The sequence below is a fragment of the Magnolia sinica genome, chromosome 11 (assembly GCF_029962835.1).
Source record: "Magnolia sinica isolate HGM2019 chromosome 11, MsV1, whole genome shotgun sequence".
In the NCBI taxonomy this organism is placed as follows: Eukaryota; Viridiplantae; Streptophyta; class Magnoliopsida; order Magnoliales; family Magnoliaceae; genus Magnolia; species Magnolia sinica.
The window spans coordinates 70,684,152-70,756,240 of NC_080583.1; the positions used below are offsets into that span (position 1 = coordinate 70,684,152).

The window sequence follows — 72,089 nt, forward strand, 5'->3', positions numbered from 1 at the left end:
CCTATAACCTAATCTTAACCTAAAACCTAAAACCTAAACCTAAACCTATAACCTAAAATCTAAACCTAAACCTAAACGTAAAACCTAAATGTATTCTCAAATTCCTAAACTTACACCTAATCCTAATCTCAACTCCCTAACCTAATCCTAAACCTAAACTTAAAAACCCAAACCTAAAACCGATCCCAACCCGAACCCGATTTCCTAAACCTAAACCTTAACCTATTCTCAATTCCTTAAAGCTATAACCTATAACCTATAACAAATAACCTAAACTTAAACCTTAACCTAAACCTATAACCAAAACCTAAACCTAAAAACTTAACCTAAACCAAAACATATAAATTAAACCTTAACCCATAACCCATAACCTATAACCTAAACATATAACCGATCGATAACCTAACCTAAACCTAAAACCTAAACATAAACCTACAACCTAAATGTATTCTCAAATCTCTAAACCTAAACCTACACCTAATCCTAATCTCACCTCCTTAACATTAACCTAAACCTAAACTTGAAAACCCAAACCAAAACTCGATCCTGAACCCGAACTTACTAAACCTAAACCTTAACCTATTCTCAATTCCCTAAAGCTATAACCTATAACCTACACCTAAACCTAACCTAAACCTATAACCTAAACGTATTCTCAAATCCTTAAACCTAAACCAACACTTAATCCTAATCTCAACTCCTTAACCTAAACCGAAACTTGAAAACCCAAACTAAACCTAATCTCAAACCCGAACCCGATTTTCTAAATCTAAACATTAACCTATTCTCAATTTCCTAAAGCTTTAACTTATAACCTATAACCTATAACCTATAATCTAAACCTAAACCTAAACCTATAACCTTAACCTAAACTAAAACCTATAACCTAAACCTCAACCTATAACTTATAACCTATAACCTAACCTTAACCTAAACCTAAACCTATAAACTAAAACCTAAACCTAAACCTAAAACCTAAATGTATTCTAAAAATCCCTAAACCTAAACATACACCTAATCCTAATCTCAACTCCCTAACCTAAACCTAAACCTAAACTTGAAAACCCTAACCTAAACCCAATCCCAAACTTGAACCTGATTTCCTAAACCTAAACCTTAACCTATTCTCAATTCCCTAAAGCTATAACCTATAACCTATAACCTAAACCTAAATCTTAACCTAAACCAAAATCTATAACCTTAACCTAAACTAAAATCTATAACCTAAACCTTAACCTATAACCTATAACCTATAACATAACCTTAACCTAAACCTAAAACCTAAACCTAAACCTATAACCTATAACCTAAATCTAAACCTAAAACCTAAATGTATTCTCAAATCCCTAAACCTAAACCTACACCTAATCCTAATCTTGACTCCCTAACCTAAACTTGAAAACCCAAACCTAAACTCGATCCCGAACCCGAACCTGAACCTGATTTCCTAAACCTTAACCTTAACCTATTCTCAATTCCTTAAAGATATAACCTATAACCTACACCTAAACCAAAATGTATTCTCAAATCCTTAAACCTAAACCGACACCTAATCCTAATCTCAACTCCTTAACCTAAACCTAAAATTGAAAACCCAAACTAAACCCGATCTCAAACCCGAACCCGATTTCCTAAACCTAAACTTTAACCTATTCTCAATTCCCTAAAGCTTTAACCTATAACCTATAACCTATAAACTAAACCTATAACCTAAACGTAAACCGAAACCTATAACCTTAACCTAAACTAAAACCTATAACCTAAACCTTAACCTATAACCTATAACCTATAACCTAACCTTAACCTAAACCTAAAACCTAAACCTAAACCTATAACCTATAACCTAAAACTAAACCTAAAACCTAAATGTATTCTCAAATCCCTAAACCTACACCTACACCTAATCCTAATCTCAACTCCCTAACCTAATCCTAAACCTAAACTTGAAAACCCAAACCTAAACCCGAACCTGATTTCCTAAACCTAAACCTTAACTTATTCTCAATTCCTTAAAGCTATAACGTATAAACTAAAACATATAAACTAAACCTAAACCTTAACCTAAAGCCATCACCTAAACCTAAACCTTAACCTAAACCTAAACCTAAACCTAAAACCTTAACCTAAACCAAAACCTATAAACTAAACCTTAACCCATAACCTATAACCTATAACCTAAACTTATAACTGATTGATAACCTAGCCTAAACTTAAAACCCAAACCTAAACCTATAACCTAAAACCTAAACCTAAACCTAAACCTAAACCAAAACCTATAAACTAAACCTCAACCCATAACCTATAACCTATGAAATAAACTTATAACTGATCGATAACCTAACCTAAACTTAAAACCCAAACCTAAACCTATAACCTAAAACCTAAACCTAAACCTATAACCTAAATGTATTCTCAAATCTCTAAACCTAAACCTACACCTAATCCTAATCTCAACTCCCTAACATAAACCTAAACCTAAACATGAAAACCCAAACCTAAACCCGATCCCGAACCCGAACCTGATTTCTTAAACCCAAACCATAACCTATTCTCAATTCCCTAAAGCTATAACCTATAACCTACACCTAAACCTAACCTAAACCTAAAACCTAAATGTATTCTCAAATCCTTAAACCTAAACCAACACCTAATCCTAATCTCAACTCCTTAACCTAAACCTAAACTTAAAAACCAAAACTAAACCCGATCTCAAACCCGAACCCAATTTTCTAAACCTAAACCTTAACCTATTCGCAATTCCCTAAAGCTTTAACCTATAACCTATAACCTAAACGTAAACCGAAACCTATAACCTTAACCTAAACTAAAACCAATAACCTAAACATTAACCTATAATCTATAACCTATAACCTAACCTTAACCTAAACCTAAAACCTAAACCTAAACCTAAACCTATAACCTATAACCTAAAACTAAACTTAAAACCTAAATGTATTCTCAAATCCCTAAACCTAAACCTACACCTAATCCTAATCTCAACTCCCTAACCTAATCCTAAACTTAAACTTGAAAACCCAAACCTAAACCCAATCCCGAACTCGAACCCGATTTCCTAAACCTAAACCTTAACCTATTCTCAATTCCTTAAAGGTATAACCTATAAAATAAAACATATAAACTAAACCTAAACCTTAACCTAAACCCATAACCTAAACCTAAACCTAAACCTTAACCTAAACCTAAACCTAAAACCTTAACCTAAACCAAAACCTATAAACTAAACCTTAACCCATAACCTATAACCTATAACCTAAACTTATAACTGATTGATAACCTAACCTAAACTTAAAACCCAAACCTAAACCTATAACCTAAAACCTAAATCTAAACCTAAACCTAAACCAAAACCTATAAACTAAACCTCAACCCATAACCTATAACCTATAAAATAAACTTATAACTGATCGATAACCTAACCTAAACTTAAAACCCAAACCTAAACCTATAACCTAAAACCTAAACCTAAACCTATAACCTAAATGTATTCTCAAATCTCTAAACCTAAACCTACACCTAATCTTAATCTCAACTCCCTAACATAAACCTAAACCTAAACATGAAAACCCAAACCTAAACCCGATCCCGAACCCGAACCTGATTTCTTAAACCCAAACCATAACCTATTCTCAATTCCCTAAAGCTATAACCTATAACCTACACCTAAACCTAACCTAAACCTAAAACCTAAATGTATTCTCAAATCCTTAAACCTAAACCAACACCTAATCCTAATCTCAACTCCTTAACCTAAACTTAAACTTAAAAACCAAAACTAAACCCGATCTCAAACCCGAACCCAATTTTCTAAACCTAAACCTTAACCTATTCGCAATTCCCTAAAGCTTTAACCTATAACCTATAACCTATAACCTAAACGTAAACCGAAACCTATAACCTTAACCTAAACTAAAACCAATAACCTAAACCTTAACCTATAATCTATAACCTATAACCTAACCTTAACCTAAACCTAAAACCTAAACCTAAACCTATAACCTATAACCTAAAACCTAAATGTATTCTCAAATCCCTAAACCTAAACCTACACCTAATCCTAATCTCAACTCCCTAACATAATCCTAAACTTAAACTTGAAAACCCAAGCCTAAACCCAATCCCGAACCCGAACCCGATTTCCTAAACCTAAACCTTAACCTATTCTCAATTCCTTAAAGTTATACTCCTAAATAAAACATATAAACAAACCAAACCTTAACCTAAACCCATAACCAAACCTAAACTAAACCTTAACCTAAACCTAAACCTAAAACCTTAACCTAAACCAAAACCTTAAACTAAACCTAACCCTAACCTATAACCTTAACCTAAACTAAATATAAACCTAACCCGAACCCAACTAAACCTAAACCTAAACCTAAATTAACCTAAACCTAAACCAAACCTATAACTAAACCTAACCATAACCTATAACCTATAAAATAAACTAAACACTCTCAAGTAACTAAACCAAACTAAACCTAAACAAAACCTAAACCTAACCTAAACCTAAAGTATTCTAAATCCTAAACCTAAACCTAACTAAACCTAATCAACTTCCTAACTAAACCTAAACCTAAACTGAAAACCCAACCTAAACCCGATCCAGAACAACCGATTTCCTAAACCCAAACTAACCTATTCTCAATTCCCTAAAGCTATAACCTATAACCTAACCTAAACCAACAACTAAACAAGTATTCTCAAATCTTAAACCTAAACCACTAATCTAATCTCACAAACATGTTCATCGGGTCTAAAATGTAAGATCTAAACCCAACCCAATTTTCTAAACCTAAACCTTAACCTATTCCAATTCCCTAAAGCTTTAACATACATAACCTAAACCTAAACTAACCAAACCTAAACCTTAACCTAAACTAAAACCAATAACCTAAACTTAACCTATAACTATAACTATAACCTAACCTTAACCTAAACCTAAAACTAAACCTAAACCTATAACCTATACCTAAAACTATATGTATTCTCAACTCCCTAAACCTAAACCTACACCTAATCCTAATCTCAACTCCCTAACATAATCCTAAACTTAAACTTGAAAACCCAAGCCTAAACCCGATCCCGAACCCGAACCCGATTTCCTAAACCTAAACCTTAACCTATTCTCAATTCCTTAAAGCTATAACCTATAAACTAAAACATATAACCTAAACCTAAAACTTAACCTAAACCTATAACCTAAACCTAAACCTTAACCTAAACCTAAACCTAAACCTAAACCTAAAACCTTAACCTAAACCAAAACCTATAAACTAAACCTTAACCCATAACCTATAACCTATAACCTAAACTTATAACTGATCGATAACCTAACCTAAACTTAAAACCCAAACCTAAACCTATAACCTAAAACCTAAACCTAAACCTAAACCTAAAACCTTAACCTAAACCAAAACCTATAAACTAAACCTTAACCCATAACCTATAACCTATAACATAAACTTATAACTGATCGATAACCTAACCTAAACTTAAAACCCAAACCTAAACCTATAACCTATAACCTAAACCTAAACCTATGACCTAAATATATTCTCAAATCTCTAAACCTAAACCTACACCTAATCCTAATCTCAACTCCCTAACATAAACCTAAACCTAAACTTGAAAACCCAAACCTAAACCCGATCCCGAACCCGAACCTGATTTCCTAAACCTAAACCATAACCTATTCTCAATTCCCTAAAGCTATAACCTATAACCTACACCTAAACCTAACCTAAACCTAAAACCTAAATGTATTCTCAAATCCTTAAACCTAAACCAACACCGAATCCTAATCTCAACTCCTTAACCTAAACCTAAACTTGAAAACCCAAACTAAACCCGATCTCAAACCCGAACCCAATTTTCTAAACCTAAACCTTAACCTATTCTCAATTCCCTAAAGTTTTAACCTAAAACCTATAACATATAACCTATAACCTATAACCTATAACCTAAACCTAAACCTTAACTTAAACTTAAACCTATAACCTTAACCTAAACTAAAACCTATAACCTAAACCTTAACCTAAACCTTAACCTATAACCGAACCTTAACCTATAACCTAAACCTAGAAACTAAACCTAAAATCTAAATGTATTCTCAAATCCCTAAACCTAAACTTACACCTAATCCTAATCTCAACTCCCTAACCTAAACCTAAACCTAAACTTGAAAACCCTAACCTAAACCCGATCCCGAACCCGAACCCGAACCTGATTTCTTAAACCTAAACCTTAACCTATTCTCAATTCCCTAAAGCTATAACCTATAACCTATAACCTAAACCTTAACCTAAACCTAAACCTAAACCTATAACCTTAACCTAAACCAAAATATATAACCTAAACCTTAACCTATAACCTAAAACCCATAACCTAACCTTAACCAAATCTCAACCTAAACCTAAAACCTAAACTTAAACCTATAACCTAAAACCTAAATGTATTCTCAAATTCCAAAACCTAAACCTACACCTAATCCTAATCTCAACTCCCAAACATAAATCTATAACTAAACTTGAAAACCCAAACCTAAACCCGATCCCGAACCCGAACCTAATTTCCTAAACCTAAACCTTCACCTATTCTCAATTCCCTAAAGCTATACCCTATAACCTACACCTAAACCTAACCTAAACCTATAACCTTAACCTAAACCTAAAACCAAAATGTATTCTCAAATCCTTAAACCAAAACCTACACCTAATCCTAATCTTAACTCCTTAAAATAAACCTAAACTTGAAAACCCAAACTAAACCCGATCTCAAACCCGAACCCGATTTTCTAAACCTAAACCTTAACCTATTCTCAATTCCCTAAAGCTTTAACCTATAACCTATAACCCATAACCTAAAACTTAAACCTAAACCTTAACCTAAACCTTAACCTAAACTAAAACCTATAACCTAAACCTTAACCTATAACCTATAACCTATAACCTATAACCTAACCTTAACCAAAACCTAGAACCTAAACCTAAACCTATAACCAAAAACCTAAACCTAAACTTAAAACCTAAATGTATTCTCAAATCCCTAAGCCTAAAGCTACACCTAATCCTAATCTCAACTCCCCAACATTAACCTAAACCTAAACTTGAAAACCCAAACCTAAACCCAATCCCGAACCCGAACCTGATTTCCTAAACCTAAACCTTAACCTATTCTCAATTCCTTAAAGCTATAACCTATAACCTACACCTAAACCTAACCTAAACCTATAACCTTAACCTAAACCTAAAACCTAAATGTATTCTCAAATTCTTAAACCTAAACCTACACCTAATCCTAATGTCAACTCCTTAACCTAAACCTAAACTTGAAAACCCAAACTAAACCCAATCTCAAACCCGAACCCGATTTCCTAAACCTAAACCTTAACCTATTCTCAATTCCCTAAAGCTTTAACCTATAACCTAAACCTAAATCTTAACCTAAACCTAAACCTATAACCTTAACCTATAACCTAAACCTTAACCTATAACCTATAACCTATAACCTAACTTTAACCTTAACCTAAAACCTAAACCGAAACCTATAACTTAAAACCTAAATGTATTCTCAAATCCCTAAACCTAAACCTACACCTAATCCTAATCTCAACTCCCTAACATTAACCTAAACCTAAACTTGAAAACCCAAACCTAAACCCAATCCCGAACCCAAACATGATTTCCTAAACCTAAACCTTAACCTATTCTCAATTCCTTAAAGCTATAACCTATAACCTACACCTAAACCTAACCTAAACCTATAACCTTAACCTAAACCTAAAACCTAAATGTATTCTCAAATTCTTAAACCTAAACCTACACCTAATCCTAATGTCAACTCCTTAACCTAAACCTAAACTTAAAAACCCAAACTAAACCCGATCTCAAACCCGAACCCGATTTCCTAAACCTAAACCTTAACCTATTCTCAATTCCCTAAAGCTTTAACCTATAACCTATAACCTAAACCTAAATCTTAACCTAAACCTAAACCTATAACCTTAGCCTAAACTAAAACCTATAACCTAAACCTTAACCTATAACCTATAACCTATAACCTAACTTTAACCTTAACCTAAAACCTAAACCTAAACCTATAACTTAAAACCTAAGTGTATTCTCAAATCCCTAAACCTAAACCTACACCAAATCCTAATCTCAACTCCCTAACTTAAACCTAAACCTAAACTTGAAAACCTAAACCTAAACCCGTTCCCGAACCCGAATCTGATTTTCTAAACCTAAACCTTAACCTATTCTCAATTCCCTAAAGCTATAACCTATAACCTACACCTAAAGCTAACCTAAACCTAAAACCTTAACCTAAACATAAAACCTAAATGTATTCTCAAATCCTTAAACATAAACCTACACCTAATCTTAATCTCAAATCCTTAACCTAAACCTAAACTTGAAAACCCAAACTAAACCTGATCTCAAACCCGAACCCGATTTCCTAAACCTAGACCTTAACCTATTCTCAATTCCCTAAAGCTTTAACCTATAACCTATAACCTAAACCTAAACCTTAACCTAAAACTAAACCTATAACCTTAACCTAAACTAAAACCTATAACCTAAACCTTAACCTATAACCTAACTTTAACCTAAACCTAAAACCTAAACCTAAACCTATAACCAAAAACCTAAATGCATTCTCAAATCCCTAAACCTAAACCTACACCTAATCCTAATCTCAACTCCCTAACCTAAACCTAAACCTAAACTTGAAAACCCAAACCTAAACCCGATCCCGATCCCAAACCTGATTTCCTAAACCTAAACCTTAACCTATTGTTAATTCCCTAAAGCAATAACCTATAACCTACACCTAAACCTAACCTAACCCTAAAACCTAAACCTAAACCTAAAACCTAAATGTATTCTCAATTTCTTAAACCTAAACCAACACCTAATCCTAATCTCAACTCCTTAACCTAAACCTAAACTTGAAAACCCAAACTAAACCCGATCTCAAACCCGAACCCGATTTGCTAAACCTAAACTTTAACCTATTCTCAATTCCCTAAACCTTTAACCTATAACCTATAAACTAAACCTATAACCTAAACCTATAACCTATAACCTATAACCTATAACCTAACCTTAACCTAAACCTAAAACCTAAACCTAAACCTATAACCTATAACCTAAAACTAAACATAAAACTAAACCTAAAACCTAAATGTCTCAAATCCCTAAACCTAAACCTACACCTAATCCTAATCTCAACCCCCTAACCTAAACCTAAACCTAAACATGAAAACCCAAACCTAAACCTGATCCCGAACCCGAACCTGATTTCCTAAACCTAAACCTTAACATATTCTCATTTCCCCAAAGCTATAACCTATAACCTACACCTAAACCTAACCTAAACCTATAACCTTAACCTAAATCTAAAACCTAAACCTAAACCTAAAACCTAAATGTATTCTCAAATCCTTAAACCTAAACCTACACCTAATCATAATCTCAACTCTTTAACCTAAACCTAAACTTGAAAACCCAAGCTAAACCCGATCTCAAACCCGAACCCGATTTCCTAAACCTAAACCTTAACCTATTCTCAATTCCCTAAAGCTTTAACCTAAACCTAAACCTATAACTTAAACCTGAACCTAAACCAAAACCTATAACCTAAACATTAATCTATAACCTGCAAACTTAATCTAAACCTAAAACCTAAACCTAAACCTAAACCTATAACCTAAAACCTAAACCTAAACCTAAAACCTAAATGTATTCTCAAATCCCTAAACCTAAACCTACACCTAATCCTAATCTCAACTCCCTAACCTAAACCTAAACCTACACCTAATCCTAATCTTAACTCCCTAACCTAAACCTAAACCTAAACTTGAAAACCCTAACCTAAACTCGATCCCGAACCCGAAACCGATTTCCTAAATCTAAACCTTAACCTATTCTCAATTCCCTAAAGCTATAACTTATAACCTATAACCTAAACCTAACCTTAACCTTGAAATGGCCAAGCTATATGTCCTAGAGGGGGGGTGAATAGGACTATGCCAAATTAAAAATAAATACTACGGAATATTAAACAAAGAATAGTTAGCACTATACACCAATCACAGTAAAGGAATGGAAAGCAACCTACAACAGAAAAATTGAAACAAAAATTGTTCTAAGGACAACCTTACATCAAAAACCAAAGTTTATAGTATGACAACCTTATTTCTAGAACAAATAGTGAAACAAAAGCTCAACGTAATAAATAGATAGCAAAAATATAACGCTAAAATATAAATCTAAATTATTACAACATTCCCCACTGTGCTTGAATTGAAATGATTACAACATTCACATTCACACATACATTCCACAATTCAGAATGATAAAAGATAGGAAATATAAATCACTCATCCACAACACAAAGAATTATAGTGGTTCGCCTATGTGTTCACCAACTGTTAAACAACAGCCACACAGAATGCTACTCCACTCCTAATATCCCCACACAGGGGATATTAGCGTTCACTATCAAATAGGTTTTCACAGGTTCACCCAAAACCTTCACAATTGTGTCTTTTTTAAAGGGCTTACACAATTCAAAAACCCTCACTTCTAAGTTTTCTGACTCTCCTCAGATAACCAACTACTTTGAGATTTTTCTGGCTTAACCTCAAATTAAACCAAACAATATAAATTACACAAATTATAAAATACCTGATTTTCTCCTTCGTTGTAGCAGCCCAGAAGAACCAAGTCGGAGTAGAGATTTGAATGTCCAAGTTCAATGTCCAATACTCACTTTATAATGGTTCTATGTTCTAATAGATTTTAAATTAAAACATTAGGGCTAGCTCTAATTGATTTTGATTCCAGAAAAAGGAAAACAACAATTCCCCTTTTCAGATTAGATTGGAATACAAGAAACAAAATCAATTAAAAAAGCTAAAGAAAGAGAATATTAAATATGCACACTTAGCTTATATGGAGCACCGACTTATCTTTCAGAAGACTGAATTAATTTGGCTTGAAGTTCTTTAATTTCAATTATCTATAATTCTGAGATTCGTGCTCTATTTATAGGTGAGCAAATCATGCCTTCGACTAGTCTAAGAACCTCTACGATTGGTCATAGAACCAACAGTTATTTGAAAAATTCGGGCGTGATAAGATTTGGCAGTTTTACAACTAGCCGTAGGTGGTCTACGACTGGTCGTGGGTCTCCTACGACTGGTCGTAGGTTCACACGACTGGTTAAAGCAAGTCGAATTTCAGTACTGTACATTGAGTCGTAGCTCTACGACAGGTCGAAGATGCAGTTGACACTGTTCCTACGACTGATCAAACAGTACCCAGGACTAGTCGAAGCCTAATAGAAAATTTCTAATTTTGGAACAAACTTACGACTGATCCAGGAATTTCTTAGATAGGTCGAAGCAGTGCTAGGACTAGTCGAACAAGGTCCAAGACTAGTCTTAGAACAAACAAAACTCACTTATAGAAAATATATGAATTATGTATCCAAAATGACCTACTCTAAAGGTCAACCTAAGGTCAGTCATACCTCAGGATTGAAGTAAGGACATTGAACGAGACAAGTGACCTTTGAAAGTAACCTAAACCTAAACTTGAAAACCCAAACTAAACCCGATCTCAAACCCGAACCCGATTTCCTAAACCTAAACCTTAACCTATTCTCAATTCCCTAAAGCTTTAACCTATAACCTATAACCTAAACCTAAACCTTAACCTAAACCTAAACCTATAACCTTAACCTAAACTAAAACCTATAACCTAAACCTTAACCTATAACCTATAACCTAACCTTAACCTAAACCTAAAACCTAAACCTAAACCTAAAACCTAAATGTATTCTCAAATCCCTAAACCTAAACCTACACCTAATCCTAATCTTAACTCCCTAACCTAAACCTAAACCTAAACTTGAAAACCCAAACCTAAACCCGATCCCGAACCCGAACCCGATTTCCTAAACATAAACCTTAACCTATTCTCAATTCCCTAAAGCTATAACCTATAACCTAAACCTAAACCTAAAACCTAAATGTATTCTCAAATCCTTAAACCTAAACCTACACCTAATCCTAATCTCAACTCCTTAACCTAAACCTAAACTTGAAAACCCAAACTAAACCTGATCTCAAACCCGAACCCGATTTCCTAAACATAAACCTTAACCTATTCTCAATTCCCTAAACCTTTAACCTATAACCTATAACATATAACCTAACTTTAACCTAAACCTAAACCTATAACCTTAACCTAAACTAAAACCTATAACCTAAACCTTAACCTATAACCTATAACCTATAACCTAACCTTAACCTAAACCTAAAACCTAAACCTAAACCTATAACCTAAAACCTAAATGTATTCTCAAATCCCTAAACCTAAACCTACACCTAATCCTAATCTCAACTCCCTAACCTAAACCTAAACCTAAACTTGAAAACCCAAACCTAAACCCGATCCCGAACCCGAACCTGATTTCCTAAACCTAAACCTTAACCTATTCTCAATTCCCTAAAGCTATAACCTATAACCTACACCTAAACCTAAAACCTAAACCTAAAACCTAAACCTAAACCTAAAACCTAAATGTATTCTCAAATCCTTAAACCTAAACCTACACCTAATCCTAATCTCAACTCCTTAACCTAAACCTAAACTTGAAAACCCAAACTAAACCCGATCTCAAACCCGAACCCGATTTCCTAAACCTAAACCTTAACCTATAACTTATAACCTATAACCTTAACATATACCTATAACCTAAACCTATAACCTATAACCTATAACCTAACCTTAACCTAAACCTAAAACATAAACCTAAAGCTATAACCTAGAACCTAAAACTAAACCTAAAACCTAAATGTCTCAAATCCCTAAACCTAAACCTACACCTAATCCTAATCTCAACTCCCTAACCTAAACCTAAACCTAAACCTAAACTTGAAAACCCAAACCTAAACCTGATCCCGAACCCGAACCTGATTTACCTTAACATATTCTCAATTCCCCAAAGCTGTAACCTATAACATACACCTAAACCTAACCTAAACCTATAACCTTAACCTAAATCTAAAACCTAAACCTATAACCTAAATGTATTCTCAAATCCTTAAACCTAAACCTACACCTAATCCTAATCTCAACTCCTTAACCTAAACCTAAACTTGAAAACCCAAGCTAAACCCGATCTCAAACCCAAACCCGATTTCCTAAACCTAAACCTTAACCTATTCTCAATTCCCTAAAGCTTTAACCTAAACTTAAACCTATAACTTAAACCTAAACCTAAACCAAAACCTATAACCTAAACCTTAATCTATAACCTGTAAACTTAACCTAAACCTAAAACCTAAACCTAAACCTAAACCTATAACCTAAAACCTAAACCTAAACCTAAACCTAAAACCTAAATGTATTCTCAAATCCCTAAACCTAAACCTACACCTAATCCTAATCTCAACTCCCTAACCTAAACCTAAACCTACATCTAATCCTAATCTCAACTCTCTAACCTAAACCTAAACCTAAACTTGAAAACCCAAACCTAAACTCGACCCCAAACCCGAACCCGATTTCCTAAATCTAAACCTTAACCTAATCTCAATTCCCTAAAGCTATAACTTATAACCTATAACCTAAACCTAACCTAAACTTATAACCTTAACCTTGAAATGGCCAAGCTATATGTCCTAGAGGGGAGGTGAATAGGACTATGCCAAATTAAAAATAAATACTGCGGAATATTAAACAAAGAATAGATAGCACTATACACCAATCACAGTAAAGGAATGGAAAGCAACCTACAACAGAGAAATTAAAATAAAAATTGTTCTAAGGACAACCTTACACCAAAAACCAAAGTTTATGGTAGGACAACCTTATTTCTATAACAAATAATGAAACAAAAGCTCAACGTAATAAATAGATAGCAAAAATATAACGCTGAAATGTAAATCTAAATTATTACAACATTCCCCACTGTGCTTGAATTGAAATGATTACAACATTCACATTCACACATACATTCCACAATTCAGAATGATAAAAGATAGAAAATATAAATCACTCATCCACAACATAAAGAATTATAGTGGTTCGCCTGTGTGTTCACCAACTGTTAAACAACAGCCACACAGAATGCTACTCTACTCCTAATATCCTCACACAGGGGATATTAGCGTTCACTATCAAATAGGTTTTCAAAGGTTTACCCAAAACCTTCACGATTGTATCTTTTTCAAAGGGCTTACGCAATTCAAAAACCCTCACTTCTGAGTTTTCTGGCTCTCCTCAGATAACCAACTACTTTGAGATTTTTCTGGCTTAACCTCAAATAAAACCAAAACAATGTAAATTACACAAATTGTAAAATACCTGATTTTCTCCTTTATTGTAGCAGCCCAGAAGAACCAAGTCGGAGTAGAGATTTGAATGTCCAAGTTCAATGTCCAATACTCACTTTATAATGGTTCTAGGTTCTAATAGATTTTAAATTAAAACACTAGGGCTAGCTCTAATTGATTTTGATTCCAGAAAAAGGAAAACAACAATTCCTCTTTTCAAATTAGATTGGAATACAAGAAACAAAATCAATTAAAAAAGCTGAAGAAAGAGAATATTAAATATGCACACTTAGCTTATATGGAGCACCGACTTATCTTTCAGAAGACCGAATTAATTTGGCTTGAAGTTCTTTAATTTCAATTATCTATAATTCTGAGATTCGTGCTCTATTTATAGGTGAGCAAATCATGCCTTCGACTGGTCTAAGAACCTCTACGACTAGTCGTAAAACCAACAGATATTTGAAAAATTCGGGCGCAATAAGATTTGACAGTTTTACGACTGGTTGTAGATGGTCTACGACTAGTCGTGGGTCTCCTACGACTGGTCGTAGGTTCACGCGACTGGTCGAAGCAAGTCGAATTTTAGTGTTGTACATTGAGTCATAGCTCTACGACAGGTCGAAGATGCAGTCGACACTGTTCCTACGACTGGTCGAACAGTACCCAGGACTAGTCGAAGCCTAAAAGAAAATTTCTGATTTTTGTAACAAACTTACGACTGATCCAGGAATTTCTTAGACAGGTCGAAGCAGTGCTAGGACTAGTCAAACAAGGTCCAAGATTAGTCTTAGAACAGACAAAACTCACTTATAGAAAACATATGAATTATGTATCCAAAATGACCTACTCTAAAGGTCAACCTAAGATCAGTCATATCTCAGGAGTGAAGTAAGGACATTGAACATAGGAGACAAGTGACCTTTGAAAGTAATGGAGCTTGAAGTCTTGATGGAGCTCAAACTTGAGAACTTCTTGAGATCTTGAGTTGTGAACAGTGCTTGATAAACAAAGTTGATCTTGAGTAGAGCATTGTTCTTCACAGATGCAAGCTTCACAGTAGTGTCTTTGGCACCACAAATTTGACAACACAAAGGGCTATAAACTATGGCAGTTACAAACCTAAACCTAAAACCTAAACCTAAACCTATAACCTTAACCTAGACCTAACCTAAACCTATAACCTTAACCTTAACCTAAACCTAAACCTAAACCTATAACCTTAACCTAAACCTAGGTTTTGAGTTTAAAAGTCCATCCTAGGTTTGAACACATTACTCATGTTGGATTTTGCCATAGTTTAGAAGATTTGTGGGTATATTTTTTATTTCTCCATATATGTGTGTTTTTTTTTTCTTTTTGTCTTTCTTCTTTTTGAAATGTGTACAAAGTCATGCTTGATTGATTGTGTCTACAAATGATGTTTTATACAGGCTGACAAACTAAAGAAGTCAGTGGAGGATGAAAGTGATCTTGTGTCGAAGTCCACGGAAGTTACATCTGCAGTTTCAAGGAAAGAAGAAGTTTTATCTTCTACATTTGCTGAAATTGACCGTCTGAAGGAAGAAAATTCTGTAAAAATGTGAGAATTATTGAATGCATATAGAGGGTGTTTATTATGTTGGAGTATATTTGTTTCTTATACATGAGGGCATGCTTTAGTTGTAATTCTTATGATAGGTTGAGCAAAGTGAAGTATTGTTTATGTAGAAATGTGAATGTAGGATGCATTGTATGATTTGATTGCATTTTGTAATAAATGCATCGTTTCATTTTTTTCTGATTGCATTTTATATACTATTTCTATCAGCATTAAGCTTAGATGAGTTATCAATGACAACAGGTTCTTGTAATGGAAACAGGTCGTATTATGATAATTTTTTTTTAAAATAGCTAGAAATATAATCCGTACCTATAGCTACGGCTTTTGTTCGTAGCTCTTAGTATCTAGTGCTACGGATATTATTGGTGTTATTGGTATCTACAGCTACGGATAAAATCCCTTTTACTACGGATTATATCCATAGCATGTCCACCGCTATTGGTGGGATAACTAAAGCTATTGCTACGGATATTATCCGTAACTATTGGTATCTATTGCTACGGACAATATCCATAGCTATTGTTACCTATTGCTACAGATATAGTCCGTAGCAATTGGTACCTTTTGCTACAAATATAGTTCGTAGCTGGACATTTAGCTACCCCACCAATAGCAGCGGAGGTGCTACGAATATAATCCGTAGCAAAAGCCATAGCCTTTGCTCATTTTTCTTATAATGACATAGCATTATAATACCTACACCTTATAGCCCAGCTTGTGTATATTGGGCCTTATAAAGAAGTCCAAATTATTGCGTGATAGGGGGTAAGGAAGCCCACTTATTGTACTTAGACTCGGATTTGCCCTCGGTGGGGGATATTGTGATGCTCCATCATTATGATCACATGTGGGCAGGCGCATGTGGGCGGACACTGAGTGGGCTGGGCATAAGGACCTGAGCGAGCTACCAGTGATTGGCAGACTATTGTGCACACAGTGAAGCCAAAACTTTGTCTCACATCGGGAGCATCGTCCGATGTTGTGGTGGCTATAAGTTGGATTCTTTCCTTAACTATATGACACGTTTTAAATCAATGAGCTTATCTTGATATTTGGACTAGATCTGTCATCCTTTTGTGGACCCCCATCATTTGTATGCATGTTGTGATGGATGTTTGATTAAAGCAGATGTCATTGGGTTGAGACGTTTATGGGACTCCTTGTGAGACGGAGTCATCCCCACATGATCGCAGGATACTGCAGGTTTGATATATGGTGTAGATGAGGCTGATGGTATTCATGGCTCTTTAGGTTTTGCATATTGCATTGCATCATCGGCATCTGATATTTAGTTCACTATGATTCCACATTTACATAATCGATCCGCATTGCATATTCTAATATTGTACGATTTATAAATTGTCAGTATTTTCGCTTACTCTAATATCGTATGATTCATGATCTTACCAGTATTTTCGATATTGTATGATTATGGCATTGTATTGAATACTTGGCACTTACCCTTTACACACACTTACACCACCCTCTAAGCTTTCTATAAGCTTATGCACGATAGATGAGTGCAGGTGATGTTAGGTTACAGCAGTATTGAGCTTGGAGCGTGCAGCGGTCTTCTAGAGCTTTGATTTTCGATATGTGTATGTTTCCTTTTTAGCATTGTATTCAATTGTTCATATTAGTGGATATGTGATGATGATGTTCTCTTTGTGATTTGGGTAAATGTAACGCCCTGAAATTCGGGGGTCGGGCATAACTCAGCTCCCGAGTTCCAAAACATCACTTATGCAACATATTTAATGATGGATGTATGTTGTCTGTATTAGTGCATAAAACATGGAATAGATTAAGCCAAATAGCAAATATAATTCAGGGATAAGTGAAGAAAGCAAGCGGAAGACTTATAGAAATATATGTGTACAAGTACAAATCCCTGAAGTACATATACATACCAGGTCGTAAAGTAAGTGTTGCTATCAAAATTACAAGTATTATATTACATCATTTAATTTCCCAAAAGAAATCCCAGCATCCCGCGCATCAGAACGAGGCTCACTAGAACCCGTCTGAAAACTGCATAAAAGAGAAAGCAGCCTCATCATCATCCATCTCCCGCTCTGCCTCAGAGGTCGCCTCAACATCTGCAACATCAGCAACTAAGACAGAGTCTAGTGGGTGTTTAACACCGCCCCAGAACGTGGGAGTGAGTGATCAACTCAGTGGAATAATAAAGCACAGGTTAACATGTTATCAGTTCAATCAAGCAGTAATGATAAAGCAGAACAATTAAACATGTCCTAAGTACTCTTGTTAATGTAAGGATGTATGCAGAATGATGCGTGCCCTCACGCGTACACCCTCAGCGTCTTCATCTTACGTTACGCATGACATCGCCTCAAAGTGCGCCACGTCTACAAAGCACATGCAAATGCGGTGCATGAACATGATTACCAAGTTGTTATTAGTCCTTTTCATACAGCAGGATTGGGAAGCTAAGGTACCTTCCTCATATCACCATCCAAACAGTGATCCATTCTAGGGTCGTCAGTCCTAGACATCTCATACGATCATATGGTTTGAGGTCATTGTAAAGGGCTCATCACCAATCAATGCACGCCTATTATACCTTCGTTACTACACTAAGGCTCGTCACCTCAATGCAGTATCCAGGTATGCTCAAGGTCACTACAAAGGGCTCGTCACCAATCAATGTAGGCCGACAGCGCGAATATAGTGTCTCATACCACCATAATCGGCTCACGAGTTTAGTTACTCACTGGTCACTATGGGGAGGCTCGTCACCCCAGCGTAGGCCGACAGCTCGACCACGGTGTCCCATACCACCATGTCCGGCTCATGAGTCTTAGCAGATCAAGGTACCATGGTTAATAGGATTTCATTGGTAAGTTTGGTACCCTAGATTCAAGCAGTAGCGTCCATACATGGTGAACATACATCGAACAATCGGGTTACTTGACGAACTCGACTAGTACAAGCGCACGTTGGGTTGAGCGACATAGAGTGCGCAAACACTCTGCGTGGCCAAACCACTGCCGACAACTCTAATACGACTCAGGTTCGTCTAATCACGTCCTACGTGGTGAAAGCAACCTTAGCCACAATCTTAAGGCCGATTACCGATTTCCTGGACTAATGCATAGTCCCACACACATTACACTACAACAAATATTGGTATTGAATGTAGAACAGTAATGGAGCAACAACTCAAATCATGTGGTACTCAAGCATTTGAAGAATATAAACTTAACATGGAATTTCACATAAGTAATACTTGAAATTAAACAATGAGGAATGTAACTTGCAAGAAGCAAATCATACATACTAGTGGGAGAGTTGAGAATCGCTTCTCAACGCCCATACTAGGTTGATATATCACACTTTAGATCATTCAGACATTTCTACAAACACTTAAAATACATAACACAACATACATGACGTATGTTGAAATACGCACATTTGGACAATTCCTTTTGTCAAGGAGTTGTCGCACATACAATTAGCATAAGTACACGACAAATAATCATGGCAAACACAGGTTCATATTTTATACGCATACGATACTTTATACATATACATAGAATACACAAATCTCAATATAACACATGCATATCAGGAACGCAACATAAACATAACATTTGGCATGTGAAATCTCATCCATAGCAAGAATAAACCATTAACTAACATTGAAAGCCTTGAAAACCATAACCTATACACTTAAAGTCCGCACCTTAAGCCAGAAAAGAACACCGAATTGATTTCAGACGATATGTCTTCGTCAATGGCGACAGAATAACCTAAGGCAAGAATAGGAATGAGATACAACAACACCAAGACTATTCTAAGCTCTAACACATATTAGGGTTAGGTTAACTTACCCAAAGATGAACTCAGAATCGCCGGAATAACGATTCTAAAGTGAAGGTTAAAGGATGAAGAAGAACAGGAAAGAATCTAAGATGATTCACCAACTTCTCTCTCACTTTCTCTCTCTTTTCCTCTCTCTTTCTGGCTAGGGTTAGGAAATTCGTATGGAAAAGAGAGCTAGGGTTTTAAGGACTATAAATAGGCCTAAAATTGATAAAAATAACCCCAGGGCCAAGGTATACTTAGTGTATAACCAAAACCAGCCTCTCGCAATCCAACGAAGCACTTCCGGTGGGCTTAAAACCACGAAAGGTCGGACTTAAGCTCACTAACCATGGATCTAGGTCAAGCTGAGTTTTCGTACCGACCGGATCTTCAAATCAGCTGTAGCAGACCACACTCAATTCAACGGTCACAGAATCTCGATCAGGTCCACAAGCACAAGGACATGCCTGGGCCACCTTCCCTGATCATAGGGTGAAATTGGGTCAGAATCCAATGGTCAAATTGCTTAAAATCGTCGCGCAAGCGACACGACTCAGATTTCATAATAGCTTAATAAATTTCCAACCGTTCTCATACTCTTCACTCCGAACTTAATCAAATCGACCCAGAACATCACATGGACTTGATTTTCGAGGTGATGGTCAAGCCCAACATGGTGACCGCAACAGCCTAAGATCATCGCTATCGAACTTTCGACGCGTAGTCTAGGTCCGATCCAGAACTTCCAAAAATTCTCAAGAACAACTGGATTTAGCGATGGATCCTAGATTTCAGAGTAACATAGCGCTAACTAATCTACAGGTTTTGAGTCATGCAGATCCAATTTAAAGTGATTGATGCAAATTTCACAAGCAATCAAGTATAGCGCTAATTACCCCAAAAACAACTACTAGGGAAAGAATAGCACAAAATTTTCAGGGTCATTACAGTAAAGTTATGGTTATGCTTCTTATGAAACAAATGTTCGTTAAAAATCCTCCTTGTAGGATCCTAGGATCGGAATCTAGTGTATGGGCGTTGGAAGCCGAGAATGGGGTACTATGAAGACTGCCGGCACCGGATTCAATGATCGAAAATTTTGTGAGCCCAGTTTCCGAGTTTGGGGCGTGACAATATGGGTCGTAGTTGTCATGTTATATCTTCACTTCCTTTACTACCAAATGAAAGCCTAGCTATTGGTGTCATACCCTAAGGCCCACAATGGGATGAACTGTTCCATTCACCTTTTTGGTCAGCTCGTCGTGGGCCTAAAAAGTTCTGACTTGGGCATTATTCACTTCTAACATACATCACAGTGAGCCTAGAATGTTTTAATAGTGGGTGCCATTATCACCAATATTTTCTATTATGTGGCCCACACAATCTCTGGATTGGCTGATATTTGGGCCCTAACCCTAAAATGACACAGCAAAAAGGATGGGCGGCATGGATTATACACATACATCAATGTGGGCTTCACGAGTTGGGCCTTGCCCATGCCCAAAAAAGGTTTTCGTCCACCACGTCACTTTCTCAGCATTAAATACGACGTAACTTCTTATTACTGGAAAACCGTACAACAACTGGAAAACCGTACAACTACTGAACTAAGGACAAAGGCATTTTGGTCCAAGTAATTTTCAGAAGCTTGTCAAAAGGCCACACTCGTAATATTTGAAAGGTTGAATCTCTTTCAAGAATTTAACCATACATCGAGGCTTGTATGATCAATTTCCCTAAATGTCATGGATGGCCAACATGGAATAACGTTTGACCACTACCAAAAAATCAAGCAAAGGCTACGGACTTTGGAAGTTTTTAGCTACGAATATAAACCGTAGTGAATATGCTACAGATTTAATCCGTACCTAAAACCTACTTAATATGTAGCTAAAACTTATATCCCACCATAATCTTATTAGAGATTGATGGTGCTTAAGGGGCTCCATGGGGTCCATTGGAATATATGTGTTTTATCTAAGCTGCCCATCAATTTTGATATATAATTTTAGTAGATAAGCCCAAAAAGTAGGTAGATTGAAGCTCTAAGTGGACCACACCATTAGAAATAAATAAATAAAAAAATTCTATCGTTAATATTTTATGCGGTCCGCTTACAGCTTCGATCTGACTCATTTTTTGGATCAACCCTTAAAATGATCCATTAAAATGAACGGCGGGAGTAGATAAATAACACATATCACGGTGGGCCCCACAAGACCTAAAACTAAGCACTAAAAAGTTCCGTCCGTCACCCCCCAAAACACAATCCCCCGCTATTCCTCCCGTGCGCGTCCATCTCCCAAGACCCAAATAAGGAATGAAATCCCTCAGGGCCCGTTTGGCCGGGTGGATTGGGAGGGATTGAATGGTATTAGGGTGGATGGCATGGATTTCTAGGTAATAATGGTGTTGTCGGTGGATTGTCTGGAGATCCATGGGATTGCTATATCCAGTCTGTTTGGCACGCCCGGGCAAACCCGGGATTAAACCTTCTCATCCCTTCCAATCCCTCAAACCAAACACGTCCTAGGCAAATTTGAAAGGATTAGGGTGGATTGGATGGGATTTAAAGGTAATGATGGTGTTGTCAGTGGATTGTCTTAAGATCCATGGGATTGGGATCAGATCACCGACTCTGTTTGGCACGGCAGGCCAATCCTGGGATTTGACTTCTAATCCCTTCCAATATCATCCAATCCCCTCCAATCCGACCGGCCAAACGGGCCCTCAATCTCTCTCGCGCACCCGCCCCTCTGCCAAAGCCCAAACATTTTCTCTCTCCCGCGAGGTCGCCCCTTCCAAAACCAAAACCCTCTCTCTCTCTCGCGTGGCCGACCCTCTGTTTCCCAACCCTCTCTCTCTCATTAGGGTTTTAAAAACCTCCTTTCGTCATAAACCTACATTAGATTTGATTGAAGAGCGATTTGCTCTATTTTTCCTATTTTTCTCTTGTTTTTACAGAACTTAGGGTTTGGAGATGCTTTCTTGAAGAAATTCCAGCTTTTTCTTTCTTTCTTCTTATGAGGTGAGAATCTGGAAATTCGGTCTCATCTTTGTAAAATTTCAATGATTTTTTTTCTTAAAGAGTTTCAGCAGCTCCCAGCAATCATCCCTACCATAAGTAGTCGGCCCCACCCACCGCTCCTTCAATTAAAGACCCTAACACCCATGCCACCACTTCCAATCCCACTAGTGAAGAGTTCTTATTCTCTCTCTCTCTCTCTCTCTCTCTCTCTCTCTCTCTCACTCCCACAATCATAATCATCTTCTTCTTGTTGTTTTTTCTCTTCCTTAGAAATGTTATTTCAATGCCTTCTTTGCAAGTCCGTATGATCTTCATATCTAGTCTTCCGACCGATCTCAAAGAGAGAGAACTCCAGAACCAGGTGAGATGGTTGTTGGGCTATGAGGCTTCTCAGCTGAACTTCAAGGGTGAACAGTCAATGGGCTTTGCCCTCTTCTCCACTGCCCATCTTTCACTCGCTGCCAAAGCCGTCATTCAGGTATAATAGTCTTCGGTGAAAATAAAATTCTGCTCATGCCATCCTCTTTACTCACATCGAGTATCTTTGAATGGTTAAATTTTTAGGTTTTACAGGACATGGTTTTCAATGCAGAATCCAAGTATGTTCTTCATGCAGAGATGGCAAAGAATAATCTTTTCATCAAAAGATGTGATATTATTTGTCAATTTAAGTTCATACCTGTGGGGTCCATGTTTGAGTGGTCTAAGCTGATGATATAATGTGCCCCATTGCAGATGAACATTGCAAGGAAATCTCCCAGGTGGGAAAACCTAACCATTTTAAGTAAGAATATGCTACAACAATTTATATTCAAGTAAGAAAATGTTGTATATTATCTATGTATAATCTTGCAGTCCAGGAGATTTTTAGTGCATGAGCCATCAATGGATGGATCCACCATATCAATTGTTTGGATCACTCAAGCCGTGGGTCCCACTTGTACAAAATGGAAACCTACTCTATTCTCCATAATGTCAGCCCTAGCATTGCATTAATACCTCTTTATTTATCCATGGTTTGTTGTTTCATTACTAAATTTTGGTGGACTATGATTCTTCATAGAGTTGATGCCTTGAAATGTTTCTTCATGTTTCTTCACCCCAAGTAAAAATTTTGAATTCTTATGCTCTTGAAATTTGAATTATGATGGTCGATCTTGAATTGGTATTTAATAATTGGGTTGTCTGAGACATTCATATCTTATGATCAGATGAATGAATAGGGATTGATTTCTACGGGCTTTGGTTGCACATGCTGCAGTTCTTGTAAGAAAATAGAATATAGTTTTGAATGTATTTCCAATGTAGTGAATTTTTAAAGTTGTATCTAGTTGTAAACAAGGGCACTTCTGTGATTTGAGGCTTCATCTCATCAACAATAATGCCAGGTTTGCTATTTTAAGTTACTAGATTGTAATATCTTACTGATTGGATGTTTCTGAGTGTCCAAAAATAGTTGGACATCAAGTTTTAGAAAGGCCCACTTATTCAATCGTTAGGATCACAATGTGGGGTAATTTGAAGATAATTCTCATGTTTCAAATGTCCATGCGATATTTCACATTTTACTCTAGTGTAACAAACTTAAGATTTAAAACTTTCTGAAAGAAAGTTGATAATTGAATATTAATTGATTTGGAGGCTATGTATTGCTGATTTTCTCCAGGCCATGACTGTCCAACAAGTTAAGGCATCTATGGATCTAAAGAAAGAAATGGGAAGATTAATAATTGAACAAAAGTATGGGGAAGCATTCACTCCCATGAATTGTTGGATGTTTATTTGGTTTTTAGATGATGCATATTTTGCTTAGTTTTTCAGAGTTTATAATTGAGTAGATGAGCATGTGCTCTTGAAGTATTGTCTCTGTTTTTTTTATGACATCTCATCCCTGTCCTTTTCTATATTTTTAGTTCTTTTATTTTGGGGCATAACTTTTCTGTATGATGATATTCATTGTAGGATCAATCAATTCATACTGTAGATTTGAGTCCATACTCATCTTTTGATATTTTTAGGTTACAAATGGATTATTGCCACTACAAAAGCTTTATCCAAGCAGAATCTACCAAAATCACTAGGAAATTAATTTGGGTTTGTTTTGGATTTTTGAGTTTTTAATTCCAATTGCATAATCTAATGCAATCATTCCATTTAGGTTTTCTTTCTGTTTTTTCATGATGATTGATTGCTTTTATTTAGCTGGTCGTTGAAAAGGGAACTGGTGACCTACACAACTACCTGTAGTTTACCTAACACACAATCCACTTTTACAAGCATTTTGTGCCAGGGTCCAATTGGAAACAAAATTCCAAAGGCACATCTTTTTTCATATGCAGGCTAGTGCATTCAAAGGGCCTATTTTCACCCATGCAGATGTCGAGCCCGATATGGTGGTGAAGGGAAAGGTACTTTTTTTTCCTGCATTCATTGTTACTTCTGTTTTGCTGACAGTCTTCAAGCCACTCTTTGTTTGTTTGTAATGGTATTAATACTTGATTTATGCATAGACTATGTACCTAGCTCCAATGGAGAAATCATGTGCAAGGATGGGCTTTTTTCATCATTTGAGTTGATGTTTTACAATGGAATTTGTTCGCTCCCTTTCCTGCTAATATTTATAATCTGTTCCACTTAAATTGAGGTTTCTGCATCATTAGTTACTACCATTTGCAGGCTATGGATATGGATTTTTCATTTTTACAATGATGCATTGTATTCGAATCTGTTTGTTGGAAGTCAGAACCCACTCGATGAATCATAGTTCGAAAGCTTGACCTGACTCAGAGGAGTTGACTCAACCAGGTTATATCTAGACTCAGAGAAAATCACATTTCAGTCACAAACCTTTAAAAAAAAAAATAAATAAATAAATAAAATTGTAGTAGTTACTTTGACTGAGTTAGGTTTTCAAGTTTTAAGCAATGAGATGAACGGTCTAGACTTGGGTTAAGAATCAAGAGATACTATTTGTAAAGTTTTCTAAGGACACAATTGAGAGCTTTCAGTCAATCAAGGTTGTAGAAGTCTTTTATTTTATTAGAAGATGGATTCCTGATTTTTCAAAGGAGATTACCTAACTTGCCCATAGTTAGCCTGCCACTACTCCCATCAAGCACATGAATCAAAATCTTTTTTTGTCACTTCCCATGTCGCTGAAATTGCATATGATATGCACTGCTCGAGGTACCCATTTTTGCTTCCTTTATGCATTATGGATTTTTTATTTTTATTTTTTTATTTTTGCTTAATTTTAGAACTCTTGAATACTGCTGATGTGCACTGCCCTTGAATGTTGACTTTCCTGCAATGAGTTCTAGGTAAGAATTTGTTGAAGGTCATAGCCCTGTTCAACTTGAGAATGACATGCACAGTGGCTACACTTTGATCTGGCTGGTCCATACTTTGTATGCAATTCCTCTTGCAACTGTTTTATGGGTGTTCTTAAAGTGGAATGCTGTTGTGTTATGTAGGTGATCAAGATGCTATCCAGTATAGGTGTAGAGAGGCACCAAAAGCTGTCATAGAGCTTGAAAATTATGGGTTGCCATTTTCCCGAACTGAAGAAGGGAAAATATATCAGCTTGCAATTGGTGGTCAAAGCCTGAATTTCGGAAAAGGTTCACATACTCAACTTTGTTATAGGGGTAGTTAGTTTCACGAGTTATCTATAACATTTCCTGATTTTTACCATCTTCCGTGTTGCAATTATAGGTGGGCAGGCCTATCGCTATGCATGTGCTGTCGATCGAACTGGTCATGCTTTATTGCACATGCTTTATGGCCAGGCAATGAGACAATACACAGTTCTTCGTGGAATACTTTTCTTTGGATCTTATAATGGACAGTACGGGTAAGTTACTTTCTGAGTGATATATTTCTCCACCCAAAAAATTGACCTAATCTCGCTTTCCTCTGATTTGAATTTGAACTTTTTGTGGTTCTCACTTGTCAAACACATGTTGAGTGTGATACAATTGAATTGCTTCAGTGCAGATAGAAAGTGCTGAATGATTATCTTTTGAATTTTATTTGGCATTCTTTTCCATTATGTGGGAAATCATAAGGTGATAACTTGACATATTAAGGTAGGATACACCAGATAACTGAAGTATGGACCAGCCAGATTCATGTGCTTTTCTTCCTATTGCTGAAAGAAAGACTGACAAAAAAAAAAAACAGTTTTGGATTGAGAAAATCAGTAAGAGAGAAAAATGCTAGCATTGTTTGAGAAATCAATGGCAAAGAGCCCAGAAGGGTTGAAGTTTTGAACATCCACTCAATGAGTTGAAGCCAATGGTGAGGGTTAATAGTCAAGGCCAGGTGTGCGGTTCAAATTATAAGGTCGATGCGGAGTCGAAGAAGGATACCGGCATGCCTAGAGTCGGGAGCGCTGTAAATTGGTCTGCGCACTACTGATCTAATATCCACCACCCAGGGAGGCTTTGTTATAGTGTGGCCTCTGGCTGGTATTTATCATCCTATTCATAACATGGACATCATTTCTAGTTCTTATATGATTGACTTTGTTGCTTTTATATAAAAGGATGTTATGACTCTCGGGCATGTTTAAATTAATAGATTTTCTTTATATGAAGTTTTTATCCCTTGATTTGGGTGTTCTGAAACACTAAAAATAAAATAAAAATGTGTTTTTCTTCCTTGCGTTTGCTGACTTCACTTGTCTCCTTTTTTATCAAGGAAATGTCATATTAAAACTCATTAGGCACTAAGCTTTTGGCTCAGCAAGCCTTGCTTGTTGCATAGACCATTACAAATCCATCATGGAATGTAACCGGTTAATGTTTCCATGCTGCAAATTGTAGTGTTCTCTTTCAAGAGATATGACCGATATGACCGATATGTAAAGATGCGCCTAGATAAAGTTTCAGAGTTGATACACAATTCTACCAATCACCAAAACTTGGATAGTACAGGCATTTCTGTTCACTTACAAGAGATAATTGATATGGTGAGACCATTCCTTTTGTGTCAATTTCATTCCTCTTTGAGTTTTTATTAATTCCTTATGGAAAAAAAAAAATGGTCATACATGATGCACTTCTTTCACTTTGTCCTTTTTCCCCCAATGGTCATTCCGATTTATGAATGTCATAACTATTTGTAGGATGATGGAACATATGAAGCTGTTGCAGGAAGTGACTTTGTCATTACTAGAGTTGCATTTCGAGACAACTCTTTAAAGTACTACATAAATGACCGTGAAGTAATTTTACAAAGGTCGCTAACAAATTGAAAGGAAGAGGAGTAGACTTGGACTTAGAAGTAATTTTACAAAGGTCGTCAAGATTTGTATTTTCAGCATTATTGTAATTGTAATTGATTCATTATTGAATGAATGAATGATTGTAATTAAATGAATGAATGATTATGCAGGTGGTAAATGAATGAATTATTATAATTTTTTTTAAATGTAGGCAGTAGCTACGGATATTGAGCGTAGTTGGTAATCTGACAACCGTAGCTATTATTAAATTCAGTATATTGCTACGAATCTAGCACTACTTTTATCTACAAATACTATCCGTAGTTGTACGTACTTTTTGCTACAAAAATGGTTGCTACAGATTATATCTGTAGCTATTGTAATCTATGGTTATAGATTAAATCTATAACCATAGATTTTAGACCTATTGCTACGGCACCTACGACTACAATCGTGCTACAGACTAAAATCGTAGCCATATGTCTATGTCTATAGATTAAATCCATAGCTTTTGTCCAGTTTTCTAGTAATGGATCCACTAATTGGCAGCTCTTTGGGCATTCTTTAGTGAATCCCAGTGCATCTGGACATCTATACATGGGTCCATTGTTCACAACCCCAAGTGTAGGGTCATAATGTAGTAATAATCTCGGTAAGACCAAGGTCGAATTCACAGGGACTTAACCTTATACGTATTCTGAAAGTAACCAGAACTAGAACTAGAAGAAGATGTAATCTAAATTAGGAGAATGTAAGATAATAATTGTAAAGTACTTAACTAAAACTTGTAAAATTTAAAGGTGGGAAATTAGGGTTTCTAAGGATCCACTTGTAGAGATGAGGGAGATCTATGCTTGATTCAAAACACAACTGAAATCAGAATCCCATCTTCATCCAATTGGAAGATATCTCATTAAAACTCAACTATGAACTTCATTTAATCTAGTTCTCAAGATATGAGAGGTATTAGAACTAGAATTGATTCCATCACAAAACCATGCCCATGAAACAAAGCAAACAACAGAATTTAACCAATCCACAACCAATCTAAGAGAGTTATGAACGCTAGGAAGGATTCTATCATCCAACCATGTCCATGAGATGATGGTGAACAACAGAGTTCCGATGCTCACAACCTCGATACATGCACAAAGTATACTCAAAGCTATCGCAGATCTAGTGTAATTTAAGTCACAACAAACCATTAAAAACTATGAATATTCCTCATAATCAAACCAAAATCAAAGATAGTTCAACTTAAACATGAATCAAAAGCATAGAGAGCATCCCATCACGCTACAAGCTTCACCTCTTAGCCCTAGCTAAGAGGTTTAGCTCATCATAGACATGATCAAGCTATAACTCAGAAAAACATCAAGGAAAACAAATAAAACTAAAGAAGAGGAAGAGAAAAACTCATCCGGCCCACGTCTCTCTCTCTTTCTCTTGCCTTTGCTTCCCACGTCCAAGGATGCCCTTCTCTCTCTCTCTTCTTTTCTCCTTTTATAGCCAAGGGAGGTCGGCTAGAGACAGTGGAGAGAGTCGGTTGCTGCATAAGGAGTTATACACTCCCTTTCGCAGCGAAAGAAAACGCAAACTAAGCTACAGTTAGAAGAGATTTTGGTGTCGTTTTTCATCTCAGCTCCTGTTCTGTCTTCATGGCTATGGCCGTGGCCCCCTTTTTGAGATTTTGGACGGTCTGAATCTTACATCCGACCCTTCCCTTGATCACATAGTGGCCCACAGAGGGCTGGACGCTGCTGCGCACGTTCCTGCGCATGAACCTACGCAGGGATTTGCGTTGGGCGACTGGTATGCATCAAAAGAGAAATTCACTCCGTCCATTGGATTCATGGTGAAATTTTAGTCAAGAATGGATGGTTTTACTTGAGTTTGGTGCCGCCCAAGGGATCAAATCTTCCTGCCGTTCATCTTGCGTTTGATGGTGAACTTCATGTGTGCACATGCATGGTTGTAGAAAGACACCATGGTTGTGGTCGGCCTCACCGTCTAGACACGTTGGATGGTTCAGATCAACCATCAGGACAACAGTGGTGGGCCACTTGTCATCTCAGCGAACTGACGTCTGCACTTGCTGTGTAAATGAGAGCCAAGTTGGGTCAGCTACCTTTGACCGGACTCTCCGGTCCGATGCGGTGCCGCTGTGCACCTTCCGTGCACATTCACCAATGCATGTGGGGTACACTATGATGTTCATGAGAAATCTGCACCGTCCATTCAGTTTATCATCTAATTTAAGGAGTTGAGACCAAAATTGAAGCATATCCAGGGATCAAGTGGGCCCAAAATCGGTGGTTTTGTAGCTGATCTCTCTGTTGGGCCACTTCCACAAAAATCCAATGGTTGAAATTTTATGTGTACGGTTACTTTATGATCCTTAGGCCAAATATAAAGTTCGAGTCAAATGGATGGTGGGAACCCTATGATCTTCCATTCAAGAGATTTTCAAGCCTCTTTATCGTTAATCATTGGGTTTTCTCGGATCTTTGGCATGTGAATTCTTCGATCTCGGTCCCCTAAGATCCGTCCCTTGCCTTGGTGATTCTTAAGCATCAAATTCATTCCTTTAGCACCCTTTTTCAATCTAAGCTCTTAAATTCACCTTGCAACAAAAACATGATTAAAATGGAATGTTAAGCATTATCATGTTCATAAAACCAAGTAATAATTGGGTCTAATATGCAATATTTGACCCTCAACATCCATAAAACTTAAAACAAGGGGCTACGCATTACTCTTGGATCGAATTTGAAATTCTACTCAGGTTCCACCTTTAGATGAAGGCTCTGCTGTGCACAACTGCTGCATGTTACGCAATAGAGAAAAGAAAATCTTGAGTACAAATTTTATGTGCAAAAAATCTTTTCAGGAAAAAAAACAGCAACACTAAGAGATAATCAATCCATTATATCATAAACATACAATAGATGGAACAAGTTACATATTTGAAAACTCTCTTCTTTGTAGACGAAATCCCTTCTCGAAACCCTAACTTTTCTTTTAGAAGAACGAGATTCCTCCTAATTACATTTACAATTGTATATAAATCCCTCTTTATATTATTAAGAAACAATCCCGCACTTCATAAAACTTACGTGTATCTGATTGGTCGAATCAGTTGTCACCTTCGGTCAGACTGAGTCGAGCCAATGATATATTCGGTCGAACCTTAAATGACCAAATTAGAATAGCAAGCAACTTGTCTAAATTAGGAGTTTTTGGTTAGACCGAGTTAGGTTTCGATTGAACCGAAACCATCCAAAACATCATAGCGAGCAACAGTTCAAAAATACAATTTTTTATCATATTGAGTATGAATTTGGTTGGATTTAAACAAGGTGTCTGCATAGATTAAAGGCAACCTAACAACAATCTCCACCATGCCTTTAACATTTCAGCTCCACTACTCTAAGTTGCTATCACAATCTCTAACCATCTTTAACACAGTTTCATCATTATTTCATGTGCACACTTTGTCTTTAATTCTTCTTGGCCAAGCCCAGAGAAGTTGAGAAAAACTTTTTTTTACAGGATAAAATGATGGAGAACATTAATGTGTTTAGTCTGAAAATGAAACACCGGGTTCTTTGCCAAACTGATTGCGCTCTCGTTGTCATAATGTACAAGCATGACCATAACTCATTCATCATCCTTTTCAACCTAAAACTTCCTTGAATACTTATTTGATTGCCATATACTTAGCTTTGATTATGGAAAAAGCAACCACAGAATGAAGCTTCAATATCCAACTGATTGCTCCACCCGTTAACATGAACGAGTAACCAAAAGTCGACCTTATGTTATCCACATTACCAGTATAATCGATGTCCACATAGCTTACTAGTTTCTCCTTAGCTTTATTAAATATTAAGACATAATTAATCGTATCTTATATGTACTGACGTTACAATTTCATAACCTCTCGATTTTTCTTACTGGGGTTCGACATATAACTACTCACAACACCCACTACATGTAAAATATTCAGTCTAGTACAAGTCACAACTGTCAACTGTGCCTGAGTAGGGAAAATGAGATATATATCGCTTTGTTGCATCTGACTAAGGACGTTACTCTAAAGAAAGTTGAAAGTGACACTACAAGAAATAGCGTTTTTAGCGACGAATTTTTTACAGACGAAAAAAATTTCATCGGTAAAAGTACTGTTTTACCGATGAACTTTTTTTTCGTCAGAAATATTTTTTTTACTAACGAAAATTTTCATCGATAAAAGTAATTTTCCCTCTAGTTTGAAAATTTTCCCTCTAAGAGTTTTACCGACGAAAAAAAAGAGAACCACTTTTATCGATGAAAATTTTCATCAGCAAAAGTGTTGTGTATTTAAGTAAGAAAATTTTCGCCCTGACTTTTACCAACGAACCAAAACCATCGGGAATAATATTTTTACCGCCGAAACTGTTCGTCGATAAAAGTGTTGTATTTAACTTGGAACATTTTCCACTAAGAGTTTTACCGACGAACATATTCATCGGTAAAAATCAGAGAAAGACTTTTACCGACGAAAGTTTTCGTCGGCAAAAGTGTTGTGTATTTAAGTTAGAAAATTTTCACCCTGACTTTTACCAATGAACCAAAACCGTCGGGAATAATATTTTTACCGACAAAATTGTTCGTCAGTAAAAGTGTGGTATTTTTAACTTTAGAAAATTTTCCACTAAGAGTTTTACCGGTGAATATTTTCGTTAGTAAAAATCAGAGACTTGTACCGGCGAAAGTTCTCGTCGGCAAAAGTGTTGTGTATTTAAGCTAGAAACTTTTCTCCCTAACTTTTACTGACGAACCAAAACCATCAGGAATACTATTTTTACCGACGAAAATTTTCGTCAGTAAAAATATTATATTTTCCCCTGTCAAGATTTTCAGGGTGAGTTTTACCAACAAACTAAAACCGTCGGTAATGATAGTTTTACCGAGAAAACTTTCCGTCGGCAAGTGTTCTGTTTTTCACTTGGAAAATTTTTACCCCAAGTTTTACCGACGAACTAAAACTGTTTTTACTGACGAAAATGTTCGTTGGTAAAAGTGTGATATTTTTAAGATAGTAAATTTCACACTAAGACTTTTTACCGACGAAAGCTTTCGTCAGGAATAATGACATAATTTTTGACTAAGAAAATTTTCCCACTACCTTGAAATGTTTCCCACTAAGAGTTTTATTGACAAACAAAAGCCGTCAGGAATAATTTTTTACCGATGAAAAGTATGATATTTTTACAATGAAAAATTTTGCACTGACTTTTACCGATGAACACGTTCGTCGAGAATAATGACATAATTTTTAACTTAGAAAATTTTCGCGCTGTAGTGAAAAATTTCCCACTAAGAGTTTTACCGATGCACGAAAGCTGTCGGGAATAATGTTTTTACCGACGAAACATTTTGTCGGTAAAAGTGTTCTGTTGTTCACTTAAAAAAATTTGGCCCTAAGTTTTACCGACAAACCAAAACCATCAGGAATAATGTTTTTTTCCAACGTAACGTGTTGCCAGTAAAAGTGTCGTATTTTTAAGATAGAAAAGTTTTCGCTGAGAGTTTTACTGACGAATAGTTTCGTTGTGAATAATGATCTAATTTTTAACTTAGAAAATTTTCCCACTGTCTTGAAAAAGTTTTGCGGTAAGAGTTTTACCGACGAACTAAAACCGTCGGGAATAATATTTTTACCGACAAAAATGTTCATCAGTAAAAGTGTTCTCTAACTTCAAGTATTTTCACCCTGACTTTTACTGACGAATCAAAACCATCGGGAATAATATTTTTACTGACAAAATTATTTTTACCGACAAATAATATCATTGGTAAAAGTGGTCTATTTAAGTTAGAAAATTTTCGCCTTGACTTTTACCAACGAACCAAAACCGTCGGGAATACTCTTTTTACCGACGACGAATGATTTCATCGGTAAAAGTGGTCTATTTCTGTTAGAAAATTTTCGCCCTGACTTTTACCGACGAACCAAAACCGTCGGGAATACTCTTTACCGACAAAAAGTTTCATCAGTAAAAGTGTTAATTTTTCAACAAATATTTAATTTATTTATATTATATTATATTATATTTTATATATATATATATAGTTTTTATATCTTACAAGTGGAATTGTTTTATATATATAATTAAAAGGTAATATTTAAATGATTTGTAATATCACATGAAAAAGAATATTGAAAAGTTTAGAAATTTTAACTATGTTTGAGAAAAATTTTGAGAAGAAAATAATGCTTTTAAAGAAAAAAAAATCAGCATTTTGAAATTTTTGAGAAGAAATTAAAATATGAGAAAATTTTTGAGATTTTGAAGATAAAAATTCAGAATTTGTATTTTAAATATTTTTTGAAATATTTTTTAATAAAAGTGATATTTTGTTAAAAGAGAAAAAATATACATTTTGAAAAAAAAATGTTATTTTTAAAAAGAAATTGAATTTTATCTGTAAAAAATAAAATTACTAAATTATTAGGCACATCCACTAATTGAACCTTTAACTGTTTTTGGACAATCTGATCAGTTTAAATTGAAGAGTAAATAACTTCAGATGTTTAAATCAAAATTCACTCAAATTGTTGATCAATCTTGTTTGCCCAATATCTTTCTCATATGTAGCATGATTGGGGCGAGTAACTAGTCAAATTGAGGGTAGTGATTAGTAAAATAGAGTGAATGGACCAGACATGTAAAATGGGCCAAATATTCTGGTCAAAATTCTAACCCAACTTATTGACCTTATGAGAACCTAAGAATTGATATTAATAAGTATTGTGGGCCCCGTCATGATGTATGTCGAACATCAACACCGTGGATTTGATGTGTCCCCTTTAGGTTATGAGATATCTAAAAAATCATCGGTAAACGAAACTCAAGTGGGCCATACCATCTAAGACTATGTGAAGACATCCTAAAAAATATAAAAGCACTTGGTGGGGCCCACATGAGTTTTGGATGCGGTTGAAACTTGGTTTGACCCCTCATCCAAGTGGGACACACATAATGAGTGGGTTGGATATGTGAATCACATTTAGGCAGGCCCAATATATGGTTATGAATGTTTTAAGGAAACCCTTCTCCACTACATTTAGGTGAGTTACTCATTACCCTTACCAGAGTAAACTCTGTGGGGTCCACCATTATTTATTTATTTTATCCACTCCATTCATCCATGTTAACAGATAATTTGAGGTCTAAAGAACAAAAAGGAAGCATATCCAAAGCTCAAGTGGACCACACAACAGGAAATAGTGTGATTAAACCTCTACCATTTAAAATTTCTTGGAGGCCATAGAAGTTTTGGATCAAGCTGATGTTTGTGTTTTCTATTCATTCATATATTTTTGATATTATGAACAACCTTCGACCATTTTTGGACAATTTGATCAGTCCAGATTGAAGAGTAAATAACTTCAAATGTTTAAATCAAAATTCACACAAATTGTTGATCAATCTTGTTTGCTCAATATCTTTCTCATATGTAGCATGATCGAGGTGAGTAACTAGTCAAGTTGAGGGTAATGATCAGTAAAATAGAGTGAATGTACCAGACATGTAAAATGGGTCAAATATTCTGGTCAAAATTGTGACCCAACTTATTGACACCCTGAGAACCTAAGAATTAATGTAAGTTTTGTGGGGCCCATCATGATGTGTGTCGAACATCAACACCGTGCATTTGATGTGTCCCCTTTAGCTTATGAGATATCTCAAAAGTCATCCGCATACGAAACTTAGGTTGGCCATACCATCTAAGACTATGTGAAGACATCCTAAAAAATATAAAAGCACTTGGTGGGGCCCACATGAGTTTTGAATGCGGCTAAAACTGGGTCCGACCCCTCATCCAAGTGGGACACACATAATTAGTGGGTTAGATATGTGAATCACATTTAGGCAGGCCCAATATATGATTATGAAAGTTTTAAGGAAACCCCTCTCCACTATATTATGTGGTGTGGCCCACCCAAGTCATGGATTGACATTCTTCATACCATTCAATGCTTTTCTTGGATCATTTTAAGATATTAACTAAAAAATAGGGCGGGTCCAAGGCTTAAGTGGACTACAAAGTGGGGATTGAACATCCACCATTAAAAATAACATTCATAGAAGTTTTGAATCAAGCTGATGTTTGTGTTTTCCCTTCATTCATATCTTTTTTTATTTATAGAATTATCCAAAAAATGAATCATATCCAAAGATTAAATGGACCACACCACAATATATGATTGGCTACTCCCCCTGACACCATCCAATGGCTAGTGGTTGGTCAGTTTACGGTATGAGACCAAAAATGAGATATGTGTTTAATCCATGTCGTCTATCTATTTTTAAAGATCATCTTATGGTATGAGACCAAAAATGAGATATATTCAAATCTTAAGTGGACGACATTCCACCTAAACAGTGTGGAAACAGTGTTGAAAGATAATCTTACGGTATGATTATGAATGTTTTAAGGAAACCCTTCTCCACTATGTTTAGGTGAGTTACTCGTTACCCTTACCAGAGTAAATTTTGTGGGGTCCATCGCGATGGGTGTTGAACATCTACCTAATCAGTTAGATGCACCATTCCATGGTGGGCCTGGGGCTTAAAAATCAAGTCAACCCATGACTTTTTGGGGCCACACCACATACAAAAGTTAAGAGGGGTTACCCTCCATTAAAATATTCATAATCATTTGTTGGGACCACCAAGATGTGGTTCACAAATCCAGCCCATCCATTATGTGTGTCCCACTTGGATGAGGAGTCAAACCAAGTTTAATATGCAGTGGACTATAGGGGGACAGTGACGCCCACCATTATAGTTTTATATCCACCATTAAAAACTTTTAAAGGCCATAAAAGTATTATATCAAGATGATATTTGTGTATCATTACCATTCATCTGTTTTGTCGTCTCATGGAGCACATCCAAATTTCTGTTGGACTACACCACATTTTGGATGAAGCTTATATTTGTTTTTGTAATTTTTTTATTTTTATTTTCCTTTGTCCAGGTATGTCTAACCTAATCAACAAGTCAGATAAAAATAAATATTACAATGGGCACTAAGGTGGGCCCATGAAGTTTTTAATGGTGGGTGTTCAATTACCATTGCTTTTTATGTTGTAGTCTACTTAAGATTTGAATATGATTCATTTTTGGGCTCATATCCTACAGTGAGTTGGCAGCATGAAAATATATTCTTTGTATCTACTCCATCCATCTATTTGGAGAGATCATTTTAGGGAAATAGGTAAAGAATGAGTCTAATCCAAACCTACAATGGACCACACCACAGAAAAGAGTGGTGAGAGTGACGCCCACCATTAAAATCTTCTAAGGCCCATAAAAGCTTTCGATCAAGCTGATACTTGTGTTTTACCTTCTTCCGTGTCTGTGTTAACTTGTGAGTAGTTTGGATTTCAAATAAACATCATGGTCTGCCTTAGGAAGGTTTCAACAGTGAGAATCACTCTCCCCACTGTTTTCTGTCATGGGGTCTACTAAAGCTTTCGATCTGCCTCATTCTTTGGATAATGCCTTAAAATGATATCTCCAAGTGGATGGACAGTGTGGATACAACACATACATCGTAGTGGGCCCCATAGAACTTGGTGACGTCACTTCAGTAGCATCTCGCTACATAACCAGTCAGTAGGTAATCCGCGTCCCCCCTCTCATCTATCTCTCGCCCTAATCCTCTCTCTCTCTCTCTTGCTCTCTCTCTCAACATGTCAGTGGCTAATCCGTGTCCCCCTCTCTCTCTCACCCTAATCATCTCCCTCTCTCTCTCTCTCTCAACCCATCAGTAGCTAATCCGCGTCCCCCTCTCCTCTCTCTCTTGCCCTAATCCTCTCCCTCTCTCTCTCTCTCTCCCTCTCTCGCTCTCTATCTTTGTCTCCCAAACCTTTCTTGATTTTCTTTGATCCACGAATGCCCTGCACACGCACGCCCTCACTCTCTCTCTCTCTCTCTCTGAAGCTCAGTTGACAGGGATTTGTCGAACATGAGGTATCTCTCTCTCTCTCTCTCAATGCCGATTTAGGAATTTGGGGATTTAGTAATTTATGGATTTTTGATTTGATGTGGACCCACTTTTAGGGATTTGGGGATTTTAGGGCTTACAGATTTGAATGTGGACCTTGAATTGGGGTTTTTCTGATTTTACAAATTAGGGATTTAAGGATTTTGGGATTTTGGGGATCTGAGGATCCAACCAGAATTAGGGATTTCTGATTTTACAAATAAGAGATTTTAGGGTTGATAAATTTAAATGTGGACCCCGAATTGAGGGTTTTATCTCATAAGGATGATGTATCTGATACTAGGAATTTGTTTTGCCTCAATCGGAATTGCATAATGAAATTTATTATAGTAGTATGAATTGTTTAAGCTCTTAGTTGTATGGATTATGGTGATCTAATATGCTCATTCTGTTCTCACACAATGATAGTAACTAATGTATATTTTGTTTTAGGTAAACTGATTTTATTTTCAGTTTATGGTCGGTCTGCTCGAATTGAAACTTTTAAGATTAACCTAAGTAGTTTTTATGCAACTTTTATGATCCTGCCCTGCTGAGTAGTTTATTTTGTTCAAAATGCACAAAGACAATGAAGATGTTCTCTGTCAAGTAGACATGGATAGATTTTCTTTTCACAAGTCTTGTTGACTACCTCGATACTTGCATGCTAGCCCATGAAATATGTATTGGACCTAATAAAAAGTCTAGATCAATGAATTGGACTCTTTAAGTGTCCCAATACAACTAGGAGCCCTACAATATTCCACAATATTCTAGGAGCAGTGGAGTATTTCTCTCTCTAAGTTCACATGCCTGCACAAGTTGGTTAATGCACAGGCCACTATACATGCCAACGTGTACACAAGTGAAATATCAAGCCATCCATCATGTGGATCTCTAAGGTGGGTCCACTTGATTTTTGGTATAGGGTACCCTTATGATGGATGGCTTGGATATTGTAGCTATCCCTTCACATATTTCAGTGGCGTGTGCATTTAGTTGACTTGGAGAGAGAGAGAGAGAGAGAGAGAGAGAGGCGCATGTGTTCAATGAATTTGATTAGATAAGGAGGATATGTTGTAAGGGAGAGGTAGATTAATGGCTGGGTGTCCACACAAGATGGGTTGGTTGGTGGTGCTTTCTCAACTTAAAAACTATAATAATAAAAACATTAAATATTCACTTGACTTTAAGATATTACATTCTAGAGCTTTTCTTTCACGTAAAAGTTTGTTTCATATATGTAACATGTTTAGCAACCTATTTAATTAATTTGTAACATGTTTATTCATATGTGTTAAAGAGGTTTTTCCTCTAAATGTCCTAAGGTACTTGAGATGAAGCACACACTCCGCCAAATTCCTCTACTCATTATCTATATATATATATATATATATATATATATATATATATATATATATATATATATATATATATATATATATATGGCAGCCATTGCGGCCAACAAGGGCTGTAAAACATCGATTTTTCAGATTGTTGAACATGAGCCTTAATGGTTAGATCACTAAAACGGCCAACTATATAAAGGGTTTGGATTGGTTAAAACTATAGTGATCTATGCACTCCTCTAAATATACACTAGATAATCTCGAAAGAAAAATATAGTAGAGATTCACATTCATTATCATTGTCATTGTATCACCATCACCATAGCTTGTTAGAAATGGTGTGTTTGACTATAGTGATCTATAGTGATCTATGCACTCCTCTAATTGAAGTCTTTTATTTGAGTTTATTAATGTTAGATTAGGTCTTACAAGTGATAGTTTTAATCCATTTGGTAATATAAGTAACTCGTACAGTATGTGGCCAGTGGTACTTATGCCCTACAATTTACCTCCCTAGTTGTGTATGAAGAAGTCATTTTTCAAGAAGTCATTGCTTATTCTTAGACCTAAGTCACCTGGGAATGACATTGATGTATATTTCCGATCATTAGTAGATGAGTTAAATGATTTATGGAGTCAAGGTGTACAAACGTATGACACATTTGCAAGACAGACATTTCAATTGCATACAGTAGTCTTGTAGACAATAAATGACTTCGCCACGTATGAAAATTTGTCTGGGTGGAGTACGAACAAAAAGTTGGCTTATCATACATGTGGTATTAAGACTTGTTCATTGTCATTGAAGCATGATAGAAAAACGTGTTATATAGGCCATCGTCGCTTCCTTCCGAGCAATCATAGTTGACGCAGGGAGACGATGATCTTTGATGGCAAACAAGATCATACGCCAACCCCGAAAGAGTTATATGGAGAAGATGTGATACAACAACTAAGTAACATTAGAGAGTTAGATTTGGTAAGGCATCACACTTGAAGAAGAGAAAACGTACAGTATTAGACTATAACTAGAGGAAGAAGAGCATTTTTTTAAGTTGCCCTATTGGGCTGATCTGAAATTATGACACAACTTGGATGTCATGCATATTGAGAAAAATATATGTAATAATGTCTTCGGAACATTAATGAACATAGAGAAGAAAATAAAAGACAGTTTCAAGGCTCGATTGGATCTACAAGCAATGAGTTTAAGGAAAGAGTTGCACTTGCAACCACATGAAAATTTGTATATTATACTAGCAGCCTGCTTTACATTAACAAAACTAGAGAGAATGCGTTTATGTGAATGGTTGAGATTGGTGAAGTTTCTTGATGGGTATGCGTCAAATATATCTCGGCGCGTAAACTTTATGGACTGTAAGGTAACAGGAATGAAAAATCATGATTGTCACGTCCTTCTGTAATGCCTACTACCAGTTACGATTTGTGGATTCCTGAGCAAAGATATCAATGTGGCACTGATTGAGTTGGGGATATTCTTTAAGGACTTGTGTTTGAAATCGTTGAATATAGATGTTATTAAACGACTAGAGAGAGACATTGCCATAATCCTTTGTAAACTTGAAAGAATATTTTCACCTGCGTTTTTCGATGTAATGGTATACCTAGTGATTCACTTATTACATGAGGCGAAGCTTGCAGGCCTAATACAATATCGTTAGATGTATACGATCAAAAGGTGGTAGAACCTATTAAAATTTTTATTCATTCCATAAACTACATATATCCATGTTTTCATACATATAACATAGTGGTTTTGTGTACAGATACATTCACACACTCAAACGATTTGTGAGAAATGAGGCACGACCGGAGGGATCGATAGCTGAAGCGTACATTAATAATGAGTACCTTACATTTTTCTCCATGTATCTTTGTGGCATAGAGACTAGATTCAACCGAGAAGTTCAGAATGTCGATGAAGGGCAAGAGCATGAACAAGGACTCATATATATATTTGCACATAACGTTCGTCCTTTAGGATCCCCAATGTTTTAGAATATGGACCTTGGGGATCTAGCAAAGGCGCGATGGTATGTTACATAATTGTGAAGAAATAGAGTCGTACTCTAGAAATAGAGTCATACTTGGAGTAAGTCTTCCCTCGATTATTGTTTTCTCTACAATATATGATCTTAATATTTCTTGTTGATGACGTGCCATTTATGTGTAGCGAACACATCGACGAGATGAAGTCCAAATTCCTGACAAATTATGATCGAATACATCACGATCAGTTTTCAGAATGGTTCACAAAACATGTAAGATTTCATATTATATCTTACCACACTTAGAATTTTCGTTGAATTGCACATTATTTGAACCTAAGAAAATCCTTAAACAATTGCATTCTGTACATGATAATAGATGAAGATGTTGCGCATGAGCAACTCTGCGGATGCGTCTGATGCACTATACTCACTAACGTGTGGCTTTGATAGACGTGTATCTAGATATATAGGTTGTATTGTAAATAGGATTTGGTTCCACACCAAAGAACGTGAGAAGTATAAGACCACACAAAATAGTGGGGTGGTTGTGAAGGGAACGAATGAGGAGGATGAAATTGACTTTTATAGCATTTTGACAGATATTATTGAGCTGGGTTATTATATGAGAAAGCGGGTATACTTATTTAAATATGATTGGTGGGACATTAGAAATAAGAAGTTGGGAATACAGACTGATAACTACTTTACGAGAGTAAATTTATCTCGAAAGTGGTGCAAGGATGACCCATTTGTCCTCGCCAGTCAAGCCGAACAAGTATTTTACGTCGCCAACACCCAGTTAAGCGGCTCTTGGAATGTGGTGCAGAAAATAAAGCTCAGGAACGTATTTGAGTTCCCATACTAGAAGTTGAAGATAACGAGGACGGGGGAAATGAAACATCTAGCGTTGAACAAGCATATCAAGAAGACATGCCATCTGGGATACAAGTACCGATTCAAGTGTTGATATTGATGTGGTGCAATTGGATAAAGATGATGTGCCACCTAATCATATTGATGGCTCAATAATACATGACATTGTTAGAGATGATAGTGGTTTCATTGATGACGACGTTGTAAACAATGAAGGGAAAATACTAATCAACGATAGTGATGGTGAAGAAGAAATAGTCCTAACCGATGTGATGTAGACGACAATTATTAAATGTACACATGATTTATGTCATTTTTCAATTCGAATAATTTATGTATTCCATGTATACGTGAAAATTACAAGTCATGATTAATTCCTTTTATTACTTGTTTATAATCCACATTCGCGGTTGAGTCAATTCTGATTATGTCCTCCTCAAACCGGAGCGTAACAGAAGCACGCAACATACTTCATCAGCTGTTGCAGATGGATGTTTCGGTCCTATCTTCTTCTGGTAGGGCCAAAGAGATACCCGGTCTAGTCGATGAGTGTATCATGGAATATATCGATGACGACTCAAATGAAATATTATACCCTCTCAAAGAAATTTTGATGTTGATGGAGATATATAACCGCGGGAAACTTGATATGGAAGATGCGACTCTATCACTTGCACATCTGAATGGAGTCCTGAGAGATCAGATTTCTCCTATTGTGACTGGCGTGCTTATGCATAAAATGTCGAGTGCTTTACACAACATGACATATGCTTCTAAAGCGTATGATAACTTACGCAGGGAGTACTTCAGATAATTTACCTCAAAATTATTTCGTATTACAACGAAATATGTGTATTTAATATAGAATGACAATGTGTAATGGAATTTTCAAGAGTTATAGATTAACGTTTTCAGTTTTATTATATTCTACTTGTATTATAGTGTAATGGTCTAATCATATTTTAATCATCTCTCTAAGCATAAGCACAAATGCATTGTACCATCAACACTACTTATATAATATTTTAGTATATTCTACTTGTATTGACATTGTTTAAATTTATAAATTTGTAACTCGCACATATTCAGTGATGGCACTAGGTGAGAGACCACATCGTTCACGCACCGGATCTATCCCTTCTACCCGTGATGCGACGAATCCAGCATCGTCGTCAATTGCGCATACACTAGGCATTGCATGTAAGTCTAGATATATATTTCTTTTAATGACTTCTATTTATATTTAGATTTACATATTTCTTTTACAACAGCATCGTCGACCAGCCAACGAGGACGTGGACCCATGCATGAGTTGATTTTAGAGCAACTTACACGTAAGGGTAGGGTGATGGTAGAGTTCCCACAAGACTGCATTAGACTTATTAGGAACAATGCCCGGTTGTTTACGTCAGACGTGACAGATAATGTGCGGCAGATAATCCGTCAGCGGCTTAAGGTAAATTTTAGTAAATTAAAATTTATTTTATAAAAGTTCATTTACGGTTAAGTTATTTTGTTAATAAGTTTATTGCCTTAATATATTATATACGAAACTGCAGGATAAATTCGACTTAGATTTGAGTGTTCTGCACATTTCCCATGCCGTCGACGACATGGTCAAGAAGCGATTCAACGAGTACCGCAGTGACTTACACAAGCAGTACAAGCGGTGCATGAGCCACGAGGAGGCCGTACAGTCCGCACCGCCGTACATGACCCATGACAACTAGCGGATACTCTGTGATAGATTTTTGTCTGATTCTTTTTAGGTAATATTTAAATATTTATGATATCTTAAGGTAACAATTAAACTAGCAATTAATAACAATATATTATGAATAATGTGTTCAGGAGAGGAGCAAAATAAATTCTAACAACAGGAGAAAGTTAGAAGTGAACCACGTGGGTGGTTCAAAGTCATTTGTACGACTTTGTCACGACATGGTAAGAAATTAATGGTAATTAATAAGTTGATATATTCTTTTCATGCATTTATATTAACTCTATTGTCCTTTCGATTGCGCAGCGAGATTCCATCACTGGCCAGGAGCCCGGACCAGTAGACCTCTACAAAGGGACTCACTGTCGGCAGGCAACAGGAGCTTGGGTACATCCTAGAGCCAACGAGAATTAGGTAAAAAATCCTTACATTGTAAAATTTAATTGCATTGAATTATAATAATGTCATTTGTTATAAAAATTCATATGTTTTCATTACAAGCGGGGATAGACCCCTTATGCAGTCAGCCCACTCTCGATGGTACTCAGCGGAGTGAGCCAGAGGTCCTGAATGAGGTGCTTGGCACCCGTTCTGGATATGTGCGTGGGCTTGGCCATGTGTCAAGCTCATGGCACCCGCTAGAGCCGCCTCCATCTGATCCATCGTTGTTGGCGACAGCGCCATACACCGAGCTGAAGAGGCAGAGGGAGGAGGAGAAGAGGAGGATGGAGGAGATGACGAGGCAGAGGGAGGAGCAGGAGAGGAGGATGGAGGAGCAGGAGAGGAGGATAGAGCAGATGCGGGTGGACCATGAGCGACGGATGACAGTGATGTTTTAGGCTCTCGCTGCACGCTTACCCACCGATGCCCCACCACCTCCGCCTTTATCTTTGTGACCTTTTATATTTTTATTTATGATTTTAAACTTATATGTATTTATGCGTGAATGAATGTGATGTGGATAAGATTGTTTTTGTTTGGATGAATGTAGTTTATGTTTAGATGGATTTACTAGTTTGGGTTTAGATGGATGTGAATGTAGAAATATATTAACAAGTGTATATCAGGAAGAATATGATGAAATTTATTGTAATAGGTGTATATCAGAAATTTTGTGTTGGATATTGAAAAAAAAAAAAAAAAGAGACTTTTACTTACAAAAATTTTCGTAGGCAGAAGTTTTGTAAATATTTTTACCTACGAAAATTTTCGTAGGTAAAATTATCGTGAAATATTTTTACCTACGAAAATTTTCATAGGTAAAAATTTTTTACTTATTTTTTACCAATGAAAATTGTTTTATAATTATTTTTACCTACGAAACCTTTCGTCGGTAAAAGTTTTCGCTTATTTTTTACCGACGAAAACTTTCTTCGATAAAAGTGTAGAAATTTTTTTACCTACGAAAACTTTCATCGGCAAAAGTTTTTTACTTATTTTTTACTGACAAATATATTTGTCAGTAAAAGGTTTGTAATTATTTGTAACTACGAAAGTTTTCGTCGGTAAAAATTTTTTACTGATTTTTTTACCGACAAAAATTGTCGTCGGTAAAACTTTTGTAATTATTTTTAGCTACAAAAAAAATCATTGATAAAAGTTTTTAAATTATTTTTTACTGATGAAACAATTCATCGGTAAAAGTCTAATGTTTGTCGACGAAAAACAAATTTCATCGGTAAAAACCTTTACCCTCGGACTTTTACCGACGAAAATTTTCATCAATAAAACTCTTTACCTGTGAAAAAAGTAGCTTTTAGCGATGAAAATTTTCGTCGATAAAAGTGGGTTTTCGTGTATTGTGAATAGCGTGGGTTTTTAGGCCATACAATAACCTCTTTAATATATAAATCTTATTCTCTACTCCCTGCACCTCGAACCCTTCAAGTACTACATGTAAATCTACTATTCTAGTTCCTTGCATAGAAAAGTTGTCTTTACATATAATTACTACAATTCTAAATTGTATTAGGCAACCAATGCTAATACAAATCTGATAGCTACCTACTTCACAACTGGTATGAATATCTTACCTAAATCGATGACTTCTTTCTAAGCATAATCCATCACAACCAGTCTTGCCTTGCACCGATCTAGTTTCTTAAGTCCACTTACAATTACTTTCCTTCCAACGAGTAGCTCAATCAACTTCCTCATTTTATTCTTGTATAGAGAGTTCATCTTAACCTGCATCATCGTCATCTACTTCTCAGCATCTTTGTCATTTAATGCTTTCTGGGAGGCAGACGGATCCCCTCATTTATAATGAGGGCAAGCACAACATTCGAGGCATCCTTATATCTCGTTAGTAACCTCTGATTTCTTAGTGGATTCCTCTTAATAAATTGTGTAACCACCTTATCCTGTACCTCTTCTTGTGGCTCAGCTTCTTCAAGTGTTTCACTAGTGCATGTTTCAATCAACAACCAATTTTTAGTTTCATTGTGTTCATCTTCCGATACAAGGAACCTTTTTCAAATTTGACATGACGAGTAAATATGATTTTTTGTGAAACCCAACTATACAGTCTATACCCCTTCACTCTATCGCTATAATTAAAAAAAGTACACCTTTTCACCCTTTTATTTAACTTATCTCTCTTAACTGATGGTATATGAGAATAAACATCACAATCAAATATACTCAGTTCTTAATAGTCAACTTCCTGACCACTCCATACCTCTTTTGAAATTTTGTAAATAATTAACATAGATGGGAAATAATTCACTTAATAGCAAGCTGTGTTAATAGCCTTAACCCATAGCTCCTTGCCTCACCCAGCATTTCTTAGCATACTGTTAGGCATTCCCAAGTGTAAGGCTGTATTATAGTAATAAACTCAGTAAGACCGAGGTCGATTCACAAGGAATTGGTGAGAACACAACGAAACTAACGGGTTATCTAAGTTTTCAATCTAATGAAAAAGTAATTAAAAATAGTTTAAACAAATAATAAAAGCAACTAAGGATCCACGAATCCTCGATCAATGAATTCTGAATTCAATTCGCCTTCTTGAGTTGATAACTCAATTAAAACTAGATTCCAAATTGTTCTAAAAGGAAGATATAACAGTAAACTCAATCAAAATATCTAACATGGATTAGAATTAAGTTAGGTTTGATCTCTCGTGAAGATATAGGGAATCAATCACAAGGAGTTAAAAGCATATAGTGTACCTAGATGTGACAATAGTTCTATCAATTTTACATATTGTTTCCTTCTCCAATATAGGAATTTAATCATATCCAATCACAATTCATCATAAAAATCTAAAAAACTTTCATTGAAAATGAATTAAATATTAAATATCGATCAAAATGTTCATCATTTAGACTTAGCTATGATATTAGCCAAGCATGATTAACATCATAAATAAAAAGAAAAGAAAAACCTGAAAAATAAATTAGAACTAAAGTATTGAAGCTTTGTCGTTACTTGGTCTCTCTTCCAAGCTCTAACTCATGCTTAAAATGAATAGGAAAATCCTGCACTTTGTACCAACTTCAAAATCTCTCACTTTTGTTACCCTTCGGTCACACTGACGAGCACCTTCGGTCAGATCGAAGCCATCTGAACATTCATTCGATTGGAGCCAAATTTCTCTAAAAAGTCTTTGAACTTTATTTCTTTGAGTAGGGTCAAATTACCTTTCAGTCACACCGAAAACCACTTCGGTTGGACTGAATAGTCATTTGGTCGAGAAGAATTAGTTTTAAAATCCATTGTTTGTTGCTAGACAGTTTTTGACACTTTTGATCAGACCCAACCTGAATTCATTCGGACCAAATTATCTATTATTTATGTTATTTGACTACTTGATTTTCCATACTTTTCTCTACCTTTGGCACTTTATTTTCTTGGATCTTCATAGCTTGAAATCTTCATCCTATAGTTATCAACTCTTCAATTCTTTACACTTTATGATTTAGGGCTTTAAACTATCTGTTTAAGCACATATTCTTCCTTAGTTTTAAAATCACCTCACATACAAAAACCTTATGTTATTAGATCAATTTAAAACTTGAATACATGGGGAAACAAAGCATATGAGAGGATAAATATGCAATATTTGAATCTCAACATATACTTTAGGCTCTTTTCAAGAATGTCTGATTTATGATATGTTCTACCACACCATTTTGCTCTGGTGTACGACTAACTGTATTATGCCTCATGATCCCCTCATTCTTATGAAATTAATTAAATTCTTTTAAAATAAACTCTCTGTTATTATTACTCCTTAGAACATTTAGTTTCTTCTGACTGTTTTTCAACCATAAACTTCAACAACTTGAAAGTGATAAATACATCAAATTTATCTTTTAAAAAATAAACACACATCTTTCTAGATTAGTCATCGATTAATATTACAAAGAATGATGACCCTCCTAAAGAAACAATGGACGATAACCCTCATACATCAGAATGCACATAATCAAATTGTCCCTTACTAATATGCATCCCAATTTTAAATGACAATCTTGATTATTTACCATATATTCAATATTCATATATATCTAAAGTAAAAATTTTGAAACCAAAAATTAAACTAGTCACTAGTCAAGTAGTACCTTCATATCATGCTCGCTCGTGTAGCCTAAGTATGCATGCCACACATGTGCAGATGTGGATTCCACTAAATATGTTGCACTACACCAAAACAACGAAAAAAGGATGGTCAAAATCTGTCTCAAAAGACCATAAAGGACGGTCTTGGACCGTCGCAAGGGCTGTCATATTTTGGGGCGTCGTATTACTTAAAGGACTGTTGTTTCCTGGTGACCATCCATCCGCTTGTGAGTTTTAATGGTTCAATATGGACTACTGCTCTATCCATTTTTTGTAGGGTGATCTGCTAACATTGATTTATTTGGTATGTGGCCTATCGACATTACAGGCCACCAGGAAACAACACATTAAAATCAAATTTTACAAATTTCCTGTTGACAACCAACAGAAAACTAAACATCGGTTAACTGGCAAAAGGAAAAAGAGTGGAAGAGAGAGAGTAATGAACCTAAAAAGGACGGTCCTAGACCATCCTTAAAAAGGACTGTTTTGGACTGTCCTTTTTAAAGACTAATATAAGCCGTCTCTAATGAACCTAAAAAGTACGGTAATGAGCCGTCTCAAATTTGAATATTTAGGAAAATATGAACGGCCTAAAAGCTGTCAGAAAATTTGTTGCATTAAAAACTAAAGAAAGAAAAAAATTAGCAACAATTTTCTTTTTATGTCTTTCATCTGATAAAAAAATATTCAACCAATAAATAATCATAATTTATAATCATAAAGAATTGCAGAAAGTTCATTCGGGTTTAGGGTTAGGTTTTCAAGTTTAGGTTTAAGTTGAGTTGAGATTAGGATTAGGTGTAGGTTTAGGTTAAGGAGTTGAGATTAGGATTAGGTATAGGTTTAGGTTAAGGAGTTGAGATTAGGATTAGGTGTAGGTTTAGGTTTAAGGATTTGAGGATACATTTAGGTATTAAGTTTAGGTTAAGGAGTTGAGATTAGGATTAGGTGTAGGTTTAGGTTTAAGGATTTGAGGATACATTTAGGTATTAAGTTTAGGTTTAGGTTTTAGCTTATAGTTTAGGTTTAGGTTAGGTTATAGGTTAAGGTTTAGGGAATTGAATTTTAAGTTATAGGTTATAGGCTATCATATATCATGTGGATGGATAGGGCAGCAATAAAACTAACATGACCATCCATCCGCTTGTGAGTTTTAATGGTTCAATATGGACTACTGCTCTATCCATTTTTTGTAGGGCGATCTGCTAACATTGATTTATTTGGTATGTGGCCTATCGACATTACAGGCCACCAGGAAACAACACACATTAAAATCAAATTTTACAAATTTCCTGTTGACAACCAACAGAAAACTAAACATCGGTTAACTGGCAAAAGGAAAAAGAGTGGAAGAGAGAGAGAGAGGGAGCATACTTGCTACATGTCTTGCAACCGGCTTGACCACTAGATTTAGGAGTCAGCTGCTTTGACTAGTTGCTGTTAGCAGGTGTCTTTCTAGCCTGTTTTGAAGGGTAAGGAGTTGTTGTCTGGCCACCACCCTTCTTTCCACCAGCACCACTTGAATTCATTTGTTCAGTTGTTAACATGTACATCCAAATTTCAAACTGAAACAAATCATCATCATCATCGGCCAAAACTTTTTCTCATGAATCCTGACAAACTGAAAAAAATAATAAATAAGAGAATAATTTAGAAAACTGTACCAAACATCTATTCCACCAATACAGAGGGAAATAAAAAAAAGGCCCTGCACCCATGGTGGTAAGAATTTGACATTTGACCCCCCCAAAAAAAGGCCACTATCTATAGATTGATTCTTATAGGTGTAACGTCTCGGAAAAATCCGTACAAGTAACCGAGTACCACCTCAGACAGAAATTACCCAGGACCAAATCCTTTAGAAATTAGGCTAGTATTAGCAAGTGCTAAACTAGAGTACTTGTGAAATTAACGCTAATAACTTTAAATATGATCTGCAAGATCCAAACCGTGCAGTATCATTAACACTACATTATCCTGAAATCTAGAATCCATCCTTAAACCCGGTTGCTCTCGAGAGCACATCGAAACTCCGTATCGGACCCGAACCGCATGTCAAAAATTTGATAACCGCAAAACTATAAAGTTATGACCGCATTACTGGACTTGACAACCCCCACGGAAATCAAGTCTTAATTGTGTCTAGAAATGCACAACTTGAGCCCAGAGCAAAGTGTATGAGAAACATGAATTTCTTTAGAAATGAAATCCGAATTTAAGTAATCTGGGTCGTGTCGCTTGCAGGACAAATATAAAAATTCAGACCATCAGATTCAGACCCAAATACACCCTCAGATCAGCAGAAATGTCCCACACATGTCGGTGTACTTGTGGCCCTAATCGAGTGCCAGTGATCGTTACACTGAAACTGGTCCGTCGTGGCTGATCTGCAAACCCGATTGGAACAAAAACTCAGCCTGAACTAGATCCATGATCATGGAGCTTAAGTCCGACCGCACGTGGAAAAGGGGCCACCAAAAGTGCTCCGTTGGGCTGAAACAGACACCCATTGGATATAACCTAAGTATACCTTGGCCCTGGGACCATTTGCATCAATCCTTGGCCTATATAAGGACCTTAAACTCTCTCTCTAACCTCATACGAATTTGAGAAATCCTAGGGGAGAGAGGAGAGAAAGGAGAAGGGAAAAAAGAGAAAGTGAGAGTGAGAGTTGGAGATTCTTCCTAGGATTCGATCTCGCTATTCCACGCACTCAACCACCATTCCTGTATCGCTACACAGGCGATTCCAATTCTGTTCTTAGGTAAAAAAAACCTAACCCTAATCTATTTTAGGGTTTTGGACAGTGTAAGTTATAAAATAGCTAACCTAATTCATGCTATAGGTTGCCAATCCGCCGTTGACAAAGGCTAAGTGTCTAAAACAAATTCGTTACGCATTTACCGGCGTAAGGTGCGGACTATAAATGTTTAGGTTATGATTTTCAAGGCTTGCAATGTCAGTTAATGATTTATGACTGACTTAAATTGATATCACGTGCTTAGACACGATGTTTCCCGCACTTTACATATATATATGAACTATGTTGAATATAGTACATTCTTGTGTTTGTTGATATGATTGAATGAGTATGGAATTTGGATTTGTGTTTGCCATGATTATCCATCGTGGATATATGGTTGAGGTATACGTGCCGGCTCCTAAGTGAAAGGATTTTCCCTAATACGTGTTATCACCAACATACGTCACGTATGATGGAATATGTAGTCTAAGTGTTTGTAGAAATGTCTGAATGAACAAGCGTGTAGTAACTTGTATTTTATATAGGCGTTGAGATGAGATTCTCAACTACCTCAACGATGTGTATGATTTCCTCCATATAACTTATATTCTTTGTCTGTTTTACTTAGGGACTGCATATGTATGAATTTATGTTTAAGTTGAAATCCATCAAATGCTCACATGCTTGCATGTTTGGAATTATTGATCCATTACTGCTCTGATCACTTTATATGATTATTTATAATAATTGAATGTGTTTGGGACTACGGTATAGTCCAAGCAATCAGTAATAGGCACTGAATAGGTAGTTGAGGTTATTTCGCCATATAGGGCGTGATCGATGAATCCGAGCCGTACTTGGGATGTCGGCAGTGGTTAGGCCACACGGAGTGCTTACGCACTTCATGTCGATCAACTCAACGTGTGCTCGTACTAGTCGAGCTCGTTAAGTAACCCGATTAACCCGATGTATGTTCACTATGTATGGACGCTACTGCTTGAATCTAAGGTACCAAACTCACCAGTGAAAACTCCTTTAACCTTGGTATCTCGATCTGCTAAGACTCATAAACCGGGCATGGTGGTATGGGACATCGTGGTCGAGCTGCCGGCTTACGCTGGGGTGCGAGCCTCCCTATAGTGTCCAGTGAGCAACACAGCCTCGTGAGCTGAATACGGTGGTATGGGATAATGTATTCAAGCTATCGGCCTACACTAATAAGGTGACGAGCCCTTTGTAGTGACCTTAAGTGTACGGTAAGACTGCGTAGAGGCGACGAGCCTTTTCGTAACAACAAGGGTACAAACTAGGCCTGCACTGATAAGGTGACGAGCCCTTTGCAGTGACCTAGAACCGTAACATCGTATGAGATTTACTAGGATTGACGACCCTAGAATGGATCATTGTTTGGGAATTGATATAAGGGAGGTACCTTAGCTTCCCAATCCTGTTGTATGAAAATGACTAATAAGAACTTGGTAATCACGTTCATGCACCGCACTGCATGTGCCGTTTGGCGTTGGGCAGAGTACTGAGGAAGTAACTGACATGCGCGACCGTTAGATGAAGATCGTAGAGGGAGTGCAGGTTAGGGCATGCATCATACATACCATTCTTGCATTAATTAGAATACTTAGGGATGTTTGATTATATTGTTTTATCATTACTGCTTGACTGAATTGAGAACATGTTAACCTTTGCTTTATTGTTCCACTAAGTTGATCACTCACTCCCACATTACGGGACGATGTTTTAAACACCAACCAGACTCTGTCTTAGTTGCAGATGGAGACCCGACTGATGAGGCAGAGGCGAACTTCACAGACAATAAGGATGCTTTCTCATATATGCAGTATTCAGGCGGGTTCATATAAACCGTTCTGATCGACGGGGCTTTAGGGTTACACTTGTAGAGGACTCTCACATTTCTGACATTTTGTAACTTAAAACAGTATTTGTAATATTTCACCTAGGAGGTGTTTATACTCTGGAGATGTACCACGACTTATATGTTTTATATTCATCTATTATAGTCTTCCGCTTGCGTAATTTAACTGTCTCTGGAGTATGATATGTTGTTTTGGTATGATCCCACTCATGTTTAATGCACTAATATGGACAACATTAATCATCATTTTCTATGTTGCATAAGTGATGCATTGGAACTCGGGAGTTGGACTTCTACTCGACCCCCGATTTTCAGGGCGTTATAATAGGAAAGGATTTAGCAAGGCCAATGTCTTTCCCAGATGCATAACATGAATACTAAAAAAGGATTCTTTCCCAGATGCATTACATGAATACTAAAAAAAAGGATTCTTTCCCAAATGCATAATATGAATACTAAAAAAGGATTAAAAGAATACCTGTCTTTTGACCAACAGGTGTAACAAGCTTGGCCTTCTTTTCTGGAGCTGGTGTCTTGGTTGCAGATTCTATAAGTCTCTTCTTACCCTTCTCAGCATTCACAAAGGAAATTAGTAAGAGTGGCATTAATCAGCTATAAGCAGAAGTAAACATATTTCATGACCTCCAAAAAATTGAGTAGTAATTCAACTAGGGAAGATGCATTGAAAAATACCTTCTTAAGAGTAGCTCCGTCTTCATAATCAGAGATTTCATCATCATCATCAATTCACAAAAATAAATAAATAAAGACTATCAAATTAGCATTAAACTGATAATTTGATACTACCTTCAACTAAAAGGAAAAGGAAGAAAATTTAATTAACACAACGAGGGGTGAGAATTTTTTATTTTCCTAGCCAAAAATGATAATACTCCTTGAGAGAATAAAAAGTACCTCATCGTCATCAGATTCATCTTCTGATGATTCATCTTCATCATCGTCAGAATCATCATCATCTTCATCTTCCTCCTTACCCTTACTAGGTTCCGCTATTTGAACCTTGGGCTTAGCAATCGAGGATTCAGGTTTAGCAGCAACCTTAACCTTCTCAGTAGCAGGCATGGCCTGCTCATCCTTAACCACGGGCTTTCCTAAGAAGTCAATGAGAAAGACCTGATACGTTAAATATGAAAAGAACAATTGCAAATATTCATGAATTGCCATGTGAAATCAGAAATACCATACCATTTTCCCTTACGAGAACGGGAATCTCCTCTTCAGAATCAGAATCCGAATCTGGAAAATTCAAAATCATAAAAATTTACATGCTAAATGGAGCATATGCATGTCCCAACAAGATGTTTACCATCCAGACACAGTCACAAGTGCCAGCCTGGAACATGTAGAAATTTGAGTCATGTAGGCGGCCATGTAAATCATTAGACCAATAACTCAAGCTGCTTAACTATTAGGTAGGCCATGCAAAAAAGCTCATTATTTTTGCACTTTGATTGGAGACCAATCTAATATTTGAACAGCTTGAATATTTTGCCAGATAATCTACATAGTGGTCCATCTAATTCATGGATCAGATGTCCTACAAAACCAACCAGATTGGAACATGTATGGCCATGCTGAGGTGTGGGGCAAGAAAACATCTCAAAAAAGACAACTAAAAGATAATAACAGGGAATTTTTAAGGCATGCAAATTTCAAGACTTACTTACTAGTGAACTCGTCAGATGTGACAATCAGACAAACACACAGTCAAGGAAATAAAAGATAAAAAAGAATATCCGTCAAAGTAACATGTAATTCTTTCAGCCGCCAACAACATGCAAGCAAAAGGCTGTAAAGGATATTCTTTTGGAACTGTGCTCTTGTAACCACAAAAGTAGACACTCCCATGCTTCCAGCTGTGAGATAGTTCGAATTCTCTTTCAAAAATTAAATCAAAAAGAAATATGAGCACTCTTTTCTGCAGAAAGAGTTCTAAGGACTAGCTTCTTATCACCGACACTCACAAAGATTGGGATGGAGTCATTGCCTTTGTCCTTTTTCACCTCACCAAGTGCCGCCTGCATGGAGCAATGAGAGCATTTAATTACCCATATAACAACAACAACAGGGAGACAGAAAGAGATGAGATATGTATATCTATAAAATGAAACAGTTGCCCTAGACTAGAAAATGACCTGTGAAAGATGTATATATTTATTCTCTCCAGGCTGGCACTTAACAGGTTCACCTGCTTTAACTTCAACACTTGAACATGATAAAAAGTCAATGAGAAAATGTGAAGAATGAAATATTAAAAAACGATCACAAATAACAATGAGATCTGCGTTCAGTAAACAAAAAAGTGAATATCTTGCATGCGCTCAGTGCCAATGCAACTACCTTCTGAGATCCATCTGCATCTCTACAATGTTATGTGGGCCATGCATGTAAGAACACAAAAAAAAAATCTCATTGTTTTTGCATTGTATTTACTGCAACACCAGACAGTATGGAGACAATAAAGGTTCCCATTGGTGACAGAATGCAAGCACAATTGTGCATTTGCACAGTAAACCTCTCGCACATCTGACAACTTGATTAAAATGCATCCCCAGTACAAAACATGAGGCCAGCATGACTCCTTACTGACCTCAGCCCAGAGATATTATCGGATCAAATCATGAAAGGCATATCAAATCATGCTAGTAGCAACAAAGCTATGTTGCACAGCCCATGCACAAATCATTCATGATGATATGGACTTTGCTACTAGGGAGGTAAAAAGCAACAATCATGTGACAGCTCCAGCAAAAGATGCCTAAAAAACAGCCATGAAGCAATTAAGCTTTATCAGCCAGATGGAGAAACACTACCCCACTGAGTAGCATTACAACAATCACGCTCCACAATAAAAGGACCAATGTATGACACAACACTTTATACCATCTAACATAGCATCTGTAGAAACTTCATTGCATTCCTTGGTACCCAAGCCTTTGTATAGAAAACCACACCATGAAACCATCAGGGTACCAAACAGATGAAGAACCAGCAGCCAAACCTAAATAGTAAAATAAGCTACCTCAGGAATACCATTTGCAAATTGTAAATGTTATATTGTAAATCAGTTAAGGTTTAGGTTATAGGTTAAGGTTTAGGTTTAGGTTATAGGTTTTGAGATTTAAGAATAGGTTTAGGTTAAGGTTATAAGTTTAGGTTTAGGAAATCGGGTTCAGGTTTAGTTTTGGGTTTTCAAGTTTAGGTTTAGGTTTAGGTTAGGGAGTTGAGATTAGGATTAGGTGTAGGTTTAGGTTTAGGGATTTGAGAATACATTAAAGTTTAGGTTTAGGAAATCGGGTTCGGGTTCAAGATCAGCTTTACGTTTGGGTTTTAGGTTTAGGTTTAGGTTATAGGTTATAAGTGTAGGTTTAGGTTTAGGTTATAGGTTTTGGGATTTGAGAATAGGTTTAGGTTATTAGTATAGGTTTAGGTTTAGGTTTAGGTTTTATGTTTAGGTTATGGTTATAGGTTTAGGTTTAGGTTTAGGTTAGGTTATAGGTTAAGGTTTAGGGAATTGAGTTTAGGTTATAGGTTTAGGTTAAAGTTTAGGTTAGAGGTTAAGGTTTAGGTTTAGGTTTAGGTTTAGGTTATAGGTTTTGGGATTTGAGAATAGGTTTAGGTTAAGGTTATAAGTTTAGGTTTAGGTTGTAGGTTTAGGGATTTGAGTTTAGGTTTAAGTTATAGGTTTAGGTTTAGGTTTAATTTTTAGGTTTAAGTATAGGCTTAGGTTATAGGTTATAGGTTATATGTTTAGGTTAAGGTTAAGGAATTCGGGTTCAGGTTCGGGTTTGGATTCGGGTTTAGGTTATAGGTTTTGGGATTTGAGAATAGTTTTAGGTTGTAAGTATAAGTTTAGGTTGGGTTATAGGTTAAGGTTTACGGATTTGAGTTAAGGTTTTAGATTTTAGGTTTATGTTAAGGTTTAAGGATTTGAGTTTAGGTTATAGGTTTAGGATTAGGTTATAGGTTTAAGTTTAAGTTTAAGTTATAGGCTTAGGTTATAAGATATAGGTTATATGTTTAGGTTAAGGTTTAAGAATTCGGGTTCAGGTTCGAGTTTGGATTCAGGTTTAGGTTATAGGTTTTGGGATTTGAGAATAGTTTTAGGTTATAAGTATAGGTTTAGCTTGGGTTATAGGTTAAGGTTTAAGGATTTGAGAATAGTTTTAGGTTATAAGTAAGTTTTAGGTTTAGGTATAGGCTTAAGTTATAAGTTATAAGTTATATGTTTAGGTTAAGGTTTAGGAATTTGGGTTCAGGTTCGGGTTCGGGTTTGGGTTCGGGTTTGGGTTATAGGTTTTGGTTTTAGTTTAGGTTATAAGTTTTAGTTTAGGTTATAGTTTACAGGTTTAGGTTATAATTTCTGGGATTTGAGAATGGGTTCGGGTTTAGGTTATAGATTTTGGTTTTGGTTTAGGTTATAGGTTTTGGTTTAGGTTATAGGTTATAGGTTTAGGTTAAGGTTTAGGTTTAGGTTATAGGTTTTGGAATTTGAGAATAAGTTTAGGTTATAAGTTTAGGTTTAGGTTGGGTTTAGGTTATAGATTTAGGTTTAGGATATAACTGTAGGTTATAGGTTTAAGGAAAGGTTAGGTTTAGGTTATAGGTTTTGGGATTTGAGAATAGTTTTAAGTTATAAGTATAGGTTTGGGTTAGGTTATAGGTTAAGGTTTTCGTTCATAGGTTTTGGTTTAGGTTATGGTTATAGGTTTATGTTAAGGTTTAGGTTTAGGTTTAGGTTAAGGTTTAGGTTTAGGGAATTGAGAATAGGTTCGGGTTTAGGTTTAGGAAATCGAGTTCGGGTTCAAGATCGGGTTTAGGTTTGGGTTTTCAAGTTAAGGTTTAGGTTTAAGTTAGGGAGTTGAGATTAGGATTAGGTGTAGGTTTAGGTTTAGAGATTTGAGAATACATTTAGGTTTTAGGTTAGGTTTAGGTTATAAGTATAGCTTTTAGGATTTGAGAATAAGATTAAGTTTAGGTTTAGGTTTAAGTTATAGGTTTAGGTTTAAGTTATAGGTTATAAGTTTAGGTAATTGAGAATAAGTTTAGGTTATAGGTTTAGGGTGTGGTTTACGTTAAGGGTGTGATCCTTGCAAATACAGATATAAACACAGCCTGTCCAAATGGCCAGACCCTTCTAATATTGTTAATAGAAAATGAATAGCTTCATCATGGTCATAACAGTGGTTCCCACCTTCCAGGGACCCCCGCTCATCCGGATAGCTCCGACACACATCCAGGTTGCTCCATTAATTTCGAGCAAATACATAAATATGACCTGTCCAAATGGCTAGGCCCCTCCAATGCTGTCCATAGGAAATGGACAGCTTCATCATGGTCATAACAGCGGTTCCCACCTTCCAGGGACCCCCGCTCAACATCCGGATAGCTCCGACGCACATCCGGGTCTACTTCATCAATTTCGAGCTAATACATTTAAAAACAACATAAATATATCTAAAAGCATCTGGATATCTGGGGAAGGCCTCCCATATTTGTATTTTTGGTTACTCATCCCTTTGTCTACAAGCCACAATCAACCAACAATTTCTATCGCTACCTGTACTCTGAAACCAACACAATTTGTCAAAGAACAAACTATTCTAATCAAAGAACAAAAAAAGACAACAAGGGTCCACATTCATAGGGAAATTGGTGAAAGAATAAACTATTCTGATCTGGATAGTTCTCGGTCACAGTGGGGCAAATAAATAGTCACTGAAACAAGGGCCCACAATAACACTGTAATTCAGCAAACTGTGCATTTACAGAGGCATAAGACCATTTTAAATCGTATCATATGCAAGCAGTAAAGATACAGGCATACGGAGTATATGGAAACACCCCAGAGAAAATTGAAATGATGGAAAAATCAGAATGCTACAAACTGCAATGTAGCAATGAAAAAAAAAATCTTAAAATGGGTTCACTTAAACAAGGCCTTTTTTGGATGATGGGCTTAAATTCATCTGAACTCATTTTTAGCTGAAAGTTGTTGATTTGCCGATCACACTCACAAGCACGTCAGCATCAGTAGGAACTACTACTGTTCAGTGTAGATACACACAAACAGTTCAATTTAACAGAGGGTCCTGACCTATGTGGCCCACTCGAAGAGTAGACGGGCCTGATTTTTATGTCAAGGAGTGAACCAGAATGAATGATTCACAATCGATATGAATCATTCATTTTACCGACCATTTATTAAATGATTGAAAACATCTTGCTTTAGTAATTCTTGAAAAAATATAGTTAAACGAAAGTGGGACTGAATCCTTCAGGAAAAAAAAAATCAAAGGTGGGACTGGGGCAGAGGGTAGTCTAAATTAATTATTTTAGCTATTTAATATAATCAAATTTAACCTTTCCTGCTTTTGGTCAGCTAATCACTAACTGATGGTAAGGAATAGTATCATTAGATCAAAGCAACTATCAAATGACAATCAATATGAGGTGGCTCAATGTGATGACCAATTTGATAGCAAAGACATTTCATCAAACACATGTTGTGCACACCTTAAATATTCACAATAAATGATGATTGGCACGACTATTCACACCTTAAACATTCACAACAAGCCCTAATCCTTTTCCCATTACAGAGTTTAGGAAATCCCTAATTCCAATATTGTATCCTCTGATAATCTGTGGATTTATAGATCTAAAAATTAAAAACCTAAATAGAGAAATGAGTACCTGGCCAGGGAAGAGATGAAGGGCAAGGGCTGCACGGTGTCTAAGACCGGGACGGCGATGATGCAAGTGAGGAAGAGAGAGAGAGAGAGAGAGAGAGAGAGAGAGAGAGAGGGTAAAGGGAGAGCAGTGAGAGAGCGCAGAGGGAGGGCAGCGAGAAAGCACTAAGAAATGGGGGGAGATATTGGGCGCGGCTCTGTTTTGAGCGCGTGCCAATTTTGGGCGGGACGGTGGCCGATGGTCGGTGCTCTGTGGGCCCCACCATGATGTACATGTTTCATCCATTCCATTCATCCATTTTTACAGATCATTTTAGCGCTTAATACAAAAAATGATATGGATATAAATCCTAGGTGGGCCACACCATAGGACAAAAATAATGAATGGATATTCACAATTAAAATCCTCCTAAGGCCCACTGTACTATTTGTTTGACATCCAATCTGTTGATTTGATCATAAAGACCCAGATGAAGGGAAAAAATAAATATCAGCTTGATGCAAAACTTTTATGGCCCCCAAAACAATTTAAATGGTCAAAATTCATTCAACACTATTTCCTGTAATGTGGTCCACTTCAGATTGAAATATAATTCTTTTTTTTCATATCATAAAATGATATATAAAAATAGATGGACGGCATGGATGATACACATACATCATGGTGGGCGCCAAACTGCACCAACCACCAGCCAATAGCTGGTGTCAGGGGGAGTAGCCAATCTGTTTCCCACCATAGCAAATACATGTGATTTAATCTCCATGTTTCCTACCGTATGGTCCACTTTAGCTTTAATTGTGGACTCAACCACTAAAATGATCTAGAAAAATGGATTGACAGTGTGTATAAACCATGACTTCGGGCCACGAGCTTAAAAATAAAGTCAATCCATGACTTGGGTGGGCCACACCACATACTATAGTTGAGAGGGTTACCCTCCCATTAAAACATTCATAATCATTTATTGGGCCCACCTAGATGTGGTTTATAGATCCAGCCCATTCCTTATGTGTGTCCCACTTAGATGAGGAGTCAGCCCAAGTTTCATACACATCTAAAACCCATGTGGGCGCCACCAATTAAATGCTTTTATATGTTTTAGGGATGTCTTCACATAGTTTTAGATACTATGGCCCACCTGAGTTTCGTATATGACTGATTTTTGGACTTAAAGGGGACACATCAAATGCATGGTGTTGATGTTCTACATACATCATTGTGGGGCACACACAGATTAACCTCATGGGAAGTTCCCGTGAGGTGACCTTATAGTACCATTTCATTATTTAGGTAACTCCTTTCGGGCCCATTTGGCCGGGTGGATTGGAAGGGATTGAATGGTATTAGGGTGGATGGCATGGATTTCAAGGTAATGAATAGTGATGGTGTTGTTAGTGGATTGTCTTGGATTGTTATATCCCGGGATTGCTATATCGAGTCTGTTTGGCACACCCAGCCAATCCCGGGATTAAACCTTCCCATCCCTTCCAATCCCTCTAACCAAACACGTCATGGGCAAATTTGAATGGATTAGGGTGGATTGGATGGGATTTAAAGGTAATGATGGTGTTGTCAGTGGATTGTCTTAAGATCCTTGGGATTGCTATATCCGGCGATCAGGTCACCCAGCTTGTTTGGCACACCCGGCCAATCCCAGGATTTAACTTCCAATCCCTTCCAATACCATCCAATCCCTTCCAATCCGCCCAGCCAAATGGGCCCTCATGGGTGTTACTCTAACCGTGTAGGACCCACCTTGATATATTTTATGTATATAATTGACACCGTCCATATATTTTTCCATCATATATTAGGATGTGATTTCAAATCATAAGAACTCAATAATCTCAGGGGGGTCATACCAATCAAAACAATGATGAATAACTATTAAAAACCTTTTGAAGGCCACAAAAGTTTTGGATCAATTTGATCTTTGTAGTTTACCTTCATCTAGATCATCTTTACATTATCAACAAGTTGGATTACAAATAAACATTACTAAAACCCTACGATGGGCTCTTTAAAATTTTTAATAGCAAGGTACTATATTATCATTCTTTCCAGTGGTGTGGTCCACTTAAGATTTAAATCTACACAATTTTTTATACCCAACCCAAAAATGGGTTGGAGAAACATAGGGGCGACAAGGATATACGACACATCATCAAAGTCTCACTTTTGTGATATAACTTTTTAATTTTTCTTATCAAAAATACAAAATCTAGTTTTCTTTTTTCAAATATATTTTTTTTACAATTTGTCAATTTTTTTCACAATTTTGTTTAATTTCTTAAATTTTCTTTTCCAAAATATCATTTTTTTTTTTTTAATCTCACTTTTGTTATATAACTTTTCAATTTTTGTTGTCAAAATACAAAATCTAGTTTTCTTTTTTTTTAAATATATTTTTTTAGATTTTATCAATTTTTTCACAATTTTGTTTAATTTTTTAAATTTTCTTTTTCAAAATATCATTTTTTATCAAAATTCTTTTTTTTCAAAATTATCAACATTATTCAAGTTCTTAATTTTATTTTTTTTCAAAATCTAGATTTTTATAAAATTACAGTTTTTTTTCAAAATTTAAATTTTTCTTAAACATTGTTAATTATTTTTCTAAGTTTCTCAACTATTTTTTTTTCGAAATTCATAATTTTTTTGAGCTTTTTTATTTTTGACTTGAGCATTAGAGACGGTTTAGGACCGTCTCTAATAGAGAGTCTTTGACAGTTTCTGATAGAGACGGTCTTTGACAGTATCTAATAGAGACGGTCTTTGATAGGGCTATAAGACTGTTTAGGACTATCTCTAATAGAGATGGTCCTTGACAGTCTCTAATAGAGACGGTCTAAGGCCGTCTCCAATAGAGACGGTCTTTAACAAGGTTGTAAGACGGCTAAGGACCGTCTCTAATAGAGACGGTCTTTGACAGTCTTAGATTACAAGTAAAAGACGTCCAATGACCGTCTCTAATGCAGACGGCCAATGACCGTCTCAAATGACCGCATATAAGACGGTCAACGACCGTCTTAAATGATTTGTGGATGTTCAAATTTTAAAGACAATATTAAGGACAGTCAGGGGCCGTCTAAAAGTTTAGAGACGGTTTACGGCTGTCTCTAAAGCATCTTTAAACCAAGTAATTTTAGAGACGATCCAGAACCGTCTCTAAATCCGTCCTTGTTTTTCCATTTTTCATAGGTCCACTCAATATTATACTCCCGATCAACCTGTAAAGGTTTCCTCTCATCTGTACCTTCATAATGATAGCCTCAAGTGTAGGACAGCATTGCAGTTTTACTTGATGAGGGTGAGATCGAATCCACAAGGACTTATATTTGTATGTTCTCTATAATACTTTAGAACTAGATGTAGAAATAAAACTAATTATGAGATTAGATTTTATAAGAAAAAGTATGATTGAGACTAAGATAATTTAAAGGAAAATCAATACAGCACCAAGGATCCACTTATGGCCATTCTTAATGTCTAATTCATTTTATTCAATTATATAACTCAACTGGAATTAAAGTCATATCTTATACAGATGAATAATAATGGTCAAACAATCATTAACAAAACCAAAATAGATTTGAACTTCAATTGATTTGCTTCCCTATAAAGGACTAAACTATTGATCATTGGGAATTCAAAGTATCTATCGTACCCTTAATCTATGATAGATGAATGGATTTTACAAATTAATCCCTTGTAAAATAGATAAGAAATCACTCTTAGTTTTCTTAAGCATCCAGTGTGCCCGAAGTCGACAATGGATCAAAGTAAATTAAAAATAAATCTTCATTCGAACCAATATCAATGAATTGTTCAACAATTAAACCAAATACTTGAATCAAAGTAAACTGAGACATTAAAAAATATTACAAGTTCTTAGCCCTAGCTAAGAGATTTATCCAACCATATACATAATTGAATTAAACTCAAACAAAAAATATAAAAACCAAAGTAGAATTGAAGAATTGGAAGATAACTCTATAGAAGCTTCACAACTCATTGCTCTCTTTCTCTCTCCTCTACCTTAATTCATACCTAGACTAACTTAGAACATCCATTTAAATAGGAAAAACTCGTAGGGACTTGGAACTGAATTCAATTTTTGTGCTTTTCTTATGCCTTTGTCACAACAACAGTCACCTTCAGTTGTAGCTGAACGTACCTTCGCTCACACCGAACCCACTTTTAGTTGAAGCTGAATTTCATCAAAATCTGTCTGAAGTCTTTGTCACTTTCAAGTCGTACCAAACCTTCTTTCGGTGGCACCAAACATGACTTTGGTCGGACTTAAGTTTTGAACTAAATTACATCTGAAAATCACAATTCCTTGCTCCACTGTTCTGTGCACATTTGGTCAAACTGAACCAATATTAGGTGGAACCGAATAGTCTGTTATTTTTGTTATTATACTTTGTGATTTTTCAATCTTTTTTTCATCTTTCATCCTTGATTTTCTTAGATCTTTGGCACTTGAAATCTTCAATAATATCCTCTAGATCTCCATTTCTTCATTGATCATTCTTTTCAGCTTCAATCAATCTTTTTAAGTGCCTATTCTTCTTCATGTCCAAAATATCCTCCCATGAAAAAAATATATATAATTAAATCAATTTGGTATTTAAATACCAAGAAAGCTAATGTAATTGAGATGATAAATATGCAATATTTAGGCATTATCACTTAATAGTAATTGCCTCTTTAGAAACTTTTAGGACACCTTCATTTATGATGAATTTGTATCTGAGTGCCTCAAGAGATCTTAGAGATATCAGATTCTTCTTCAGGTCCGAAACGTGGCTCACATCAGTCAGAATACGCTCCACCCCATCGAACATTCTTATACAATCTGATCCAATTCTAATTGTCTTATAGGCATGATCATTGCCCATAAGAACTACTCCACCATCGTACTTTTTATACGTGGCGAACCCACATCAATGAGGACACATGTGATGCAATGCCCCTGTATCTAAAATCCATTCATTATACAAGTGTCCAACCTTGGACACAGATAATATATCGTAGCCAATCATCTCCTCACTAGAGTTTGCTGAATTGCCCTCCTTCGGAGAATGATTTACAGTCTTATCTTTTTAATTTTTCAAATTTGTGCAGTCCTTTATATGTCTTGTCCTGCCACAATTCCAGCACTTCAACATTCTTTTACCCTTCGACTTAAACATTGATCATGACTTATCATTCTCTCATTTAGATGATCTCTCCCTTGCTACCAGTGTCCCGCAGAAGTACATTCCCCACCATTATTCCTTCTTTGTTTCTTCGACTAAATGGTAGAAATAACAATATTGAGGTATAAGGTATCCCTACCATGACATAGAGTATCCATTAGATTCTCATGGGGATCTAGAATGGATGTCAACAACATTAAGGCTTTGTCATCTTCATTAATCTTCACCTCCACACTTGTTGTTTGCAAAGTAGTTTGTTCAAGACGCTGATGTATTCATAAATCTGACCCTTCTACACCATCTTCAGAGTGTACAATTGTCTCTTTAGTCATATATGATTGGAGAGGAACTTCGTCATGTAGATTTTCTCCACAATAGTCATCTCATTAATAATGTTATCGAAGACTTCATTAGCCAAGCAATTAAATTGCTTTAATTGCCCGCTAACCGAGGTTATCCGAATCCTCTTCCTTCATAATTTCAGGATGTCTTCCATTGTCAAGGAGAGCCCGTGATACCTGTTGTTAAATTAGAAGGGCTTTCATCTTCGACCTCTATAATTTGAAGTTTTTTATACCTGTAAGAGCAATCATTAAACTTCTTCATGTTGTACTTTAAATTTTGATCCGTTAGATCCCATGCCTTAGATTCAATCTAAACAACTCAATGTAACCTTGTTGTGCACATCCATTACACGTTAGGCACAGAAGCAACCTTAAAACGAATCAAACACACAAAAGAGAAATAAAAAATTTGAGCAATCACTGAAAACACACAGATTTTACTTGGAAAAACCCTTTCGGGAAAAAAGAACGGCATCAGGCGACGATCAATCTACTATATTAGAAAGTTACAAGAGATGAACCTATAAATTTGAAAACTCTCTTTTATAGACAAAATCCATTCTCAGAACCTTAATTTTCTCTTCAACACAAGGATTTCCCCTAATTACGTTTATAAATGCATATAAATACCCTCCCGCAAGGTTAGGAAACAGATACTTCACTTCCTAAAATTCATGTGCATTCGATTGCTCGGACCATGTTGAGCCCTTGATATGTCGAACCTAAAATGACCAAATCATAACAGTGAACATCTGTCTAAATCCCAAGTTTTCAGTCGGACCGACTCAGCTTTCCATCAGACCGAAACCATCCAAGGCATCACAGAGCAACAGCCCCAAAACACAATTTTCGGCCGGACCGAGTATGAACTCGGTTTGAACGAAACAGGGTCAGAATGGCTAGATCATACGTTCCTCAGGTACCACCCTATAAAAAGTCTTTCACCGACCATTCAATTGCATCATTAACTAGGGCACAGGAATCTTTTCCGTGATTAGAACATCTACTATCCTCTTGTAAAGTATAGCCGAAAACAAAAGGAAGAGACGGTATAGATCTTCATAGTAGAAAGACAATGATAGAATGAATGTTGCATATATGTGCAAAATCCATTGTAAATATGCAGGGGCGTGAAAATATGAAGCAGATTCATGCATTAGGACAATTATAGAATTGGATGTTGCATATATGTGGAAAATCCAGGACATTCATCAGCTGGGCCATTGTAAATATGTAGGGGAGTGAAAATAAACTTATAGCCAGACTTATGAGTTATCTATGGCCCGTGCTGTGAGTGGCCTCTTCGACAAGTCTTCATGCAAGCCCATCACTTCTCTAACTTCATTGCTTCAATGAAACTGTTGAAATTCTTCAAAGATGATCCTCCTTCGCCAACCTGCTTTCTAGCCATTTCCTTGAGCTCCAATGATCTTGCTCTTATCCCCTCATCACCAAGCAATTCATTCAGTTTTCCCTTTATCTCTTCTCTTGGTATGATCCCGTTTCCATCTGGTATGAATCCCAAGCCAACCTTCCAAAAATCTGAAATGTATGTCTTGTTAAGGAATTGGTCAGTGAAGTAAGGCCAGCAGAGGAAAGGAACTCCATTGCTCAACCCCTCCATGGTCGAGTTCCAACCACAGTGGCTCAAGAAGCAGCCAATTGAAGGGTGGGCCAACACCTTTTGTTGAGGTGACCAGCCTACAATCAGGCTGCGGTCTGCCACTCTTTCTTTGAAACCATCTGGGTAGGCATCCGATGATCCATCGGTGAGGTCCGGTCGCACTACCCACAGGAATGGATGGCCAGAAAGTTCGAGCCCAAGTGCTAGCTCTTGGAACTGACATTGGTCGAAGACAGTGAAGCTGCCGAAGGCCACATAAATAACTGAACAGGAGGGTTGTTTATCGAGCCAGCTTAGGCAAGTGGAGTCCTCCCGCCAAAAGTTCCCTTCAAGCCGTCCAAGTCGTCTTCCTGCCTGAAGCGGGCCAATTGGCAGGATGTTTGGAACCAATTCAAATGCAGACTGTTCAATCTCATGAAATGAGTTGCAAAGAAGCCAGTCAGCAGATTCAAGAGCTCGGTTGATATGGTTTGCATATCGGAAGAGGGACTGCTGCACGTTGTTGTCATTGATGCAGAGCCAAAATAAGTGTTCGGTCTTCATCATGGGCATTGTCGGAGAGAGCTTGATCATCTTATGTTTGGATGGATAACCTGCAAAAGATGTTCAGTCACTAATATCATTCGTTAATTAGAAATTCTAATGGGATTCTTAGATGATCTTTTACTATGAAATGCAACATACAATTTCGTTCTTGAAACTGGCCCAATGCCTCTAGTGGACCAGAAATCAGGGACATCAGGGCCAGCGCAATACGTTTGAATGATTGGACAATATCTAAACCATTTTCCATGTTTCTACAAATGTTTCGCATTCCCAGGGAACAAATTCATTTGGTAGATGGTCAGGATTGTTCTTTGAAAGCCATTTTTTGGTTTGAGCTAATCACAAACTCGATGAGTCTCGTTGTGTTTCCACAACGAGTTAGACATCCATGACTTTCTTAACTACTCAGGTTCAAGTCTCATTGATCTGAGTCAACTCAGTCAATTTTCGAGTTCGAACTATTGTTGGATTATCTATGCTTCGCTTCATGAATTTGTTAGCCAGTCTCACTATTTGAAATAGGAATTCTGATAGTGGCCTCTCAACAATTGAGTGAGTCTAATGCCTCCTGAAATCAACTTTTACATACCACAACCTGTGTTCTTTAAAACTCAATACTGAATTAAAAAGATACAAGTAATTAATATAAAATCTACAGCATCTATAGATGAGGAATGCTCCGGTGCTTTCAGAACGCTAAGTTATAGTGACCCTAGTTGCAATTGGTTGCATTGGGACACTTGGACATCCAATCCATATATCTGGACGGTTCACTAGACCCAACGCATATTTCATGGGCTATGCAACCATCACATTAATCTGACAAATATGAACTATTTGATCATTAATGTTCATTAATATGGACGGTATAGTCATTTACAAAAAAAAAAAGATCTAATCAAGTGTGAATCATCTATTTGTTAGAGACCACCATGGATTGCTTATGACTCCGAAGAATCGCATTATTGTTGGGCAACTGTAGCCATCTAGAGGTGTACACGAGTCGATCCGGGTCGAGCTTTGCCCAGCTCGACTCTCGACTCGGCCAGCAAGATACCCCAGCTCGAACTCGGCTCAGCTCAGTTCGGTTAGCAGCTTGGGCCAATTCAAGCTGAGTTCAAGCAAAGATCAAGCCAAGTTTGACCGTGTAGCATTTTCATAAACACATGGACTACACCTTCAAAATCTCACCGTATGACAAAAACAGTAGTTTTACAGGTATTTCATCAAACACCTTGTAAGCAACATAAAAATCAAGAAAAAAAAAAGGGTATTTGTTTCCTATACATACCTTCCTTGCCACTAGCCACACTTCGTTGAGTCATTTCATCAAACACTTAGTGAGCAACATCAATATCAAAGTGACCGAGTCACCGAACCGGTTTCGATCCGAGTTCGATTTGAGTTGGGTTCGATCCGAGTCGAGTTGAGCTCGGGCAAGCTCCAACTCAGTTCGAAAATTTTTCAAGATAAAAAAATCAGTTTGACTCAGCTTGAACTCAGTTTCAAACTGAGTCGAATCGAGCTTTTTCGAGTCAAGTCGAGCGACCTAACCGAGCTAACTCGGTTCGTGTAGAGCCCTATAGCCATCCCATCCATCACTTGGAAAATGGATGGCTATAGAAAATAAGGCATACCCATGGATGGATTGGATCATTGGATTAGTGCAGTCCTTGTGTAAAAACCTTAGAAATGTGTTATAGACTTATTAGAAAGTACAGATCAATCGTTTGCACTGCCTACTTGAACTGATGCAACTAGGAGCACTATAACTTAGAGTGCCCTGAGAGCACAGGAGCATTTGTCTCCCTGGAACATTTGATTCCGCGTGTTTGATTCTTTTAAAGCATCCTGGCAGTGAATTTTACATCAGGTTGACCAGAAATCCATCATAATCGAGTTGACTCAACTGAGTTTTGAGTTGACTCGCTATCTTGGAAAAGTAAAACTATGGTCTTACCATTGGCATCAATGATACCGTCCTCGATTAGCTTTGGAATGTGAAAGATCTGAGCCAAGAGGCCCACTGATGCGGGCCAAAGAGCGGCTCCTCGAATCCCCATCTTTCTACCTACTTCCAATGCCCATGCCATGCTCGCATCCGCAATGACGCATGTGATGTTGCCATCGTTGGACTTGTCAATCCTCTCTATCAGCTCTTCTAAGGCAGATGGCATGAAGCTTAAAGCACTGTCACACAACTTGCCTATTTCGTTCCGGTCTTCGCCTGGTGCTAGCCCGTCTGGTATTGCAACCAGGCGAATCCGCTCATTGTCACTGCCCATCTTTTGCAGTGCGGCCACCATTCGGGCATGATTGAACTCGGTGTTCACGAATGTGATCATGAACCCATGGTCGAGCAAGCAGTGAGAGAGCTCCATGAGGGGTATGACATGGCCTTGTGCTGGGTACGGTATGACCAGTGCATGAGGTGACGTTCCCATGGCCGGTACTCCTTTACCCGTTTGTGTGGTTGTAATACTAGCGATTGCATATTACTCGTGTTCTCCCAAAGCTACTTATATTGAGGTTTTGGTTTGAATGGCTGAGAAGCCAATGTCATGGATTTGTCGTGATAGGTCTTGTGGTGTGTACGATCCCTCTCGTCCTCTCTGCCTTGTTATGTCATTCTCGTTTGTTGTTAATCAATGGATGCATTGAGGAGGCCACGGAGTGATACCAAATTTGAAATTTGTGATAGGTCTTGTGGTGTGTACGATCCAATGGCAGCTCTCTCGTCCTCTCTGCCTTGTTATATCATTCTCGTTTGTCGTTAATCAATGGATGCATTGAGGAGGCCACGGAGTCATACCAAATTTGAAATTTGTGATAGGTCTTGTGGTGTGTACGATCCAATGGCAGCTCTCTCGTCCTCTCTGCCTCGTTATGCCATTCTCGTTTGTTGTTAATCAATGGAAGCATTGAGAAGGCCATAGAGCTGTACCAAATTTGAAATTTGTAATCGGAGAAAAGACAATGGTATAATTTTCCTTTCGTTTATGGGATCTTTTAATTCTTCGAAAGAACTAGTGATTCCCAAGGCACCTATACATTAGTGTCATCTCGATTTTATATGAAACTGTTGTACCCTATATCTGAACAATTTTAAAATAACTAATTAGGGAATGACACGTGTCATTGCACGGAAGAAATAGCATACAAATGATCTATGAAAATATTTGAAGTGTTTTTTTTAGAGAAGTAGAGCCGATGATGAGCTAGAGGATACACATCATCTAATAACGAGATGTGGCTGAGAAGACCAAAAGATAGAAAGTGGTCGAGCAAAAAAGAATGGTTAAATGGACATTTATTGAGGGCACGAAAGAACATGGGAGACTAAATGTGACAATGATCCAGCTACCATAATTGTAAAATAAAGAAATAAGCATATGAATGATGCAGAAGAAATCTATAAATAATAAGAAATTTAAAAAAAGCAAATCCTCTCAAAGCCTAGCTCTATCATACGAGTAGCGGTAATCTTTAGTTGTTATTCAAGTCTATGCTTTTGCAATGAACTGTTTTCATTCTCAATGCAAGTTCATCTTCAAGAAAAGCTTCTTGCAGTTGTTCCCTACAACCGACTGTAAGTATTTCCTTCTTTTTTTTATTGCACATGTAACGTCCCGAATTTTCGTGGCTCGAGTACATACTCATGCCTGAGAATTCCGGGTGTTAATAATGTAAAAATTGAATCCTTTAAAATCGCACTTTATTTATTTCTTTTTTCTTTTTGATAAATCACATCTAGTTACATTCACGAAGGTAATCATTCATGAGAATAAAATTGACTGTATTTATTATTCCATTAGAATAAAAAGTGTACTTACAATTCTTTAATGCCTTCTCAACAGGAGCTTATTAGATTATCAAAGTTTGCAGCGAAAAATAAATAAAACAATTCGTAGTGTTATTCTTCTTATTTTTTTGAAAGAATCTTCCATATAATGATTATCATTCATATCATCAACCTGTAATTCACCTGCAATATCTGTATGGTGGGAGAGGGTCAATGTCATACTCATAGTGATGGTTATCCTTTAATATTAACAATAATTCAAGAGATTCCTAAGAATAATATGAGGGTTCTAATACGTCTCGTACTCCACTACTACGAGTAGTGTCAGTATACGCAACATATATATATATAAATGCATGCGTAGAAAAGTGTGTGCGGTCCATCATACATAGTGATCATCACAATGTCGAATATAATTCATAGAAAATTCAGCTCACCCTACATTCTCACATTACGGATATTCGTCGATGTGTCCAACGTTAACGTGGATTTATGCGAACATCTCAAGCGACACAACAACGCGATTGAAAAATTCACGTGACACGATTTGTTTATGGAGCGACAATTTGCGACATCCAATCCCGAGAAGTGATATAA

General features: G+C 36.6%; 2 protein-coding genes and 2 long non-coding RNA genes across 8 annotated transcripts; 2 read left to right on the top strand and 2 right to left on the bottom strand.

Annotated features, from left to right (window-relative positions):
- The first annotated feature begins 23,036 nt into the window (after positions 1–23,036).
- On the top strand, positions 23,037–26,941 carry LOC131219313 (succinate dehydrogenase [ubiquinone] flavoprotein subunit 1, mitochondrial-like). 5 transcript variants are annotated; one of them, XM_058214376.1, is made up of 6 exons: positions 23,037–23,308; positions 23,404–23,591; positions 25,170–25,238; positions 25,341–25,371; positions 26,304–26,450; positions 26,545–26,941. In XM_058214376.1, exons 2-6 carry the CDS (start codon positions 23,550–23,552, stop codon positions 26,685–26,687), a joined length of 432 nt encoding a protein of 143 aa, XP_058070359.1. In that variant the 5' UTR covers positions 23,037–23,308; positions 23,404–23,549; the 3' UTR covers positions 26,688–26,941. The 5 variants fall into 5 exon arrangements, 3 of the variants coding, with proteins under 3 accessions (XP_058070359.1, XP_058070358.1, XP_058070357.1); XM_058214375.1 differs by having other exon boundaries at positions 23,037–23,591; XM_058214374.1 differs by lacking the exon at positions 23,404–23,591.
- A 16,953-nt stretch (positions 26,942–43,894) lies between these two features.
- LOC131218433 (uncharacterized) lies at positions 43,895–44,470 on the top strand. The gene is made up of 3 exons (XR_009157731.1): positions 43,895–44,104; positions 44,187–44,279; positions 44,362–44,470. It is a non-coding gene; the product is annotated as an uncharacterized LOC131218433 (long non-coding RNA).
- A 9,535-nt stretch (positions 44,471–54,005) lies between these two features.
- On the bottom strand, positions 54,006–56,082 carry LOC131218434 (uncharacterized). Its single transcript, XR_009157732.1, has 4 exons — positions 55,415–56,082; positions 54,947–55,297; positions 54,465–54,515; positions 54,006–54,370 (listed from the first exon to the last, which is right to left on the bottom strand). It is a non-coding gene; the product is annotated as an uncharacterized LOC131218434 (long non-coding RNA).
- Positions 56,083–66,659: 10,577 nt separating this feature from the next.
- LOC131219315 (UDP-glycosyltransferase 83A1-like) lies at positions 66,660–70,169 on the bottom strand. Its single transcript, XM_058214377.1, has 2 exons — positions 69,651–70,169; positions 66,660–67,737 (listed from the first exon to the last, which is right to left on the bottom strand). The coding sequence occupies exons 1-2, from the start codon at positions 70,132–70,134 to the stop codon at positions 66,848–66,850; spliced, it is 1,374 nt and encodes a 457-aa protein (XP_058070360.1). The 5' UTR covers positions 70,135–70,169; the 3' UTR covers positions 66,660–66,847.
- Positions 70,170–72,089: the final 1,920 nt, after the last annotated feature.

Excerpts from the sequence above, each read along its gene's own strand:
- LOC131219313 (XM_058214374.1), top strand. The coding sequence starts at position 23,114 with ATGCCTTCTTTGCAAGTCCGTATGATCTTCATATCTAGTCTTCCGACC. Across the intron at positions 23,309-25,169 it reads CTGCCAAAGCCGTCATTCAG|GCTAGTGCATTCAAAGGGCC; the intron begins GTATAATAGTCT and ends TTTCATATGCAG. Across the intron at positions 26,451-26,544 it reads AAGCCTGAATTTCGGAAAAG|GTGGGCAGGCCTATCGCTAT; the intron begins GTTCACATACTC and ends TTGCAATTATAG.
- LOC131219315 (XM_058214377.1), bottom strand. The coding sequence starts at position 70,134 with ATGGGAACGTCACCTCATGCACTGGTCATACCGTACCCAGCACAAGGC. Across the intron at positions 67,738-69,650 it reads CGGTATCATTGATGCCAATG|GTTATCCATCCAAACATAAG; the intron begins GTAAGACCATAG and ends CATCTTTTGCAG.